Genomic DNA, 69,446 nt, shown 5'->3' on the forward strand with positions numbered 1-69,446 from the left:
CCAACCCAACCAACCAACCTCAACCAACCAAACCCCAACCAACAAAACCTCACCCACCAAACCAACCAACAACCTCAACCAACCTGCAACCAACCTCATCCAACCTCACCAACCAACCAACCAGTCACACGTCAAATCCCAGCAGAATCCTCTGGTAGAAGCAGATCTACTAAAACACTGGAAAGTAAAGACATCAGGAACAGAAAAAAGCCTCAAGCGCAGTGGACAGGATATTCCACCATCCAGCGAGATGAGACAGAAATCAGCAGAGACAGTAGTGGGACCAGCAGAAAGACCAATACAACGAGTAGAAAGATGAGACACCTCAGTGGAAGCTGTATCTACTCCATAACCAAACCCCACCACCACCAGAACCACCAGAACCACCAGAACCAAACCCCACCACCAGCTCCTTCTCATCCCCCGGTCCTGCGGGTCTGTGAGGGTCTGGTTCTTGCTGGGGACATGTTAAGGTGGAGGTCCAGACCTTGGAGCAGCCTGTCCACGGTCTCCTGCCGCTGCTCTGGCCGCCGGTTGTAGCGCAGGAAGGTGCAGAGGGTTCGGGCCGCCTCCTTCTGCACCGGCAGCACTTTCTGAGGGCGTAGCAGAACCAGCGGTTAGCCGGAGACATCTGGAGCAGGCAGGACGGACACCGGAGACAGTCTGTCGGGACTCGGTCAGTTCACCGTGAATGTAACGGCTTGCTGTCTCCTCGCCTAAAGCTCCTGGACAGAACCTGAACCAACCGGCCCGGAACGTTCCGACAGGATGTTCCACGTTATTCCTCTGGAGCTAAATAAGAGCTGCAGGTCCTCAGTCCCCACTGAGAACCACGTCCAGCCTGTCCTGTGGTCCTGGTCCAGTCAGAGCTGATGGTGCTGGTACAGTCGGAGCCGATGGTGCTGGTCCAGTTGGAGTGGATAGTCACAGTACAGTCTGAGCTGATGGTCCCTGGTAAAGTCTGCCCTGAACCTGGATCTGACCTGTGCTCACGTTGGAGGTGAGGATGAGGAGGATCCGCGGCAGAACCTCTGGTGGAGAACGTCCTCCGGGAGCAGCCGGGCCAGAACCGCGAAGCGCCGCAGCAGCTTCTCCTGCAGCCGCCAGCGCAGAGAACCTCCAACCGTCTGCTCCGCCCGCAGCAGCGCCGCAGGCAGCTTCCGGGACCTGAGGGCAGAACCAGGACCAGAAACCAGCTGAAACAAAAAATGCTGACAGAGAACAGACCAGAACCAGCTGGAAAACACAGCGACCGGGAACAGAACCAGAACCAGAACCAGCTGAAACACAGAGACTGACAGATAAAAAGACGAAACCTGTGTCTATAGAACGTCTCCTCTGAGTCTGGTTCTACAGGTGTCTGTTCTATTCAGAACCGTGTGGAACAGAGAACCGGAGCATAACCGGAGAACCAGAACCGGGTCTAGCTTTGAGTTCCTGACGGTGAGGAGAGGAGGAGAAGCAGGATTACTCCTGCAACAACACATCATCAGCAGGGTAAACTAACCCTCTCACCACGGTCTATAACCATCTCACGTTCTTTATTAGTGGGTGAACAAAAAATTCACCGCCTGGTGAGTTCTGCTTCACCAGTGACAGGAAGAGCCGACATCCAAGATCAAAAAGCGACGTTGCGATGAACGCTGGGCCGCCACGAGCCGTTCTTCCCTGCTTACGCTGCTGAGAGGAAGACTCTGCAGAGGTGGTGAAGGCTGCACAAAGACCTGCTGGAGCAGCCTGCCCTCCATCCTGGACCTCCACACTTCACGTTGCGGGGGGGGGGGGCTCTCCACATCTTCAGAGACACCACTCATCCAGCACACAGCCTGTTTCAGCCCCTCCCCTCAGGAAGGAGCTGAGCATCAGAGCAGAACCACCAGACTCAGGAACAGCTTCTTTCCTGAGCAGTCAGACTGCTGAGCTCCAGTCCTGATCTGGAGGCTCCGACTCTGCACTAGAGAGACCCTGCTGTCACTGAGCACTGGACACTCTGCACACCAGGTCACTGCTCTTCTAACACTGTCTGCAAATACTTTTCTTATGAGTGACCGAGCCCCGGAGGGCATGGTGGCCGCAGGTCTCTATTGTTATTCGTTCGTTAATTGTCGTCGTTCTCTATGATTATACTAACGCCCAAATAAACGCCAATTTGACCCCCTAAACATGCACGAAAACTCACCAAATTTGGCATGCACGTCATGACCGGCAAAAAAAATTTCATAAAAATGAAAAAATTAACCTCATCTTGCTCTCTAGCGCCACCTAGAAACAGTAAAATTGTCGCCACGGTCTGCACGAATGTCGTAGAGAGATCAAACTAACACTCACGCGTTCGTCTCATTGAGATCTAAAATTCACAGGCACTGACACCCCTGACCTAAATCCACAGGAAGTCTGCTATTTCCCTTTCAAAGTAAAATTTTGCTCAAAATCACTCCTCACGAAACAAGTATCTCCTCCGAGACCGTTTGTCGTACAGACATATGAGTCACAACGACGTGACAGAGGACAAATTTTTTCTACAAAATTTGTGAACAACTTTGTCAAAAGTCTAACGGTGTGGATTTTATTAGCGTTCAAAGTTGGAAGTCTGAAATCATGCCTTGCTCCTGCCCTCATCCGTTATAATGGGAAAAAAAAATTAAAATTCGCCTTTTTCAGCACCTCAAACAAGCGTTCAGTGTGGCTAAACCGTGACTCCTATCAACAAACCGAGCACACATAAGGCCTCACCAGGTTCTCCCCGAACAAGATGATGTAACATAAGTGTTAAAAATTTTAAGACATATGTATGTTTTCACAGGTAAGAAAAGGTGTGCGCTCTGTATTGTTTTTTGCTCTCAGTTATATGGAGGCCGGATGGGGAAAATCTCACGCTTCTCACAAACTGAGGCCTCTGCGGTCCAAACTAAAAGTCTGACTGCTCTGAAAGCCTCACCAACTGAAAGACAACTAAGGTTCCCTGTCAAACGTGATATTTTTTGTTCAGTGTTTGCCAAACAGGAAAGGAACAAGGAGCAGTTGTTTCCCAAACAGAAGCTTTTATTTTCTCCTCTCTCTCACTCTAACTGAAATGAACCATATATGGGCAATCCAGTGCCGTTACACAGCTGACAGCAGCTGTCAATCAAACTCTGACACTCAGTGCCTTCATTCAGTGACTCTCAAAAGCAGATGGCAAAAGCTAACTACTCCTTGTTAGTGGATGGGAGATGCTAACAGCTCCATGTTAGTGGATGGGAGATGCTAACTACTCCATGTTAGTGAATGGGAGATGCTAACTACTCCATGTTAGTGGATGGAGATGCTAACAACTCCATGTTAGTGGATGGGAGATGCTAACTACTCCATGTTAGTGGATGGGAGATGCTAACTACTCCATGTTAGTGGATGGAGATGCTAACTACTCCATGTTAGTGATGGGAGATGCTAACTACTCCATGTTAGTGGATGGGAGATGCTAACTACTCCATGTTAGTGGATGGGAGATGCTAACTACTCCATGTTAGTGAATGGAGATGCTAACTACTCCATGTTAGTGGATGGAGATGCTAACTACTCCATGTTAGTGGATGGGAGATGCTAACAACTCAATGTTAGTGGATGGGAGATGCTAACTACTCCATGTTAGTGGGGAGATGCTAACTACTCCATGTTAGTGGATGGGAGATGCTAACTACTCCATGTTAGTGGATGGGAGATGCTAACAACTCAATGTTAGTGGATGGGAGATGCTAACTACTCCATGTTAGTGGATGGGAGATGCTAACTACTCCATGTTAGTGGATGGGAGATGCTAACAACTCAATGTTAGTGGGATGGGAGATGCTAACTACTCCATGTTAGTGGATGGGAGATGCTAACTACTCCATGTTAGTGGATGGGAGATGCTAACTACTCCATGTTAGTGGATGGGAGATGCTAACAACTCAATGTTAGTGGATCGGAGATGCTAACTACTCCATGGTAGTGGATGACAGACCACCACCCCCCCACGCCCCCCACCCGGAACCCACCTCCCCCCGTCCACCACCCGGCCCACCCCTCCCACCCCCTGTCCTCTCCCGCCTCACTCCCCCCGCCCCAACCCAACACTCATACCCACTCACTCATACTGACACACACACATGCACACACGCACACACACACCACTCATCCCTAGCCAAACACACACACACACTCACATTCCAACACACTCACACACTCTCACGCCACACGTTAACAAGCACGTGCGCACACACACAAAAACACACACACACACACACACACACCACACACACACAAAGTCACCCTAACCTAAACACTCACATTCCTCCCGCGTCAGTCCAACCGTCATAATCTGTGTGCGAACCCCCCCGGAAGGCAAGGGAAACACCGAACCCACATCCAGGGCGCTCCACCACCACCCCGATGCCTGGATTCCGGGGCAGCAAAACCAGAACAACCAGTGGCGCGCACCGACCCCAGTGCCGCGGCAGCACGCCCGTAGCCGACCGCCCCCGCCAGCCAGTTCGACCCCCCACCCTCACGGAAGGGGAGAGCCCCCAGGCACCAGGTCCCAGGGCCCCCAGCCACACACCCGCCCCAGGAAAACCCCGGCCCGCCCGGACGTGAACCGGCACCGGCCGCCGACCCCGTCCCCCGGGCCCCCCGCCCCACCGCCGCCAGACAGCCCCAACAAACCGCGGCCCCCCCCCCCCCAATCCAAACCAACCGAAGACAGCCCCCAGCGAAGCAGCCCAGATCCTACCCCAGACAGTGCCAACCACCCCGCAGCCATCAGGCCCCCCCCCACCAACCACCGACCCTCAAAGAGGAGAGCCCCCCCCCAACAACAACCGACCCTCAAAGAGGAGAGGCCCCCCCCACCAACCACTGACCCTCAAAGAGGAGAGGCCCCCCCCACCAACCACCGACCCTCAAATTGGAGAGGCCCCCCCACCACCACCTGACCCTCAAAGAGAGATGCCCCCCCCACCAACCACTGACCCTCAAAGAGGAGAGGCCCCCCCCACCAACAACCGACCCTCAAAGAGGAGAGCCCCCCCCCACCAACAACCGACCCCCAGAGATGAGAGGCCCCCCACCAACCACGCCCCCCAGAGAGGAGAGGCCCCCCCCCACACAACCGACCCTCAAAGAGGAGGCCCCCCCACCAACCACCGACCCTCAAAGAGGAGAGGCCCCCCCACCAACAACCTACCCTCAAAGAGGATAGGCCCCCCCACCAACAACCGACCCTCAAAGAGGAGAGGCCCCCCCACACCAACCCCGCCCCCCAGAGAGGAGAGGCCCTCATCTTCCCCTGACATGAAGTGATGGAGCTGACGCACAGGGGACCAGAGGGAACCAGATTCAGCTGATTGGTCCTCTGAACAGACAGACATCGTCTCCAAGCTGATATGATCTAATAGAAGATTCTTAAACTGCCTGATACTCAGATTACTTCTGGATTTCCAATTTACAAGGATAGTTTTCTTTGCGATGCACAAGATGGTGAGAACCATGTAGACTGAGTTTACCGACATGTTCATTTCACCCAGATCCCCTCAGAGGCTCAGTGTGGGAGTAGCAGGGATGCTGCAGTGAACCATGTTGACAGGTCTTCACACACCTGAAGCCAGAACCTCTGCACTGGTGAGCAGGACCACAAGGCATGGAGGGAGCTGTCATCATGTTATCACTGCAGTGTGAACAGATATCAGATTGTGATAGACCCATCTGGAACATCCTTCGTCCTGTGGAATGAATTCTATGCAGAATTTTGAATTGTATTAGTTGTATATTTGAATTCTTTGTCATTTTGAAAGTATTTAAACATATTTGTGACCACGCATTTTGGTCCAAGTTGTTAGATAAGTCAGCCTCCCATTTTAAGGTCGGAAGGAAGATTTCGTCTTCTACCTTTGATAATATTTTATATATCTTTGATAGCAACTTTGGGGAACTGAGGTTTAAGAATTCTTCGACCCCGAGAGGTAGCTGTCCCTGCAGTTGATTAAAGGTATACTTTTTACCTATGATAGATTTAAGTTGATGATATTCTAAAAATGCTGGTGCTGCTGATTCCATATTGTGAGATGAGAGTATTGAATGATAGAAAGTTGCCGTTTTCAATGATATGTTCAAGCTGGCTGATTCCTTTATTTCTCCACTGAGTGAAGTTTATCATCTTTTTGTTTTGCAGATGTCCGGGTTGTTCCAGATGGGTGTGAGTTTACACGGGATCAGAGAAGGTTTGGTTAGCTTTAGAAAGTCCCACCAAGCCATTAAAGAGGAACTGATGTTGACACTTTTAAAACAGCGATGGGATTTGATGGTGGGACTGATGAATGGCAGGTCAGATGATGAGATCCTCACATAATGCTGCTCTACATCCAGCCATGGCTCATCTAGATTGTTCGGTTTGAGCCATTTGGAGATATACTGCAGCTTGCTGGCTATGAAGTAATTACTGAAGTTAGGCAAGTCTAGTCCACCTCTGTCTTTAGTCTGTTGTAACGTCTTTAAACTGATGCGTGATGGTTTATTTTTCCAGAGAAATTTAGATATGTATGAGTCCAGTGATTTGAAGCAGCCAGACGATGGTTTGGTTGGTATCATTGAAAATAAATAGTTAACCTTAGATAAAGTCATCATTTGAATGGTGGTAACCCTCCCCATAAGAGATACAGGTAAGCGTCTCCACCGTAAGAGGTCATCCTCTGTTGATTTCAGTAACTTTTGAACAACTTTGTAGAGAAACTTCTCTTCTATCACGTCGTGTGACTCTTATGTCTGTATGACAAACGGTCTCGGAGGAGATAATTTTTTCGTGAGGAGTGATTTTGAGCAAAGTTTTGCTTTGAAAGGGAAATCGTGGACTTCCTGTTGGATGTAGGTCAGGGTGCCAGCATGTGAAATGTAGATCTTGATGAGATGAACGCGTCAACGTTAGTTTGGTCTCTCTGTGACATTCCTATTTTACTGTTTCTAGGTGGCGCTAGAGAGCAGCTCTGGTTATTTTTTCCATTTTATAAAATTTTCCGCCGGTCCGGATGTGTGTGCCAAATTTGGTGAGTTTTCATGCATGTTTAGGGGGTCAAATTGGCGTTTATTTGGGCGTAAGTATAATAGAGGAGAACGACAGAAAACAAACGAATAACAATAGAGACCTTCCCTCCCTCCGGGGCTCGGTCCCTAATTAAACCATATATGGACATAGAGCCTCTGTCACTGATCTGAGACCAGCTGGAAAACATTCTGCATGTTGTACCTGGTTTCTACAGCAGATGGCGCACCGTGACCATAAATCACACATGAATGGAGCAAGAGTGCCAGAGCTTGTTCGGGACCAGCCCTCCGGGCATGGTGGCCGCAGACGTTTATCGTCGTCGTTCTCTATTATGAGGGACCGAGCCCGGAGGGCATGGCGGCCGCAGGTCTCTATTGTTATTCGTTCGTTTATTGTCGTCGTCCTTCTCTATTATTATACTAACGCCCAAATAAACGCCAATTTGACCCCCTAAACATGCATGAAAACTCACCAAACTTGGCACGCACATCGTGACCGGCAAAATTTTTTATAAAATCCAAAAAACGACACCATTGGCTCTCTAGCGCCACCTATATCCCAAAAAACGTCTAAAACAGTCGCCACGGCCCGCAGGAATGTCGTAGAGAGATCAAAACCAACACTCGCGTTCGTCTCATCAAGATCTACGTTTCACGCGCTGACACCCCTGACCTAAATCCAACAGGAAGTCCGCGATTTCCCTTTCAAAGTAAAATTTGCTCAAAATCACTCCTCACGAAAAAATTATCTCCGCTGAGACCGTTTGTCGTACAGACATATGAGTCACACGACGTGAAAGAGACAAATTTCTCTACAAAAGTTGTGAACAACTTTGTCAAAAGTCTAACGGTGTTGATTTTATTAGTGTTCAAAGTTGGAAGTCTGAAATCCTGCCTTGCTCCGGCCCTCATCCGTTATAATGGGGAAAAAAAAGAAAAAAAAGTTGCCTTTTTTCAGCACCTTGAACAAGCATCGAGTGTGGCTAAACCGTGACTCCTATCAACAAACCGAGCACACGTAAAGCCTCACCAGGTTCTCCCGAACAAGATGATGTAACATAAGTGGGGAAAATATCATATTATATGTATGTTTTCACAGGTAAGAAAAGGTGTGCGCTCTGCATTTTTTTTGCTCTCAGTTATAATGGAGCCGGATGGGGAAAAATCTCGCACTTCTCACAAACGGAGGCCTCTACGGTCCCAAACTAAAAGTCTGACTGCTCTGAAAGCCTCACCAACTGAAAGACAACTAATTTTCCTATCAAATGTGATATTTTTTGTTCAGTTTTGCCACACAGAAAAGGAACAAGGAGCAGTTGTTTCCCAAACAGAAACTTTAATTTTCTCCTCTCTCCACTCTAACGGACATGACCATATATGGGCATACAGTGCAGTTACACAGCTGACAGCAGCTGTCAATCAAACTCTGACACTCAGTGCCTTCATTCAGTGACTCTGAAAAGCAGATGGCAAAAGCTAACTACTCCTTGTTAGTGGATGGGAGATGCTAACAGCTACATGTAGTGGATGACAGATACTCACAGCTGACTGTTAGTGGATGGGAGATGCTAACAACTCCATGTTAATGGATGACAGATGCTACGAGCTACATGTTAGTGGAAGGGACATGCTAACAACTCCATGATAGTGGATGACAGATGCTAACAGCTCAATGTTAGTGGATGACAGATGCTAACAGCTCCATGTTAGTGGATGACAGATGCTAACAGCTCCATGTTAGTGGATGACAGATGCTAACAGCTCCATGTTAGTGGATGACAGATGCTAACACTCCATGTTAGTGGATGGACATGCTAACAACTCCATGTTATGGATGACAGATGCTAATAACTCCCATGTTAGTGGGTGGACGTCTCAGTCGCGGGCTGGCAAGGAGGCTCGGTCCCAACCAATGCCGCTTGCGGCTTTAATTTACATGAAGTCACTGCAGGAGCAACACTTGAAACACACTGGAATGTTCTAAACAGATGTCACCCTGCAGACATATCACCTGACACACACCATACACCTGGAATCAGTCTGGATGGATGGATGGATGGACAGACAACTGGATGTATGGAATCAAGCTACTCTGACACTCAAATGGATATATTGGTGTTTCCAAAAGTGGGGCTGACATGACTATCAAAATAAGAGCCTCACACCCCTTCAAAATAAAAGTAACATTTTGCAAGAAATGACATTTTTAATAAAGCAGGTTCATAATTTCAGGTTCAACAGGTTTTTTTTTTTTTTTTACTTATTTATTGAATTGTTTCTTTATTTGAAACAATTCAAATCAAATCAAATCTGATTTGATTTGATTTGATTTGAATGTTTCAGGGGAGCCATCTTCACCGTGTGACGTCAACATGGGAAACAGAGTTTTCACAGTGTGGGAGGGGCTTCCTCTCTGAGCAGCAGAAACACCAGGAAAGCTCAAACATCCAGGCACGAAGGAAAAAAAAACGCTTTGGGGTGTTTTGGTGAGAACAGAACTATATAACAAGGTTAAACATACGAGGGAGAACTGGAAAAAAACTGGACACTGGTCATAACTTTTCATTTGTTTTATTGTACAATTATTCAAAGCTGTCGCCTTCACAGTAATCCCTGTTGGTTTGAATCCACCGTTGCATCCGTGTTTTCCAGGTTTCAAAGACGTTGAAAACTCGTGTGTATTGATCCCGTTCAGTGCGTCTTTCGATTTCTGTTTAACCTCCTCAGCGTCCTCAGATCTCCGCCCCTTCAGCTCTTTTTTCATTCTTGGGAAGAGAAAAAAGTCACAGGGTGTTAAGTCCGGCGAATAGGGCGGATGAGGCAGCAGGTCATCCCGTTTTCCTCCAGGAACTGCATTCCGTGCAGGGCCCGGTGCGCCGGCGTGTTGTCGTGGTGCAGCCACCACTCGCCGTCCCGCCAGAGCTCCGAGCTGCTGCCTCCCTGCTCCTCGGAGCGCCTCAGGACCTGGATGTAGTGGTCCTGGTGAACAGACTGCCAGGGCGCTCAGGCTCGCTGTGTTCGGCTTCCAGAAAAAAGATCCTCGCGGATCTTTTCCTGCGTGAGGATGCGGGTGGTCCGGAGCGGGGCTGGTCTTCAGTGGACATTTCGCCCCTTTCAAAGCGCCAGAACCACTGGAGAACCTGCGTTCTCCCAGGGCGCCGTCTTCATACGCCTCCTGGACCATAACGAGTGTTTCTGACGCTGTTTTTCCAGCAGAAAACAAAATCTGATGCTTGCGCGCTGATCGCGTTTAGTGATGTGTTCCATCGTTTTGTGGTTTTCTGAAGACGGGGGTCCCGCTGTGTTGACGTCGGCGCTGTGTGTGCTTTCCCTGTGTGACTTTGTGAGACGATACTTTGCAGAGATCTGCACAAGAACATGCTGTAGCGAGATTCAACAACCAAACTCTGAAATCATTCTTGTTTTAATTTTAGAAATGCAGTCCGTTTCTTTCCGGTACCCCCTCGTACAAAAGTGAATTTTGCATGATACAGCCCCTTTAAAAATGGTACCTACTGCCTTCTGCCCAGGTGCTCGGCATTTCCAGAAAGGGGAAGGCGGTCGAACCCACAGAGGTAGGCAGAGCTCGAACGCCCACAGCAGCTGTGAGCCTGGGGTTACCAAACGGAGATAAGCGCCGCCTAACGCACTCGTGCATAGGGAGACTTTGACTTTTGCTAAAGTAGAGCAGACATGACTGTCACAATAAAGTCTCACACCCCTTCAAAATAAAAGTCACATTTTTGCAAAAAAAGACACTTTTAACAAAGTAGGTTCATAATTTCGGGTTAAGCAGTATCAGTGGAAGCATGTATTGCTTTTCCAAAAATACACGCCCAAAATTCCTTCAAAATAAAAGCCTATTTACGACAGAAAATGAGGTCAAGTCATGAAAATGGATGTTTATGGAGGAGCAAGGTTCCCAGTGGCCTGGACTTCGGTCATCAAGGTACAAGGACGGCCTCAGTCAGGCTGCCTTGCCAGAGGGCTCGGTCCCGTCCAATGCCGCTTGCAGCTTTAATTTATTCATTACCTTAGATTTCAGTAGGTTGTTATATGTTTTGTTGCACCGTGGGTCCGAGGGGACTGTAATTTCATTTGTGCTGTATGTCTTTATGTACGGCATACTTCGACAAATAAACTGACTTTGAACTTTGAACTTTGAAGAGAGAACTTCAGCCGGCGTTCTCACCTGCTTGGTCCAGAGCCCGGTTCTCTCCAGGGCCAGAACCGCTTCCAGGGTTTCAATCCAAGTGGTTCATTAGCGCATCCAACACCTGGACCACAAGAACACAGACCGGGGTTCAGACCTGGACCAGCGCAGCTCCTGAGACAGCTGGATCAGACTGGAACTGGATCAGACTGGGTCCTGCAGCAGACTGGATCTGGCTCCATGGAGCACGGTTCCACACAGGATCCACTCGCAAAGTTGTTTATTTTTCTCAGCAGATCGTCCAGAACTGGACTCGTACCGCTCCGGCGCCGTACTGTGCTGTGAAACTGGACACCAGGAGCTGAGCTCCGCCTCCTGACTGGTTGAGCTCCGGCGTCTCACCTCCATGTCTTCGTCCTGCAGCAGAACCAGAGTTCTTTGTGGACCAGGTGACTGGTCTGGACCGAGAGCTGGATCACCTGATGAGAATAAAAACGGCCAATCAGAGCAAAGCACCGAGGACTGTGGGTTCTGGACCGGAGGGTCTGACCTGGTGGAACGCGGCGGCGGCGCCGCGCCGGACGCCGGCGTCCGGGTCGCGGCACAGTCTGGAGAATGGGCCGTAGAGCCGCGACCGAAGCGGCTGGTTCTGAGAACGCCACCAGGGCCTGAGGGGTAGACGGGGTGGCCAATCAGAGGCTGGCCGACGATCAGAGGCCGACCGGACCCGATCACAGAGGCCGGCCGGCCGATCAGAGCGCCGAACCCGGCCCGATCCGAGGCCGACCCGACCGATCAGAGGCCGGCCGGCCGATCAGAGGCCGGCCGGCCGATCAGAGGCCGGCCGGCCGATCAGAGGCCGGCCGACCGATCAGAGGCCGGCCGACCGATCAGAGGCCGGCCGGCCGATCAGAGGCCTGGCCGCCGATCAGAGGCCGGCCGAGCCGATCTGAGGCCGGGCCGACGCCCCCTCCCTACCGGCAGGTTTAGCAGCAGTTGCGGCGGATCAGGGCGGCCCGGCCGTTCTGGGTCTCTCTGGGCTCCGTCAGGAAGTCCGGCGGCGCTCAGAACCTGGAACCTCTGCAGGAGGCAGAACCGCTGGTCCTCCGACAGGCAGCCTGCAACACACCACCCGTCACGCCTCCACCCCACCGCACCACCAGCACCACACACCGCCCGCTCCAGAACCACCGACCTCCAACACCTCCACCACGCGCCTGCACAGCCTCCACCCACACCATCAAGAACACCTAAGCCAGCACTACACCTCCACCCACAGCCAGCCCGCGGGCAGATCTTCCAAACCCGAAGGACAGTGACGGAGCGAAGGGCGTTCCTCCACCAGGGTGGAGGAGTGCACAGACCGACATCAGCAGAGGAACCAGAACATGCTGCCACGCATCTGAGGAGGAGGAAGGAGGGAATGAGGAGAGGAGGAGGAAGAGGAGGAGGTAGTAAGGAGGAGGAGGGAGGGAAGAGGAGGTGGAGGTGGAAAAGGAGGAAGGAGCAGGAGGAGGAGGAGAGGAGGAGGAGGGAGGATGAGGAGTATGAGGAGGGGAGGAGGAGGAGGAGCAGCACCCACCAATCCTCCAGGCAGCTCCAGCAGCTCCACCAGGGTGTCGAGAGGCCGCCAGGCCGGACGCTGGTCTCCTGGTCTCTGAGAGCAGCACCACCTCCTGGAGGAGCTCCGCCAGGACGTCCTCCGCCCTGAGGGACACTGGCTGTGAGACGGGGGGGGGGGTCCTGCTGGTGTACTGCTGTTCTGCCAGACTCTGCCTTTTACCCCCATAAGCCCCTCCCACTGGGTGTCCCACCAAGGGGGGTGTGTGTGCCCCCTGGGGGGTGTGTGTGTCCCGCCCAGGGGAGTGTGTGTCCCCCCCGGGGGAGTGTGTGTCCAGGAGGAGTGTGCCCCCCAAGTGCACATCCAAAGTTCTGTGACGGGAACAACTCACAGCAGAGCGTCGTGTTGCGTCGTGTTGCGCTGTGTTGCGTCGTGTTGCGTCGTGTTGCGTCGTGTTGCGTCGTGTTGCGCTGTGTTGCGTCGTGTTGCGTCGTGTTGCGTCGTGTTGCGTCGTGTTGCGTCGTGTTGCGCCGTGTTGCGTCGTGTTGCGTCGTGTTGTGTTGCGTTGCCCTCTCACCCCGACACCCGGGCCAGACTCTCCAGCTGACGACACATTAAAGCTCGAACCTCCGACTCCGAATCGCGACACAAAGAACGAGCCAATGGGAGGAGCTCCTGCTTCACCCTGAGAGAGAGAGGGAGAGGGGGAGAGAGAGAGAGAGAGAGAGAGAAAGGGAGAGAGGAGGTGGAGAGAGAGAGAGATATGGAGAGAGAGGGAGAGAGAAAGAGAGAAGTAGAGAGTGGGTGTAGTTTCATAGTGTAGTTTAAGGTGCAGCTTGGGTGCAGTTCAGGGTGTAATTTAGGGTGAACTCAGGGTGTAGTCAGGATGTAGTAGTTGTAGTCAGGGTGTAGTTTAAGTGTAGTCAGGGTGTAGTCAGGGTGTAGTAGTTTGTAGTCAGGGTATAGTTAAGGTGTAGTCAGGGTGTAGTCAGGGTGTAGTAGTTTGTAGTCAGGGTGTAGTTCAAGGTGTAGTCAGGTGTAGTTCAAGGTGTAGTCAGGTGTAGTAGTTTGTAGTCAGGGTGTAGTTCAAGTGTAGTCAGGTGTAGTTCAAGGTGTAGTCAGGGTGTAGTAGTTGTAGTCAGGGTGTAGTTTAAGGTGTAGTCAGGGTGTAGTCAGGTGTAGTAGTTTGTAGTCAGGGTATAGTTTAAGGTGTAGTCAGGGTGTAGTCAGGGTGTAGTAGTTTGTAGTCAGGGTGTAGTTCAAGGTGTAGTCAGGGTGTAGTTCAAGGTGTAGTCAGGGTGTAGTCAGGGTGTAGTTCAAGGTGTAGTCAGGGTGTAGTTCAAGTGTAGTCAGGGTGTAGTAGTTTGTAGTCAGGGTGTAGTTCAAGGTGTAGTCAGGGTGTAGTCAGGGTGTTGTCAGGGTATAGTTAGGGTATAGTTCGGGGAGTAGTACCAGGGGTGTAGTCAGGGTCGACTCAGGGTGTAGTTAACGGTGTAGTCAGGTTGTGTCAGGGTGAAGTTAGGGTGTAGTCGGTGTAGTCCAGGTGTAGTCCATGGTAGACTCAGGGTGTAGTCAGGGTGTAGTCAGGGTGTAGTCCAGGGTAGACCTCAGGGTGTTGTCAGGGTGGTTGTCAGGTGTAGTCCAGGGTAGACTCAGGGTGTTGTCAGGGTGTAGTCCCAGGGTAGACTCAGGGTGTGTGTCAGGGTGTAGTCCAGGGTCATACTCAGGGTGTAGTCAGGGGTGTAGTCCAGGGTAGACTCAGGGTGTTGCAGGGTGAAGTCAGGTGTAGTCCAGTTAGACTCAGGGTGTTCTGTCAGGTGTAGTCAGGTGTAGTCCAGGCAGACTCAGGGTGTAGTCAGGGTGTAGTTCAGGGTAGACTCAAGGTGTTGTCCAGGGTGTAGTCAGGGTGTAGTCCAGGGTAGACTCAGGGTGTTGTCAGGGTGTAGTCAGGGTGTAGTTCAGGGGAGACTCAGGGTGTTTGTCAGGGTCTAGTCAGGGTGTAGTCCAGGGTAGACTCAGGGTGTTGTCAGGGTGTAGTCAGGGTGTAGTCCAGGGTAGACTCAGGGTGTTGTCAGGGTGTAGTCAGGGTGTAGTCCAGGGTAGACTCAGGGTGTTGTCAGGGTGTAGTCCAGGGTAGACTCAGAGTGTTGTAGGGTGTAGTCAGGGTGTAGTTCGGGTAGACTCAGGGTGTTGGTCAGGGTGTAGTCAGGTGTAGTTCAGGTAGACTCAAGGTGTTGTCAGGGTGTAGTCAGGGTGTAGTCCAGGGTAGACTCAGGTGTTGTCAGGGTGTAGTCAGGGTGTAGTTCAGGGTAGACTCAGGGTGTTGTCAGGGTGTAGTCAGGGTGTAGTCCAGGGTAGACTCAGGGTGTTGTCAGGGTGTAGTCAGGGTGTAGTCCAGGGTAGACTCAGGGTGTAGTCCAGGGTAGACTCAGGGTGTTGTCAGGGTGTAGTCCAGGGTAGACTCAGGGTGTTGTCAGGGTGTTGTCAGGGTGTAGTCAGGGTGTAGTCCAGGGTAGACTCCAGGGTGTTGTCAGGGTGTAGTCAGGGTGTAGTTCAGGGTAGACTCAGGGTGTTGTCAGGGTGTAGTCAGGGTGTAGTCCAGGGTAGACTCAGGGTGTTGTCAGGGTGTAGTCCAGGGTAGACTCAGGGTGTTGTCAGGGTGTAGTCCAGGGTAGACTCAGGGTGTTGTCAGGGTGTAGTCAGGGTGTAGTTCAGGGTAGACTCAGGGTGTTGTCAGGGTGTAGTCAGGGTGTAGTCCAGGGTAGACTCAGGGTGTTGTCAGGGTGTAGTCAGGGTGTAGTTCAGGGTAGACTCAGGGTGTTGTCAGGGTGTAGTCAGGGTGTAGTCCAGGGTAGACTCAGGGTGTTGTCAGGGTGTTGTCAGGGTGTAGTCAGGGTGTAGTATCGTCTCACATGTGTGACTCGAACTTCGAGGCGACTTTTCCTAAAATCCGACAACTGGCCAGACGAGACTGAAGAGAGTGAGACGTCTGAGAGTGATAGAGGAGAGGACTCAGCACCTACAGACAGAGGGTGAGACAGAGGGTGAGACAAACATCAGCAAGACAGGCAGAGGGTGAGACAGACATCAGCAAGACAGGTAGAGAGTGAGACAGAGGGTGAGACAGGCAGGGTGAGACAGGCAGAGGGTGAGACAGGTCAGTGTACTCACCTCCTGTTTGATGGTCTCTTTGGGTAAAGCATTGATGGCCAACAGCAGGGTCTCCAACCACGCATTGAACACCACTGTCAACACACACACACACACACACACACACACACACACACACACACACACACACACACACACACACACTGTTGTCACTTCTGCTTCTTGTTGTCAACTGTTTCTTGTGTCTCAGGTGTGTGTCCAGGTGTGTGTCCAGGTGTCTCAGGTGTGTGTCCAGGTGTGTGTCCAGGTGTCTCAGGTGTGTGTCCAGGTGTCTCACCTGTGTCCTGGGCTGTGTTCGAAATCGCATCCTGCCTACTACATCCTTCCATACCCATACTGTCCATACTGCATACTGCATACTCAGTCCATCAGACAGTATGCAAAGCGTTTACACTACAGCGTACTACATAATAACCCACAATGCATTGCACTCCTCTCCCAGCTGAAATCGACCGGCTGAAGCTGATTTCACTTCAGCTCTAAACTCTTCAAATGTAGAACTTTATTGAGATTTTTTTCAAATGAGGCGACAGGTGGAGGCTCAGAGCCGATTTGTCGTTTATTTGTCTGAATATCAACCGTTTAGGATTCTGTTCGGATGAATTCAGCGAAATGTGAGCCAGCCGCAGTGAGCAACGCACTTCCGGTTATTTTCACCAAAATAAAGCACCCCTTCCCCTTTCTCATGCAAAAAAACCGATCTGTGCTTTTACTTTGAAAAAGTTTTTTTTTTTTTTTTACTATTTTTAATCAATGTAAATCCAATCAGAAATCTCTAACAGAACAGACCGACTGGCACAAACACTGGAGGGAAGATTCTATCTGGAGCCACACTCAGCCTGTAAATGTGCATCAGTAAGAAACAGTCACTGTGAACTGAATGAAGTTTATTAAAATAAATAAATAAGTCCATTGTCTGTCGTGTTGCATCTTGGGTAATTTCAGTATGAGCAGTAAACTCACGACGTATACTCAACATTTCTGGCGAATGCAGTATGCATCGGGAACTTCTCGCACACTCACAAACCGCATACTGCCAGTGTGAACGCTCTGCATGCTCAGCAAGTATGAGGAGGAGGTCAGCATGCCGTCTCCGACACAGCCAGAGTGTCTCACCTGTGTCCTGGTGTCTCAGGTGTGTGTCCCAGGTGTCTCAGCTGTGTCCAGCTGTGTGTCCTGGTGTCTCAGGTGTGTCCAGCTGTGCGTCCTGGTGTCTCACCTGTGTCCTGGTGTCTCAGGTGTGTGTCCAGCTGTGCGTCCAGCTGTGCGTCCAGGTGTGCGTCCAGGCGTCCCAGCTGCAGCAGGACGGTCCTCAGGATGCAGAAGGTGTGTGTGTGGATCAGGATGATGTCGTCCTGCAGGATGCTGGAGAACGAGGCGGCGGCGGTGAGCTGGATCTCGGCCCCTCCCCCGTTCAGGACCTCCTGGGTCAGAGAGGACAGGAGAGGACAGGAGAGGACAGATTGTCTTTATTGTAACCAGAACAGCCAACCTGCACGTTCAGCCTCCTCACTGAGTGCCATTCAAAACATCAAAAAAAAGAGATAAAAAATGAGTGCAAACAAGAGTGTGTGCATACATCCGTATGCACCTACACACACACACACACACACACACACACACACACACACACACACACACAAAACCTAATGATAATAAAATGAAGTGTTTACATCACTCAGACAGCGACCAACTCAACATCGCAAAACGTTCCAAAGCCGTGCGGCAGCCTGAGGACGGCTCGGCGTGACGACGGGCTCGGCGTGACGACGGGCTCGGCGCGACGACGGGCTCAGCGCGTGACGACGGGCTCGGCGTGACGACGGGCTCGGCGTGACGACGGCGCTCGCACAGAAGCTGCTTTCAGTCTGTTTGTTTTGGTCCGTCATGGCGGAAAGCGTCTGCCGGAGGCCAGCAGCTCAGGGAGGGGGTGTCCGGGGTGGGATTCGTCCTGTATTAAGTTTTGTGCTCTGCTGAGGCAGTGAGAACTGTGGAGTTCCTCCAGAGACGGAGGAAGCCGGGATCGTCGCGGCGCCGTCCTGCCTGCAGCTGGGCGGCTGAAGAACCAGACAGAACCAGAACCAGGACCAGGACCGGAGGACGGTCCGCATGGAGCACCGGGAAAAAGACGCCAGCAGCTCCTGTCTGAGGAGTCGTTTCTTCGACCCCATCCCATTTCTCTTTCTAGCCCCCCCCCCCCCCGAAACGGAGTGCTAAGGGGTCGGGCCGAAAGTAAACCCCTCCGAATTGGAACACCCCTCCGACAATCGCGTACGTCATCAGTAGTCGCCGCTGCCGATGACGGAGGCAGAAGCGACAATTGTTTGCCGAAGAAGAATGTTTTTCTTACATTTTAAAACTTATTGACAAAATACTGACATTATGAACTTCTTCCGTTGCACACGCCGCCATCTTGTCGATCTTGCAAGGCTTTCTGGGAAATCTGTCATCCAGTGGCGGCCGGTGGTGAGGGGTGCTTGTTTTGTCCGCCTAGACCGCAAGTTGCGGGCGGGGTCAGTTCACTTCCGCATTGGCGGGAGCGCTCGTTTCCCACCTGCACCAGTCACGGTGTAGGCGGACAAAACAAGCGCTCCCGTCACCGCCCGCCGCTGGATCATAGCCCTCCGTTTGGAGTGAGCCTCGGGAGAATCTCCGTGTGGAGGGGTGAATAGCCCCCCCCCGTCATGATGACAGTCGGGACCACAGATCGTTAACATAATGGACAGAGCTTTCCTGACGTCCCCACAGCGTCCCAAACCCCGTCCTGCAGACTGCAGCCAGTCCAGCAGGACGTCTCCATGTCCAACGTTTCAAACCGGATGTGATGTGATTGGTCCAGCCCGTCACGTGACCGCATCACGGGGCCAGAGGAGGCGCTGTGATTGGGCCATTTAAGCAAAACTTTAACTCCTAATATAAAATCAACAGATGATTTCAGTGAAAACCAGAGTCTGGTGAAGCAGCAGGTTCTAGAACCAGAGACCGAGACCAGGACCTGGTCTGGAACCGGAGCTTTAAAGGTTTATTTTCACTCTGAAAATCAGCATTTTGAATGGTTCCAATGAGACCGCGGCTCTTTTCGAAACCAGCATCATCGCCCCCTGCTGGAATTTCCCCGGAATTACAACCTTTTTGCGCTTCTGCATTATCTTCATGTTTTATGAGCGGAGGCGGAGCCTGGTCGGGACACGTGGAGGATCCTTCTGACTTTTTGGGTTTTAAGCAGGAGGAGTCAGAAAAGTTCCCACAGGGAGAACCGGCTGGTGGCGGCCCAGAGTTCATAGCGACGTTGCTTTTTGATCCCTGGACGTGGCTCTTCCTGTCACTGCGAGGCAGAAACTCACCAGGCGGTGGGACTGTCCTCCACTAACAGGGAGCGTGAGCCGGTTAGACCGTCGTGGGACGGGTTAGTTTGACCCTGCTGATGATGTGTTGCTGCAGGAGTAATCCCGCTCACGTGCCCGCCACGTGAACGCCAAAACGAGGGGGAGGGCCAAGGGGGAGGGCTGAGGGGGGAAATGGGACTCAGCATAACAGTCCTGAAAGCCATACTTCAACGTTTTGGCAAATTGGCCCATTGAGCTCAACTCCTCAGTCATCAGAGCAGCAGACTGACTGTTCTGTGAGGCGAGCTGTTGTTCATCCAGAGGAGAGTCAGGAAGGTTTTCAGGACGGACACAGTGGAAGTGGACGGTATTTTTGTTCCCCCTCGTCAAACTCATCAAATACACAATCCAACAACCCCACAACACTCTGGTGGACACGTTACAATCCACACATTCACTACGCTGTGGAATATTAAAGCAAAATGACCAGATTGAGTTGTTCATGTGAAGATTGCTGAAACGGAACTACTTACTCGACATGGCGTCTGGGTGTAGTGATTTCAAAGAAAAAGTAGTTCCCAGTATTTGCTTTACAGTATTATTTGTTGGTGTTCCACAGCGTAGTGAGTGTGTGGATTGTAACGTGTCCACCAGAGTGTTGTGGGGTTGTTGGATTGTGTGTTTGATGAGTTTGACGAGGGGGACAAAAACACCGTCCACTTCCACTGCGTCCGTCCTGAAGACCGTCCCGACGGTCCTCTGGATAAACAACAGCTCGCCTCACAGAAACAGTCAGTACGAGGGGGACCCAAAAGTCCCCGGACTGTGGTTATAACTTTTTATTTTTTAATTTCCACATTCAATCAACACTGTCACCTTCACCGAATCTCCTTCGGCTTGAATCCAGCGCTGCAGCCGGATTCCCACTGCTCCGAGCAGTCGGCAACTCCTGCGTAACGATCGCTTTAAGAGCGTCCTTCGATTTCTTCTGCACTCTCCTCATCATCAAGTCTCCGCCCCTTCAGTGCCTTTTTCATTCTTGGGAAGAGACGGAAGTCGCAAGACGCTAAATGGAGGGGACACGGCGGATGGGGCAGGGCCACGCCGTCTCTCAGCAGGAGCCGTTTCACCGCAGAGCCCTGTGCGCCGGCGCCTCGTCACGATGGAGCCTCCAGCCCCCGCTCTATGGCCGGCCCATATGATCAAGAATACGGCGTCAGAGACGGCGTTTAAAGCGGCCTAAATATGGGCAGACGCCGTTCGCCGAACACAGTCACGTGACCAGACGCCTGCATTACAATTTTATTCTAATGTTCTCCACCCCGGAAGTTTGGTCAGCCAGTGAAATGAATTTATGGAAACCTGGGAGACTGAAGCAGCTGCAGGACCAGCTGGATCTCTGGCTGTGGCTCCAGGACAGGAAGGAATCTGGACTTCACAACAACACAATACTTGTGTTGCATTACGCTTCTGCTGCTTTGTTCATTTCTGATCAACAAATGTTTCGCGCAACAGATCGTGTGTTCGTTTATCATCATCATCATTTAACAATCAATTTAATTTGCCGAAAAAAACCTGTATTTTTGTAAGATCCATTATGTAAGATACATTTTGTAATCCAAACGATTACATTTTGCAAACTGTAAGTTAAAAAAGTAATGAAAAATATTTTATTATAGTACTTAAAGAAGCACACATATGATAACTGCACATCCAAAACGTAGTGAGATAAAAGACAAAATACATGTTTTTTCGAGTCCAGAGATCCCAGCCGTTAGGCCGTCTCTGATCATATGGGCCGCCCACACCGCTCCCCCACACCGCTCCCCCACAGCGCTCCCCCACACCGCTCCCCCATACCGCTCCCCCACACCGCTCCCCACACCGCTCCCCCACACCGCTCCCCCATACCGCTCCCCCATTACGCTCCCCCACACCGCTCCCCAACACCGCTCCCCCCACCACCGCTCCCCCACACCGCTCCCCCACACCGCTCCCCCACACCGCTCCCCCACACCGCTCCCCCCTACCGCTACCCCCATACGCTCCCCCACCACCGCTCCCCCATACCGCTCCCCCATTACCGCTCCCCCACACACCGCTCCCCCACACGCTCCCCCACACCGCTCCCCCATACCGCTCCCCACCACCGCTCCCCCACACCGCTCCCCCAACACCGCTCCCCCACAGCGCCGCCGCTGCAGCCGGACCGCCTCCCGGAGCGCCGCCGCTGCAGCCGGACCGCCTCCCGGAGCGCCGCAGCACTTCCAGGTAAAGTCCTGGTTGCCGGTTTGCCCCGGCGGCACAGACCCGCTGTGGACCGTCCCTCTGACGTCCAAAAAGCAGATCGGCTTCGATTCTGCGGACACTGTCCTCTGTGCGGGAGGCGGAGGGTCGGCCGGAGCGAGGCGGGTCTTCGACGGACATCTGACCATCTTACAGCGCCCATGGACCTGTGTTCTCCCCAGAGCCTCGTCTTGGTACGCGGTGTGGATCATGGTGAGTGCTTCTGTTGTCGTTTTTCCCAGGAGAAAACAAAATCGGGTTCCGCCATTTTGGGATTTTTTTTGAAGAAGGGGGGGGGACTGTAGTCACACCATCACTGGCTGTGAGCTGCCTGTGTGTCTTTGGGACGTGAAAATGTCAGTTATGCTTAAAGCTCCGCTATAGCGACGTGTAACGGCCAACAGTCTGAAATCATTCTTGTTTTTATAACCACAGTCCGGGGGCTTCTGGGTCCCCCCTCGTATGCTGTTCCAAATGACTGAGGAACTGTGCTGACGGGGCCAGTTTGCCAACATGTTGAAGTATCGCTGTAAGAAACAGTCTCTGCTGCCGTTTTGATGATGGCTGTGGTGCTGGCGCTCCGGCTCAGGTCCTCCAACCCTCTCCACGTCACCTCCACCGACGAAGAGGAGTCAGATCCGTTTCCTTCTTCCTCCTGAAGTCCACGATCATGTCCTGTGTCTTCTTGGTGTCCAGGATCAGGTTGTTCTCTGAACGCCACGCAGAAAGCCTCTCCACCCGGTCCCGGTACAGACTCCTCCCCCTCTCCACCCGGTCCCGGTACAGACTCCTCCCCCTCTCCCCCCGGTCCCCGGTACAGACTCCTCCCCTCTCCACCGGTACAGACTCCTCCCCTCTCCACCCGGTCCCGGTACAGACTCCTCCCCTCTCCACCCGGTCCCGGTACAGACTCCTCCCCTCTCCACCCGGTACAGACTCCTCCCCTCTCCACCCGGTCCCGGTACAGACTCCTCCCCTCTCCACCCGGTCCCGGTACAGACTCCTCCCCTCTCCACCCGGTCCCGGTACAGACTCCTCCCCTCTCCACCCGGTCCCGGTACAGACTCCTCCCCTGCAGAGACCAGCCCCCCACGGTGGAGTCAGCAGCCTCATGGTGCTGCTGGGGGGCAGACAGTGCAGAGCAGGGGGCTCAGCACACCGCCCTGAGGAGCGCCGGTGCCGAGGCTGACGGCTGAAGAGACACGGGAGCCGACGGTCCCCCTCTGAGACCCGTCAGGAGGTCTTTGGTCCCCCGGCAGACAGAGTCCGATAGGCCCAGGTGTTCAGACTCCAGTCTGCTCGGTAATGTTGTGTTAAAGACGGAGCCGAAGTCCACAGAGAGCAGGAGGACATCGGTCCCTCGTGCTCCAGGTGGACAGAGCAGTGTGAAGGACGGCTGTCACTGCTGTTGATGCTGCTGGACGGTCATTTAGACTGCTGATGGTTCTGGTCTTGGGGAGGGGGACGATGATGGAGGACTTCAGGCAGGAGGGGACGGTGGCCTGACTCAGGGACTGGTTAGAGATCTTGGTGAAGACCCCCCAGCACTGAAGCGCCTGTCCAGAGACGCCGTCAGGAAGCGCCTGTCCAGAGACGGCGTCAGGAAGCGCCTGTCCGGAGACGCCATGTCCAGAGACGGCGTCAGGAAGCGCCTGTCCAGAGACGGCGTGTCCGGAGACGCCGTCAGGAAGCGCCTGTCCGGAGACGGCGTGTCCGGAGACGGTGTCAGGAAGCGCCTGTCCGGAGACGGCGTGTCCGGAGACGCCATGGCCGCAGCGTTCGCTGGGTTCACCGCGGCCAGTCTGCCGCTCACCTGGCGCTCCTCCACTGTGAGGCGCTGCTGCTGTCTCTGGAGGGCCTGAGGAGGACGTCTCATGGTTCGGCTCCTCTGCTAGTGAGATGTCTCCAGCCTCCACTGACAGGCTGCTGGGTCTGTGGTGGGTCTCATGCTGGACCCCCGCCAGACCTGTCTGGACTCGCTGTTCCTGAAGCAGTCCTCAGTCCTCTTGCCTCGCCTCGGCCGCTCCGGTTCCCTCCTCAGGTTGGAGCTCTGTCCCCAGACCTGAAGGCGGAGCTCCTCCCCTCAGCAGACACTGCGCCTGCTCCGGACGCCTCCCGGCAGGCTCCACGCCGTCCGCAGAGGGCGGCCATCTTGGTACGGGAAGGCTGAGAGTTTCTGTGGATGAAGGTGAGGCTGGAGATCTGCGCAGCGTTTCTACTCTGATTCCACTGAAATGTTTCAGTGGAACATCTTGAAGCACTGAAAGGCAGCAGCTGCTGTGACTCTGAGTTATAGAAAAACTGACTGATCAAGAGATTCACTCAGTTGCCTTTTACTCGTTTACTTAATTACATTGGGACTGTAATTCCATTACTTGACTTGAGACTTTCTGAGCTCCTTTTATACATTTTACAAAGCCTGATTCAATATTTTTTAACAGTGTGTTTTCTGGTGCACGATTTCATGTTTGTATTGTTTAATGTTATATATTAATAAATATAATATAATATCTGCAATATAATGAGGTTCATGAGATTTAAGTCTTTCTGAAGTTTCAGGTGGGTGAATAGTTTATCTTCAGCCTCCACTGCAGCCCTGCCACATCTTAACATGTTTCCATACAAAACTAAAAATATGGACATGTATGGTTTGTCTAAATTATTCAAAAGAGCTATAAATATTTCTCAGTGTCAGGATTTGAACATGGAGCCTCATATGAAGAATATTAGGAATATTCAGGATATGATATATATTTATGATATATAGTTAGGGCCTGCCATGCTCATCAAGCATCTGTCTTGTCATTAACAGAGATTTGATGTTTATTACAAATCAAACCGTTTGAAAATCGGTTGAAATTTGAGCGAGTTACGGCTCGTTAACGGTTCATGTCTCATCAACACGATGTGATGATTCCTCCAGTAAGATGGCCGACCTCTGCGGACGTCCGACTGCGCTGGCCGACTGCGCTGGCCGGCTGCGCTGGCCAACTGCGCTGGCCGACTGCGCTGGCCGACTGCGCTGGCCGGCAGCGGAGCGCAGCGTCTGGCGTTCCAGAAGGCATCTGAGGCTTCTAGTTAGGACACACTCTGATGTGTCTGTCCACAGTGGGGACGTCGTGGGGACGACTGTCCACAGTGGGGACGTCTCTCCACAGTGGGGACGTCTGTGCAGAACACACAGGCGGAGAACCGAGAATCTTCGTCCCCGAGACGGCGGAGACTTACCCGGACCTTCGGGACCACCCGGCGGAATGTCTCTGCCGGATTCTGGCGGACCAGACCGGGAAGGTTCCCTAGAACGCTGAGCCGCTGCACCTCCTGGCCACTAGGGGGCAGAACCAACAGAACCAGGAGAACGTCAGGAGAACACAGCAGAACACAGCAGAACATCAGGAGCGGGTCGGTTCTGCTCTGGTTCTGCTCTGGAACTTTCCTGTTGTTCTAGAGAGAGTCCCGGAGAACCAGACCCAGAGAGAACCAGAACCACAGACAGAGACAGAACCAGAACCACAGACAGACAGAGAACCAGAACCAGAACCAGAACCAGAGACAGAACCAGAACCAGAACCAGAACCAGAGACAGAACCAGAACCAGCAGCATCACTCTGAGCAGTGAGGAACGCCAACAAAAGAACACAACCTTCCCCTGTGTCCCTGACAGCTCTGTCCCCCCTGAGCAGGGGACGGTTCTGTCCACGGTGCTGAGCTGTCCCCCCTGAGCAGGGGACGGTTCTGTCCACAACGCTGTGCTGGACTCACCTGAGCAGCTGGACGGCTCTGTCCATGTCGTTCAGGTCCTCGTCCACAGTCAGCTGGTCCATCTCCTCAGCAGTCTGGAAGCAGCAACACGTCACCGTGTGTGTGTGTGTGTGTGTGTGTGTGTGTGTGTGTGTGTGTGTGTGTGTGTGTGTGTGTGTGTGTGAGAGAGCCCCCAGCCTCTGTCAGGACCAGATCCTGAACCAATCAGATCGCTGGTGGATCCCTCCTGAGCTGCATCAGCAAGGTCCACCTCCGACTGCAGGGTTCCCCCGGGTTCCGTCTCAGAACCTCCTGGGGTTCCACCGGGTTCCGTCTCAGAACCTCCTGGGGTTCCACCGGGTTCCGTCTCAGAACCTCCTGGGGTTCCCCCGGGTTCCGTCTCAGAACCTCCTGGGGTTCCCCCGGGTTCCGTCTCAGAACCTCCTGGGGTTCCACCGGGTTCCGTCTCAGAACCTCCTGGGGTTCCACCGGGTTCCGTCTGTCTTTTGCCCTGATGTCCGCCACCCTGGCTTCGTTCCACAGCACTGCTGGCTCTACTTGCACATTACTCCCGTTACTCCCATTACTCACGTTCCTCCCGTTACTTCCATTACTCATATTACTTCCATTACTCTGATTACTCCGATTACTCCAAATACTTCCATTACTCACGTTACACCCATTACTCGAATTACTTCCATTACTCCCATTACTTCCATTACTCCTATTACTCCCATTACTCCCATTACTTCCATTACTTCCATTACTCAAAATACTTCCATTACTTCCATTACTCTCATTACTCTGATTACGCCAAATACTTCCATTACTCCCATTACTTCCGTTACTCCCATTACTTCCATTACTCCTATTACTCCCATTCCTTCCACATTACCTCCATTACTCCGATTACTCCCATTACTCTCATTACTCCCATTACTTCCATTCCTCTCATTACTTCCATAACTCCAAACACTTCCATTACTTTCCATTACTCCAATTACTTCCATCACTTTCATTACTCCCATTACTCCCATTACTCCCATTACTTCCATTCCTCCCATTACTCTGAGGGAGAACCAGGCCCAGGCGGTGACGGTTCGATTCCCTGCCGCGTCCTTCATCCTCCTCTAACTGGACTCTTCTGGATCATAAACGACGTCCATCAAAAGTCCAACCGTCCCAGAACCAGGACAGAATAGACCGTCAGAATGAAGGACACCGCCTGGATAGAGGACACCGTCAGAATAGAGGACACCGTCAGAATAGAGGACACCGTCAGAACGAAGGACACCGTCAGAATAGAGGACACCGTCAGAACGAAGGACACCGTCAGAATAGAGGACACCGTCAGAATAGAGGACACCGTCAGAATAGAGGACACCTTCAGAATAGAGGACACCGTCAGAACGAAGGACACCGTCAGAACGGACGACACCGTCAGAATAGAGGACACCGTCAGAATAGAGGACACCGTCAGAACGGAGGACACCGTCAGAATAGAGGACACCGTCAGAATGAAGGACACCGCCTGGATAGAGGACACCGTCAGAATAGAGGACACCGTCAGAATAGAGGACACCGTCAGAACGGACGACACCGTCAGAATAGAGGACACCATCAGAATAGAGGACACCGTCAGAATAGAGGACACCGTCAGAACGGAGGACACCGTCAGAACGGAGGACACCGTCAGAACGAAGGACACCGTCAGAATAGAGGACACCGTCAGAACGAAGGACACCGTCAGAACGGAGGACACCGTCAGAACGAAGGACACCGTCAGAACGAAGGACACCGTCAGAATAGAGGACACCGTCAGAACGGAGGACACCGTCAGAATAGAGGACACCGTCAGAATAGAGGACACCGTCAGAACGGAGGACACCGTCAGAATAGAGGACACCGTCAGAACGAAGGACACCGTCAGAATAGAGGACACCGTCAGAATAGAGGACACCGGCAGAATAGAGGACACCGTCAGAATAGAGGACACCGACAGAACGGAGGACACCGTCAGAATAGAGGACACCGTCAGAATAGAGGACACCGTCAGAATAGAGGACACCGTCAGAACGAAGGACACCGTCAGAATAGAGGACACCGTCAGAATAGAGGACACCGTCAGAATAGAGAACACCGTCAGAATAGAGGACACCGTCAGAACGGACGACACCGTCAGAATAGAGGACACCATCAGAATAGAGGACACCGTCAGAACGGAGGACACCGTCAGAATAGAGGACACCGTCAGAACGGAGGACACCGTCAGAATAGAGGACACCGTCAGAATAGAGGACACCGTCAGAATAGAGGACACCGTCAGAACGGAGGACACCGTCAGAATAGAGGACACCTTCAGAACGAAGGACACCGTCAGAATAGAGGACACCGTCAGAATAGAGGACACCGTCAGAATAGAGGACACCTTCAGAATAGAGGACACCGTCAGAATAGAGGACACCGTCAGAACGGACGACACCGTCAGAATAGAGGACACCGTCAGAATAGAGGACACCGTCAGAACGGAGGACACCGTCAGAATAGAGGACACCGTCAGAATGAAGGACACCGCCTGGATAGAGGACACCGTCAGAATAGAGGACACCGTCAGAATAGAGGACACCGTCAGAACGGACGACACCGTCAGAATAGAGGACACCATCAGAATAGAGGACACCGTCAGAATAGAGGACACCGTCAGAACGGAGGACACCGTCAGAACGGAGGACACCGTCAGAACGAAGGACACCGTCAGAATAGAGGACACCGTCAGAACGAAGGACACCGTCAGAACGAAGGACACCGTCAGAACGAAGGACACCGTCAGAATAGAGGACACCGTCAGAACGGAGGACACCGTCAGAATAGAGGACACCGTCAGAATAGAGGACACCGTCAGAACGGAGGACACCGTCAGAATAGAGGACACCGTGAGAACGAAGGACACCGTCAGAATAGAGGACACCGTCAGAATAGAGGACACCGTCAGAATAGAGGACACCGACAGAACGGAGGACACCGTCAGAATAGAGGACACCGTCAGAATAGAGGACACCGTCAGAATAGAGGACACCGTCAGAACGAAGGACACCGTCAGAATAGAGGACACCGTCAGAATAGAGGACACCGTCAGAATAGAGAACACCGTCAGAATAGAGGACACCGTCAGAACGGACGACACCGTCAGAATAGAGGACACCATCAGAATAGAGGACACCGTCAGAACGGAGGACACCGTCAGAATAGAGGACACCGTCAGAATAGAGGACACCGTCAGAACGGAGGACACCGTCAGAATAGAGGACACCGTCAGAATAGAGGACACCGTCAGAATAGAGGACACCGTCAGAATAGAGGACACCGTCAGAACGGAGGACACCGTCAGAATAGAGGACACCGTCAGAACGAAGGACACCGTCAGAATAGAGGACACCGTCAGAATAGAGGACACCGTCAGAATAGAGGACACCTTCAGAATAGAGGACACCGTCAGAATAGAGGACACCGTCAGAATAGAGGACACCGTCAGAACGGAGGACACCGTCAGAATAGAGGACACCGTCAGAATAGAGGACACCGTCAGAACGGAGGACACCGTCAGAATAGAGGACACCGTCAGAATAGAGGACACCGTCAGAACGGAGGACACCGTCAGAATAGAGGACACCGTCAGAATAGAGGACACCGTCAGAACGGAGGACACCGTCAGAATAGAGGACACCGTCAGAACGAAGGACACCGTCAGAATAGAGGACACCGTCAGAATAGAGGACACCGTCAGAATAGAGGACACCTTCAGAATAGAGGACACCGTCAGAATAGAGGACACCGTCAGAATAGAGGACACCGTCAGAACGGAGGACACCGTCAGAATAGAGGACACCGTCAGAATAGAGGACACCGTCAGAATAGAGGACACCGTCAGAACGGAGGACACCGTCAGAATAAAGGACACCGTCAGAATAGAGGACACCGTCAGAATAGAGGACACCGTCAGAACGAAGGACACCGTCAGAATAAAGGACACCGTCAGAATAGAGGACACCGTCAGAACGGAGGACACCGTCAGAATAAAGGACACCGTCAGATAGAGGACACCGTCAGAACGAAGGACACCGTCAGAATAAAGGACACCGTCAGAATAGAGGACACCGTCAGAATAGAGGACACCGTCAGAACGGAGGACACCGTCAGAATAAAGGACACCGTCAGAATAGAGGACACCGTCAGAACGAAGGACACCGTCAGAATAGAGGACACCGTCAGAATAGAGGACACCGTCAGAATAGAGGACACCGTCAGAACGGAGGACACCGTCAGAATAAAGGACACCGTCAGAATAGAGGACACCGTCAGAACGAAGGACACCGTCAGAATAAAGGACACCGTCAGAATGAAGGACACCGCCTGGATAGAGGACACCGTCAGAATAGAGGACACCGTCAGAATGGAGGACACCGTCAGAATAGAGGACACCGTCAGAATAGAGGACACCGTCAGAATAGAGGACACCGTCAGAACGAAGGACACCGTCAGAATAGAGGACACCGTCAGAATAGAGGACACCGTCAGAACGAAGGACACCGTCAGAGCTACAGGCGGAAGGCGTTACTGACTGTAGTTCATGAAGAACCTACAGCAGCGATGGAGAAGCGGCTGAATCCTGACGGAGCAGGACTGACAGACAGCAGGAGACGGTGGACGGAGTCGGTCCAGCTCAGAGGACCCGGCGGTCTGCAGACCCCCAGAGACCTCCTCACAGAGCAGACCGTGAAACCAGAGGAGCAAAAGTCAACATTAATAAGAACCTGAGGATGTGGACCAGGACAGACCAGGACCAGGACAGACCAGGACCAGGTCAGACCAGGACCAGGTCAGACCAGCTGAAGGCCCCAGAGCAGAGGAAGGTCTTCAGCTGGGATTTAACCCCCCCGGACCCAAGGCCGGATTAACCATTAGGGCAACTGGGCAATTGCCCAGGGGCCCGAGACCTGCAGGGGCCCGAGACCTGCAGGGGCCCGGGACCTGCAGGGGCCCGAGACCTGCAGGGGCCCGAGACCTGCAGGGGCCCGAGACCTGCAGGGGCCCGAGACCTGCAGGGGCCCGAGACGAGCAGGGGCCCGAGACCTGCAGGGGCCCGAGACCTGCAGGGACCCGAGACCAGCAGGGGCCCGAGACCTGCAGGGGCCCGAGACCTGCAGGGGCGCACGGCAGGAGCCGCATAACCAGAGCAGAGGCGTCGCTGCAGGGGGGTGGTGGGCTATGAAAACCCCCGGGCCCTCTTCTGGTGAAATCCACTGCCGAGGATTTCTGTTTGTTTGTTTGTTTGTTTGTTTGTTTGTTTAAATGGAGGCGGAATGAGCAGCAGCTGCTTCTCTCCAGCCAGAGGCGCCGCTACTGGCTAGGGCCCCGAGCTGAAGGGGGCCCCGAGGGACGGCTGACATCAGTCAATTTCAATGACAAATTAAAGGCGCAACGCTAGACGCTGCAACGACAGCGTGTGGAAAGTCCCCCTCATGGGGCCCTTTCCGAGTGCTCAGCGGTTAGTTGCTGGTAGGGGGGCCCCGACAGACGGCGGATATCAGCGACACAACTTGAAATCCCCGGATAATTCACAATGACACGTCTGGAACCTACCTGATGGGGCCCCACTGCTACCCGGCCTGCATCGACGTGACGTTTACATGCAGTCAATATTCAGCATTCAATGGACTCTATGCACAACTCAGCCACTTCCTGACCTGCAGGAGGCGCCTCGTTTCCTGTCTTTCATGACAGGACGAGCTGATTACTGCAGGTGTGTCTGACCTCTGGAACAACAACAGACACACCTGCAGTAATCAGCTCGTCCTGTCATGAAAGACAGGAAACGAGGAGCCTCCTGCAGGTCAGGAAGTGGCTGAGTTGTGCATAGAGTCCATAGCACGACGCCATGACTGCATTTACACTTCATGCCACTAGGGGTGCTGTTTGCATGTTCAACCTTATTTTACACAGACACCACAGAGGAAGAAGGGCGCCTGAAGAGCAGCCTCTCTCTGCATGTTGTGAGAAAAAGCCGGACGAGGGTGACGTGTTCAGTGAGGCGATGCAGCGTTTTTCAGTAAAAGAGAAGAAGTGAACCAGTTCCTCCTGGACCCGGGCTGAACCCAGAAAAACTGGTTGTAAACAACAACGGTCCACATGTCACGGGCTGTATGTCTGCACTTATGAGCGTTTCCCATACATCTGTTAACTTGATTGTTATTATTATTATTATTATTTACTGCAAAACTGCACTTCAGAAACACGGACATGTAAAAATAATTGTCGCTCTCAGAATTCTGAACTCGTCCTTTTTCTTGCTGTGAGACTTTATGTTGGTCATGAAGACACTTTGAGCATTTTCAGGCAAACTGCTGATTATTTCAGATTTTATCTTTTTTTTTGTCCACATGCAATGAAATGATTAAAGCAAAAAGTTCTGAACTGCTTTCAGCATCACTGTCCCTGTTATTCAGCCTCCTTTATATGTTTACCCAAATAAAGATTTTTATACGTACTTGAAGTTTTCAGAGTGGCTGCTTTCTTTGAGTCAGACAGTGTGTTGCTTTCTGTGCAGCCGGAGGCTCACAGACCAGCGGAGACCAGGGGAGACCAGCGGAGACCAGCGGAGACCAGCGGAGACCAGCGGAGACCAGCGGAGACCAGCGGAGACCAGCGGAGACCAGCGGAGACCAGGGTTCCTGCTCCTGCTCTGACTCTAAATGTGTGTTTTGGGGGCTTTAGGTGCTTCAGGATGTTGTAGGCGTCAGAGTTTTAGCTTAGAGGGGGACTTTGAAAGAACTTGCCCAGGGGCACGGCGGGGTCTGAATCTGGCTCTGCCCGGACCTGGCTGCTGGGTGGGGGGAGGGGGGGCCCACAGGAAAGGCTCTGTCCCCCTGGTTTGAACCTGGACCTGGGTCCAGCCAGGGGGGCTGGCCCGGGACGTCACTCTGGACAGGCTGGAGGAGAAGACCAGCAGGTCCGAGGACAGAGGGGGACGAGGTCTCGAGACTCTGAGGAGGATTCTAAAGTCCAGGCAGGGGGGACAGGGGGCGGTGAAGGATCCAGAACCGGGGGAGGAGAGCTGGGCTCCTGGTGCAGGAGAGGAGTCCAGTTCTGGACCAGCTGCAGGCGCTGGAGGAGGGTTCATCGATACCGGTATCGAGACGACTGCAGTGATCCAGGTGAGAAGGGACAGAGGCATGCAGGGCCTGCTCTGACCCCTCCTAAAGGTCAGCTCTGACCTCTCCTAAAGGTCAGCTCTGACCCCTCCTAAAGGTCAGCTCTGACCCCTCCTAAAGGTCAGCTCTGACCCGTCCTAAAGGTCAGCTCTGACCCGTCCTAAAGGTCAGCTCTGACCCCTCCTAAAGGTCAGCTCTGACCTCTCCTAAAGGTCAGCTCTGACCTCTCCTAAAGGTCAGCTCTGACCCCTCCTAAAGGTCAGCTCTGACCTCTCCTAAAGGTCAGCTCTGACCTCTCCTAAAGGTCAGCTCTGACCTCTCCTAAAGGTCAGCTCTGACCTGTCCTAAAGGTCAGCTCTGACCCCTCCTAAAGGTCAGCTCTGACCTCTCCTAAAGGTCAGCTCTGACCCCTCCTAAAGGTCAGCTCTGACCCGTCCTAAAGGTCAGCTCTGACCCCTCCTAAAGGTCAGCTCTGACCCCTCCTAAAGGTCAGCTCTGACCTCTCCTAAAGGTCAGCTCTGACCTCTCCTAAAGGTCAGCTCTGACCTCTCCTAAAGGTCAGCGGTGACCCTGCCGAGGTCCTCAGGTTCTTCTGACCACTGCGCTGATCTGCTGCTCGAACTTAAAGGAACCGTCTAAAATCACACCCAGATTCCTCACAGCTGACTTGGACTTCATGGCAAGAGGACCCAGGTAAAGAGCTGGGGGGGTTTGCCAAACGCGATGACCTCTGACCTCTGTCTCCTCCTCGTTGAGGTTGAGGAAGTTGGCTGCAGTCCAGCAGAGGCTGGAGAGCAGCAGAGTCGTCGGAACAGCTGGACGCAGAGCCGTGGAGGAGATATTATATTTATTCTGATGCCTCCTCAGGGCAGGAAGTACAGGAGAAATAAACTGGGGCCCAGGATGGAGCCTTGAGGCACCCCACAGGAGAGGTGAGGTCTCCCAGCTGAACAGAGAAGCTCCTGTCAGTCAGTAGGAACAGAAACACTCCAGGACTGGACCTCTGAGGTCCAGGTGTTCGAGGCGAGACAGCAGGACCCTGTGGTCCACTGAGGTCCAGGAGGACCAGGACCACAGGACTACCTGAGTCTGCAGCTAGGAGGACCAGGACCACAGGACTACCTGAGTCTGCAGCTAGGAGGACCAGGACCACAGGACTACCTGAGTCCGCAGCTGGGAGGACCAGGACCACAGGACTACCTGAGTCTGCAGCTAGGAGCAGGTGGTTCAGGACTCCAGGAGGGCGGTCTCTGTGCTGTGGCCAGATCTGAGTCCAGACTGGAATTTTTCATAATAATAATAAAGCAGTGGTTTTACTTGGCGGTTCTCTGGACACTCGGACTTCGCGCTGCGTTCTTCATCCTGTCCTCACCGGGCGGAGCTGAGCTGCTGCTGTAGCCACAGCTGTCCTGGGGGGGGCAGCCTGCCGCCGTCGGCCCCTCCCACCTCCACCCATTCACTCTCACTGCTCTCACACTGAGGCGAGGCGGGGGAAGTGCCTTGCCCAAGGACACGACGACAGTTTTACGAATGCGGGAGCGGGGATCGAACCGCCAACCTTCTGGTAATGACACGACCCGCTGTACCACTGAGCCGCTGTCGTAGAGGTCGTTATTTCTTAAAAATGGCAGCAGCTGGGAGTCGGGCTGGGCGGGATGACGGTGTACCGTATTGGCCTGAATATGAGACGACTCCGATTATAACACCATCCCTACTTTTCAAAGATCATTTAGTGGGAAAAAAAAATGCTGAGGACAGTAAGGTCCCTCATGAAACAACTTTTTATTATTAGTGCTGTCAGTTTTAATCGTGATTAATCCATTGAGGTCTGCCAACTGGGTCAAAGAAAAGAACGAGAGGATAATAGTGTTTTTCCTGACATTGGGACTGATTTATGAGGATTAGATTCTTCATTGCGATTAATCTCTACTTCAAAAAAAGTTAATTGTTGACAGTTTTCCATGAATTAATCACGATTAATTGCGATCAATGCGATTAAATTGCAATCAATGTGATTAAAACTGACAGCATTATTTATTATAAACTAAAAAACTCACAACAGATAACATTTCACGAGATATAAAATGAAAAAATGTTACTACAGTATTGAATAAAAAATATATTCTCTTTCTCAAAATAAGAAACAATAAGCAACAAATAAGAACCTCAAGGGGTCCAAACTGCATCAATGATGTAAATAACTGTCCAGGTCCTTCAGCTGAATCAGGCTCTGGTGGTGGACATTCCATCTGTCCGTCTTTCAGAGACGTATTCACTCTCCCTTCTATCAGTCTCTCTGAAGCGTCTCTCAGGACCACGGAAAGCTTTTCTCATAGCGTTAGCATCTGTAGTGTTTTTTCTGTGCTCTCCAATCAGAACGAGGCTCTGCTCCACCAGACCTCCTGCAGCTTGGCAGTAGTTTGATGACTCTGCTGCGTTGATCACCATCAGTTTAAAGTTGGTATCATAACTTCTCCTCTGTTGTTTGCTCAGTTGTCCAGCGTTCAGCCCCTTTGTTCCAGATGATCCGCCATTTTTCATCAGATCATTTGATCTCATTTCATCGCTCCACTCGCTCTCTGCTCACTGATACTTTGGCTCCATCTAGCGGCGCGGATGCGTATTGACCATCTACCGTAAGTCCGCGATTATAACACCACCCCACTTTTGAGGATGGAATCTCTGGAAAAATAACATCGTCTTGTATTCAGGCCAATACGGTAACACCGTGTGACGGTGTAAAAGTGTGTACCGGTTGAAATGTTGCCGTGCCGTTTATACCGGAGAGAGAGCAGATGCACGCCGGAGCGCGATTGTTTGGGTGCGTTTGTGCATTTTCACAGCGCGTCCCGACGTGGTGCGGGGTTTGTTCGCTGCGTTTCATTGGTCAGGTCAGCACAGGGTGCGCTCGCGAACAACACCAGCGTCTCCAGGAGAGGTGGAGCCATGATGGCGACGCAGAGACGAGCGGCTCCGGGAGCCAGTCAGAGGACAGACAGTCAGAGGACAGTCAGAGGACAGACAGAGGACAGACAGTCAGAGGACAGACAGAGGACAGACAGTCAGAGGACAGACAGTCAGAGGACAGTCAGAGGACAGACAGTCAGAGGACAGTCAGAGGACAGACAGAGGACAGTCAGAGGACAGTCAGAGGACAGACAGTCAGAGGACAGACAGAGGACAGACAGTCAGAGGACAGACAGTCAGAGGACAGACAGAGGACAGTCAGAGGACAGTCAGAGGACAGACAGTCAGAGGACAGACAGTCAGAGGACAGTCAGAGGACAGACAGTCAGAGGACAGTCAGAGGACAGTCAGAGGACAGACAGTCAGAGGACAGACAGTCAGAGGACAGTCAGAGGACAGCTGAAGGCTGCAGGAGTCTGACTGCAGCAGAGAGGGAGGCCAGGGAGACGGACTCAAGCTGTGAGGAGGTTGCTGATGGGGGGGGGGGGGGGGGGGGGGGGGGGTTGTGACCCGGGTTTGTGACAGTTTGAGGAAATCAGAGCTGAGATGTGCTGACTTGGTATTTTTCCAGCTGGACGGTCGTCTGTTGGGGAGCTGCGGAGCATCTGAAGGGAAGCGTGGGGGGGCGGGCCTTCTGGCCTCCTGACCTTCTGGCCTCCTGGCCTCCTGACCTTCTTGCCTTCTGGCCTCCTGGTCTTCTTGCCTCCTGGCCTCCTGGCCTTCTGGCCTCCTGGCCTCCTGACCTTCTGGCCTTCTGGCCTCCTGGCCTCCTGACCTTCTGGCCTCCTGGCCTCCTGGCCTCCTGACCTTCTTGCCTTCTGGCCTCCTGGCCTTCTGGCCTTCTTGCCTTCTTGCCTTCTGGCCTCCTGGCCTCCTGGCCTCCTGACCTTCTTGCCTTCTTGCCTCCTGGCCTCCTGACCTCCTGGCCTTCTGGCCTCCTGACCTTCTTGCCTTCTGGCCTCCTGGCCTTCTGGCCTCCTGACCTTCTGGCCTCCTGGCCTCCTGACCTTCTTGCCTTCTTGCCTCCTGGCCTCCTGGCCTCCTGACCTTCTGGCCTTCTGGCCTCCTGGCCTCCTGACCTTCTGGCCTTCTGGCCTCCTGGCCTCCTGGCCTTCTTGCCTTCTGGCCTCCTGGCCTCCTGACCTTCTGGCCTTCTGGCCTCCTGGCCTCCTGACCTTCTGGCCTCCTGGCCTCCTGGCCTCCTGACCTTCTTGCCTTCTGGCCTCCTGGCCTTCTGGCCTTCTTGCCTTCTTGCCTCCTGGCCTCCTGGCCTCCTGGCCTTCTTGCCTTCTGGCCTCCTGGCCTCCTGGCCTCCTGACCTTCTTGCCTTCTTGCCTCCTGGCCTCCTGGCCTCCTGACCTTCTGGCCTTCTGGCCTCCTGGCCTCCTGACCTTCTTGCCTTCTTGCCTCCTGGCCTCCTGGCCTCCTGACCTTCTTGCCTTCTGGCCTCCTGGCCTTCTGGCCTTCTTGCCTTCTTGCCTCCTGGCCTCCTGGCCTCCTGGCCTTCTGGCCTCCTGACCTTCTGGCCTCCTGGCCTCCTGACCTTCTTGCCTTCTTGCCTCCTGGCCTCCTGGCCTCCTGACCTTCTGGCCTTCTGGCCTCCTGGCCTCCTGACCTTCTGGCCTTCTGGCCTCCTGGCCTCCTGGCCTTCTTGCCTTCTGGCCTCCTGGCCTCCTGACCTTCTGGCCTTCTGGCCTCCTGGCCTCCTGACCTTCTGGCCTCCTGGCCTCCTGGCCTCCTGACCTTCTTGCCTTCTGGCCTCCTGGCCTCCTGGCCTCCTGACCTTCTTGCCTCCTGGCCTCCTGGCCTTCTGGCCTTCTTGCCTTCTTGCCTCCTGGCCTCCTGGCCTCCTGGCCTTCTTGCCTTCTTGCCTCCTGGCCTCCTGGCCTCCTGGCCTCCTGGCCTTCTGGCCTCCTGACCTTCTGGCCTCCTGGCCTCCTGACCTTCTTGCCTTCTTGCCTCCTGGCCTCCTGGCCTCCTGGCCTTCTTGCCTTCTGGCCTCCTGGCCTCCTGGCCTCCTGGCCTCCTGGCCTCCTGGCCTCCTGGCCTCCTGGCCTCCTGGCCTCCTGGCCTTCTGGCCTCCTGACCTTCTGGCCTCCTGGCCTCCTGACCTTCTTGCCTTCTTGCCTCCTGGCCTCCTGGCCTCCTGGCCTCCTGGCCTCCTGGCCTCCTGGCCTCCTGGCCTTCTGGCCTTCTTGCCTTCTTGCCTCCTGGCCTCCTGACCTTCTGGCCTCCTGGCCTCCTGACCTTCTTGCCTTCTGGCCTTCTTGCCTCCTGGCCTCCTGGCCTCCTGGCCTTCTTGCCTTCTGGCCTCCTGGCCTCCTGGCCTCCTGACCTTCTTGCCTTCTGGCCTCCTGGCCTCCTGACCTTCTTGCCTCCTGGCCTCCTGGCCTCCTGACCTTCTTGCCTCCTGGCCTTCTGGCCTTCTTGCCTTCTGGCCTTCTGGCCTCCTGGCCTTCTTGCCTTCTTGCCTTCTTGCCTCCTGACCTTCTGGCCTCCTGGCCTCCTGGCCTTCTTGCCTTCTTGCCTCCTGACCTTCTGGCCTCCTGGCCTCCTGGCCTTCTTGCCTTCTGGCCTTCTGGCCTTCTGGCCTCCTGGCCTCCTGGCCTTCTTGCCTTCTTGCCTCCTGACCTTCTGGCCTCCTGGCCTCCTGGCCTTCTTGCCTTCTTGCCTTCTTGCCTCCTGACCTTCTGGCCTCCTGGCCTCCTGGCCTTCTTGCCTTCTTGCCTCCTGACCTTCTGGCCTCCTGGCCTCCTGGCCTTCTTGCCTTCTTGCCTTCTTGCCTCCTGACCTTCTGGCCTCCTGGCCTTCTGGCCTCCTGGCCTCCTGGCCTCCTGGCCTCCTGACCTCCTGGCCTCCTGGCCTTCTTCCATTTGCGCTCGGCGAGGCTGCAGTTGCGCCTGAGGGCAGGTTGGAGGCATTTAGCCGTGGTGAGGTCTGAGATTTGGGGCACTTGGACTCGAGGGGGGCAACTGAGTCCAGAATTATTGTGCAAACTAAAGAGAAGAAGGAGAGAAGCTCAGCAGGAGTTCTGACTAAAAGGTCAGGAGGCAGCGACACACCGGGGAGAGAGGGGTCAGAGCGAGACACCTGCTGGGTCCTCAGAGGAACCACCTGAGCAGTGGACTGAGACGGAAAACAGAAGTGGACAGATCTCATTGATGACATCTGTCCACGGCGCAGAGGACAGCCGGAGGAAACGGTCCGTCTTCCAGGACAGACGCCGGCGCTCCCGGAACAGACAGCAGAACCGTCAGCACAGGCCGGCGTCCCGGTGACCTCCACAGAATCAACGTTCCTGTTCCGGCCAGCAGAGGGCGCCTGCCCGGCTCAGGCTCTACGACAAACTCCAGGTTTATCTGGAGGTCAGAAAGGTCACAGTTCAATTTAGGCCCTCCAGAAAAACGCCTTCATGCGATCGCATAATTCACGCATTAATCAGCCATCTGCCGCTGAACCTGCGGGGCCAATAATCCCCGCAACAACCTCACATTTACCACGAAAAAACGCGAGGAACGTTCTCGCCTGACGTCACCATTTCCACGTCGAATCTGCGGCGGCCGTCCGACGCCGTCGGTTCCTACATTCTGCTCACTGACTGACAGACGGCGTTCAAAGGCCGCCTCCCAGCCAGCCACAGCCCGGCCGGCCAGCGCCCCGGTGCACCATGGGAAAGAAGGGTGAACTTATTTCACCTCCTGCAGTTTGGTTTTGGAGCAGAAGAGAAAATCCAGCGAGTCGCAACACGGAACTGAAGAGGACTGGCCCGTGTTCTCCGTTCTACGTTCTCCTGAACGGTTCGTCTGAATCTCTGAGTCACACTGAAGCAGGCTGCTGCTCTTCCTCCTCCTCCTCCTTCTCCTCTTCCTCCTCCTCCTCTTCCTCCTCCTCCTCATCCTCTTCCTCCTCCTCTTCCTCCTCCTCCTCCTCTTCCTCCTCCTCTTCCTCTTCCTCCTCCTTCTCCTTTTCCTCCTCCCCCTCATCCTCTTCCTCCTCTTCCTCCTCCTCCTCTTCCTCCTCCTCCTCCTCTTCCTCCTCCCCCTCCTCCTCTTCCTCCTCCTCCTCCTCCTCCTCTTCCTCCTCCCCCTCTATGCTGCTGCTGCTCTTCCTCCTCCTCTTCCTCCTCCTCCTCTTCCTCCTCCTCCTCCCCCTCTATGCTGCTGCTGCTCTTCCTCCTCCTCTTCCTCCTCCTCCTCTTCCTCCTCTTCCTCCTCCTCCTCCTCTATGCTGCTGCTGCTCTTCCTCCTCCTCTTCCTCCCAGTGACTCACCACAGTCATCATCACCTTCATCTTCGTCACACTCATTGAAAACTTAACTGCAATACTGAAACCATCCTAATCACCATGAAGGTCCATGTAAAGTACCATCGTCCTCGTGTGTGACGCTGTTCTTTATGTGTGACAGTGTTTCATTATGTGTGACGTGTTCTCCATGTGCATGATGGTGTTCTCCTGTGTGTGAGGGTGTTCTTCATGTGTGACGGTGTTCTCCTGTGTGTGACGGTGTTCTTTGTGTGTGACGGTGTTCTCCTGTGTGTGAGGGTGTTCTTCATGTGTGTGACGGTGTTCTCCATGTGTGTGACGGTGTTCTTCATGTGTGTGACAGTGTTCTCGCTGTGTGACAGTGTTCTCCATGTGTGTGACGGTGTTCTTCATGTGTGACGGTGTTCTTTATGTGTGTGACGGTGTTCTTCATGTGTGTGACGGTGTTCTCCATGTGTGACGGTGTTCTCCATGTGTGTGACGGTGTTCTTCATGTGTGTGACGGTGTTCTTCATGTGTGTGACAGTGTTCTCCATGTGTGTGACGGTGTTCTTCATGTGTGACGGTGTTCTCCATGTGTGTGACGGTGTTCTCCATGTGTGACGGTGTTCTTCATGTGTATGACGGTGTTCTCCATGTGTGTGACGGTGTTCTCCATGTGTGTGACGGTGTTCTCCATGTGTGACGGTGTTCTCCATGTGTGACGGTGTTCTTCATGTGTGACGGTGTTCTTCATGTGTGTGACGGTGTTCTCCATGTGTGACAGTGTTCTTCATGTGTGACGGTGTTCTTCATGTGTGTGACGGTGTTCTTCATGTGTGACGGTGTTCTTCATGTGTGTGACGGTGTTCTCCATGTGTGACGGTGTTCTTCATGTGTGACGGTGTTCTTCATGTGTGTGACGATGTTCTCCATGTGTGACGATGTTCTCCATGTGTGACGATGTTCTCCATGTGTGACGGTGTTCTCCATATGTGACGGTGTTCATGTGTGTGATGGTGTTCTCCATGTGTGTGACGGTGTTCTTCATGTGTGACGGTGTTCTTCATGTGTGTGACGGTGTTCTTCATGTGTGACGGTGTTCTCCATGTGTGTGACGGTGTTCTCCATGTGTGACGGTGTTCTCCATGTGTGACGGTGTACTTCATGTGTATGACGGTGTTCTCCATGTGTGTGACGGTGTTCTCCATGTGTGACGGTGTTCTTCATGTGTGATGGTGTTCTTCATGTGTGTGACGGTGTTCTCCATGTGTGACGGTGTTCTTCATGTGTGACGGTGTTCTTCATGTGTGTGACGTGTTCTCCATGTGTGACAGTGTTCTTCATGTGTGACGGTGTTCTTCATGTGTGTGACGGTGTTCTCCATGTGTGACGGTGTTCTTCATGTGTGTGACGTGTTCTCCATGTGTGACGGTGTTCTCCATGTGTGACGGTGTTCTTCATGTGTATGACGGTGTTCTCCATGTGTGTGACGGTGTTCTCCATGTGTGACGGTGTTCTTCATGTGTGACGGTGTTCTTCATGTGTGTGACGGTGTTCTCCATGTGTGACGGTGTTCTTCATGTGTGACGGTGTTCTTCATGTGTGTGACGGTGTTCTCCATGTTTGACGATGTTCTCCATATGTGACGATGTTCTCCATGTGTGACGGTGTTCATATGTGTGATGGTGTTCTCCATGTGTGTGATGGTGTTCTTCATGTGTGACGGTGTTCTTCATGTGTGTGACGGTGTTCTTCATGTGTGACGGTGTTCTCCATGTGTGTGACGTGTTCTCCATGTGTGACGGTGTTCTTCATGTGTGACGGTGTTCTTCATGTGTATGACGGTGTTCTCCATGTGTGTGACGGTGTTCTCCATGTGTGACGGTGTTCTTCATGTGTGACGGTGTTCTTCATGTGTGACGGTGTTCTTCATGTGTGTGACGGTGTTCTCCATGTGTGACGGTGTTCTTCATGTGTGACGTGTTCTTCATGTGTGTGACGGTGTTCTCCATGTGTGACGGTGTTCTTCATGTGTGTGACGGTGTTCTCCATGTGTGACGGTGTTCTTCATGTGTGACGGTGTTCTTCATGTGTGTGACGGTGTTCTCCATGTGTGACGGTGTTCTCCATGTGTGACGGTGTTCTTCATGTGTGACGGTGTTCTTCATGTGTATGACGGTGTTCTCCATGTGTGTGACGGTGTTCTCTATGTGTGACGGTGTTCTTCATGTGTGACGGTGTTCTTCATGTGTGTGACGGTGTTCTCCATGTGTGACGGTGTTCTTCATGTGTGACGGTGTTCTTCATGTGTGACGGTGTTCTTCATGTGTGTGACGGTGTTCTCCATGTGTGACGGTGTTCTTCATGTGTGACGGTGTTCTTCATGTGTGTGACGGTGTTCTCCATGTGTGTGACGGTGTTCTCCATGTGTGTGACGGTGTTCTCTATGTGTGACGGTGTTCTTCATGTGTGACGGTGTTCTTCATGTGTGTGACGGTGTTCTCCATGTGTGACGGTGTTCTTCATGTGTGACGGTGTTCTTCATGTGTGTGACGGTGTTCTCCATGTGTGACTGTGTTCTTCATGTGTGACGGTGTTCTTCATGTGTATGACGGTGTTCTCCATGTGTGTGACGGTGTTCTCTATGTGTGACGGTGTTCTCCATGTGTGACGGTGTTCTTCATGTGTGTGACGGTGTTCTCCATGTGTGATGGTGTTTTTCATGTGTGACGGTGTTCTTCATGTGTGACGGTGTTCTTCATGTGTGTGACGATGTTCTCCATGTGTGACGTGTTCTCCATGTGTGACGGTGTTCTTCATGTGTGACGGTGTTCTCCATATGTGACGGCGTTCTTCATGTGTTACGATGTTCTCCATGTGTGACGGTGTTCTTCATGTGTGTGACATCAGTCCTGTTCTCCAGCTGCTCCACTGGCTCAGGGCCGGCCCGGGTTTCTCCGGCGCCCTCGGTGAGCCCGACACGAGAGCCCCGTCCTGAGAGTTGCCGAGCGGGGGGTGGGGGTGGGGGTGGTGGGGGTGAGCGATGCCGAGAAGTGCACGGACCATCAGAGCAGCCCTGCACTGGCTCCTGGTTTTGTTCCATATTCTTCTTCTGTTCTTTTTAAGGCCACACACACACACACACACACACACACACACACACCACCTCACCTCTCTCACTTCACATCCAGCTGAACCACCTGAGTCCAGAAGGCCCGGTTCTGAGATCCTCCTTCTAATGCACCTTATTATAGGAGGATTATTGTGTGTGTGTGTGTGTGTGTGTGTGTGTGTGTGTGTGTGTGTGTGTGTGTGTCCTCCTACCTTCAGGCTCCTGCGGATGGGGGTCTCGGTGAAGGCCAGCGCCTCCAGCAGCTCCAGCTCGTCCGGCTCCTCCGGCGGGCCGCGCCACAGGCCGGCCGGGTTCAGAGCCATCCTGCCCGGATACATCTGCTCACGGGAGCCGGTGCGCGCCGTGCTGGAGCTAGTGGGAGCGCAGGCTGCGGATCTCAGGACTGAGCATCCCTGAAGAGAAGAGGGGGCGGCGGGTGGGGGCGCGCGGTGTCACTAACCGTTTCCAAGGAGATCCCGGTCCGATCAGTCCGCCGCGTCACACCAGACTCCGTTCAAAATACCGCACAAATAAGGTTCACGCGCTCTTTCCCGCGCGGCGAGGAGCGGTCGGGCGCTCAGCCACAGAGGTTCCGGACAGGCTTGGTCCGGTCTCCAGTTCGGCCTACAGCGGGTCCCCTGAGCGGCACGTGCCCCTTGACAATCCGTGATTTTCGGTGGAATGTGCGACACCACAGACGTGCGGTTCGGCAGTGCGGAAGTGAGAGCAGGCCGGTCCGCGCGCCGCCGCTGCGACTCCACGCTGCGGACTGCGGCCGAGAAATGCGGCTTTTAGCGGGGATCCCGCCGCTGGATGTTCGCGGGGGCCGCCAGAGCCGGAAACTCAGTAAATCCCAGGCGAGTGAGCCTCGTCCTGGACTTCGGCAGCGGCCGTCAGCCGGATGCTGGAGCCTCGAGCTCTGCAGGGTCTCAAACACGTCCGCAACTTTTTACAAATTGCCAGCGACCGTCCAGTTTTCAACAACCACAGCAAGGAGAGAAGGAGTTTAAAAATATACTGTCTGCTGCTCCACTAACAGAATGGTACATAGGAAAAGTGCTTTATACATAAAGATTGATTGATTGGTTGATTGATTGATTGATTGATTGGTTGATAATTCTGCCAGTTGAGGGTGAAGTGTTGTCACCAATGTGTGAAGGGGATTATTAATAAATGTATTGTTTGCTTTAACAGGCTCCTGTTTGTGTTCTGCTGTCTCCTCCGTTCACCGGTCTGCCTGCATGTTAAAAGGTCACTGATAAATCTTTTCCCTGGAGTTTAACTTTATTGTTCTATCAGAACTGATAAGACATCAAGAACATCTGAGGCTCCTGAAAGGATCCAGACCCTGTTCTACCTGCCAGACGTTCTGTGGCCAGATCCCAGAGGAGGCCAGCATCGGCTCAAATCATCAATCATCGACAGAAAATGTGATTAGTGTCTATTTCAATGTTTAACACTGAGGGAAATCTAGAACATGAAAAAGGTTTCCACAGATGTGACTGTAGCGCCCAGTAAAGACATCACAAGAAGAAAGACAATGTTTTCAGAAAATACAGCAAGGATGCAAAACAAGCACAGCAAATGAGAGAACAGATCCACCAGCTCCCAGCGGGGGGCTGCGCCTGCAGAGGAGCTGCTGGGAAGACCCCAGAGGGTCTCCAGAGACGTGCCTGTCCCTCTGAGCCCAGTCCTGCCGGAGACAGAGTCCCTCCAGCACGTCCCTCCAGTGCGTCCCTCCAGCGCGTCCCTCCAGTGCGTCCCTCCAGCGTGTCCCTCCAGCACGTCCCTCCAGTGCGTCCCTCCAGTGTGTCCCTCCAGCACGTCCCTCCGGCGCGTCCCTGCTGGACATGCCCGGAACTCCGTCGTCAGATACTTTAGGTTTGATTGGCTCATTGAACGGGACAGTTTGACGTGGTGCGAGTGTCAACGGCTCAGTGTGGCAGAGCAACGTCAGGAAGACGGCGAAACATGGTCTTCATCACAGCAACAGCATCAAACCATCATCATCATGTCATCTTCAATACTAAAACACAGGAGCTGCTGCAGCGTCGACTGGTTACTGACCCCGTAAACGACACAGGCTGAACACAAGCGACACAAAGACAATATCGACAACGTGACTGAGAATGCGTACATCCTGTTGCTGTTTCCGTCTCCGCGGTTTGCCGGCCGTCCGTCCGCCGTCAGCAGTCGTCCACAAGCATCTCCTGGTGCTGCAGGAACCGGATCAGCCCTCCGGGCAGCGGCAGCCGGGACAGCCGGCGGCGTCCAACCAGCTGCACCACCTGCAGCCTGCAGAGCTGCAGCAGCGGCCGGGGGGGCGCTACAGGCGGCAAACAGCAAGACAACACCGTCAGGCAACAAACAGCAAGTCAACACCGTCAGGCATCAAACAGCAAGACAACACCGTCAGGCACAAAAGCAAGAAATACCATCAGGCACAACAGCAAGACAACACCATCAGTCAACAAAGAACAAGACGACACTGCCAGGCAAAACAGCAAGACAACAACAAACAGCAAGTCAACACCGTCAGGCACAACAGCAAGACAACACTGTCAGGCACAACAGCAAGACAACACCGCCAGGCACAACAGCAAGAGAACACCATCAGTCAACAAAGAACAAGACGACACTGCCAGGCAAAACAGCAAGACAACAACAAACAGCAAGTCAACACCGTCAGGCACAACAGCAAGACAACACTGTCAGGCACAACAGCAAGACAACACCGCCAGGCACAACAGCAAGAGAACACCATCAGTCAACAAAGAACAAGACGACACTGCCAGGCAAAACAGCAAGACAACAACAAACAGCAAGTCAACACCGTCAGGCACAACAGCAAGACAACTCAATCAGTCACAACAGCAAAACAACGTCAGGCAACAAACAGCAAGTCAACACCGTCAGGCATTAAACAGCAAGACAACAACAAACAGCAAGACAACACTGTCAGTCCACACACAGCAAGACAACACCGTCAGGCATCAAACAGCAAGATAACACCGGGAGGCACAAAAGCAAGACAACACTGTCAGACACAACAGCAAGAAATACCATCAGGCACAACAGCAAGACAACACCATCAGTCAACAAAGAACAAGACGACACTGCCAGGCAAAACAGCAAGACAACAACAAACAGCAAGTCAACACCGTCAGGCACAACAGCAAGACAACACTGTCAGGCACAACAGCAAGACAACACCGCCAGGCACAACAGCAAGAGAACACCATCAGTCAACAAAGAACAAGACGACACTGCCAGGCAAAACAGCAAGACAACAACAAACAGCAAGTCAACACCGTCAGGCACAACAGCAAGACAACACTGTCAGGCACAACAGCAAGACAACACCGCCAGGCACAACAGCAAGAGAACACCATCAGTCAACAAAGAACAAGACGACACTGCCAGGCAAAACAGCAAGACAACAACAAACAGCAAGTCAACACCGTCAGGCACAACAGCAAGACAACTCAATCAGTCACAACAGCAAAACAACGTCAGGCAACAAACAGCAAGTCAACACCGTCAGGCATTAAACAGCAAGACAACAACAAACAGCAAGACAACACTGTCAGTCCACACACAGCAAGACAACACCGTCAGGCATCAAACAGCAAGATAACACCGGGAGGCACAAAAGCAAGACAACACTGTCAGACACAACAGCAAGAAATACCATCAGGCACAACAGTAAGACAACACCATCAGTCAACAAAGAACAAGACGACACTGCCAGGCAAAACAGCAAGACAACAACAAACAGCAAGTCAACACCGTCAGGCACAACAGCAAGACAACACTGTCAGGCACAACAGCAAAACAACGTCAGGCAACAAACAGCAAGTCAACACCGTCAGGCATTAAACAGCAAGACAACTCAATCAGTCACAACAGCAAAACAACGTCAGGCAACAAACAGCAAGTCAACACCGTCAGGCATTAAACAGCAAGACAACAACATACAGCAAGACAACACCATCAGGCAACAAACAGCAAGACAACACTGTCAGGCATCAAACAGCAAGACAACAACAAACAGCAAGACAACACCGTCAGGCAACAAACAGCAGGACAACACCATCAGTCCACACACAGCAAGACAACACCGTCAGTCTACACACAGGAACGGCTTCCCGGACTGTGCTGTTCTGGTTTTCTACACAGAACATAGAACGTCTTTCCTTCAGCTTCAGACGGAGCATCATCTTCCTCATTTACACCACTGCCTGAGGCTGGGGTTCCTCAGGGTCCTGTCTTAGAACCTACACTACAGTTAAACATGGGGTTACTCAGGGTTCTGTATTCGGACCTATACTAAAGTCACATTCTAGGGAACATCATCAGGGAACACTCTATTAAGTTCCACTGTTCTGCAGATGATCCACAGATCTAAACAGTAAATGTTCTACACCGATAAAGATGGTTCTACTGTGCTGCTTGATCACATTCACCCGTTCACACACACATTCACACACCAGTGGAGGCAACACGGTGTGTTGCTCAGTGGATCCCGTGGATCCACTGGATCCAGTGGGATCAGCTGGAACCAAAGCGGTGCCCTGCCTCCTGGCTCAGAACATTACCTGCTTTGTCCTTGATGACGCTCCAGTCGGGGAAACTGTCCAGATGTTCCGTCAGTCTGGCGCACAGAGTCACGTGACCCACGTAGTCCAATAAGACGTCGATGATAGGCCCCGCCCACCGGGAGATGCTGGGCACAGAGATCATCTCGCAGAACTGTGGATCAGTGGATCAGTAGATCAGTGCATTGGTGGATCAGTGGGTCCGTGGATCGGTGGGTCGGTGGATCAGTAGATCAGTGGATCGGTGGGTTGGTGGATCAGTAGATCAGTGGGTCGGTGGGTCAGTGGGTCGGTGGATCGGTGGATCAGTAGATCAGTAGATCAGTGGATCAGTAGATCAGTGGATCAGTGGGTCGTTGGGTCAGTGGATCGGTGGATCAGTGGGTCAGTGGATCAGTAGATCAGTGAGTCAGTGGATCGGTGGATCGGTGGGCCAGTGGATCAGTGGGTTGGTGTATTGGTGGATCCAGAGGGTCTCCTCAGGCGAGCCTACCTGCACGCCCCTCCTCTGCTGCGGCTCCGGCACCCGGGTGCCGCCTCGCGGGTCGTCCCGGTCCGACCGGGAGGTTTTGAGGGGCGGGTGCGGCCGGACGCCGTAGGCGCAGTCGAAGCAGGGCAGGGCGTGGCCGCCGTGGTCCAGCAGGTACTTGAACATGGGCAGGTACTTCATGGAGAACATGTAGACGGCGGGGAAGGTGGTGGGGTGGGTGGGGATGGAGGCGTTGATGTCGGCGCCGTGCTCCACCAGCAGCGTGACGGTCTGCAGGCAGCCCAGCCGCGCCGCCACCATCAGGGGCCTGAACATGTCCAGGTTGGGGTCGGCGCCGGCGGCCAGCAGCGCCCGCACCGCCTCCACGTTGTTGTTGATGACAGCGAAGTAGAGGGCGGTGCTGCGCCGGTCCTCGTACAGCTTGGACCGCTCGTCGGACAGCCGGGCGTTGACGTCGAAGCCGGCCTCGATCAGGGCGTCCAGCACGTCGTCGCGGTTGCGCTCCGCCGCCAGGTGCAGCGGGCTGATGCCGGCCCGCCGGACCCTGGCCTTGCTGGTGACGGGGATCAGGGCGGAGACGATGCTGCGGACAGAAAGAACGGTGGCGGAGGAGGAATAGCCGGCGGCCGACCAGGGTGTGAACAGAGCGATAAGCCCCGCCTACTTGCCGTTCCCCCGCTGCGCGGCGATGTGCAGCGGCAGCAGGCCCCTCTTCCCCGGCTTGTTGGCGTCGGCGTTCTGGGAAACCAGCAGCTGCACCACGTCCTCGTGTTCATTCTTAGCGGCTTCGTACAGAGCGGTCGCCCCGTCGGCCGCCTGAGTGTTAATGTCTGCACCTGCGGGTGGGGGGGGGGGGTCAGAGGTCAGGGGTCAGGGGTCATGCTGGAATCTTCCTGGATGTCAGAGACTGAGACGGTTCCCATAACCACCCGTTAATCAAAGATACGCTGATTTAATTGGTGACTCTGGATTATCGGCGGCCATTTTCTGGAATTTAGCATTGGTGGTTGATTAATCAATTATTGGTGGAATCTCTACTAAGCCCCGCCCCCTTGGGGCACCCCAGGCTGTTTATCTGCAGTATATTTATAGACAATGGAGCAAACACATTCGTAGTTGATTGTACTTCAGTATTACAATTTATTTTACTCGTAATTGCTGTTTCTGAGTCAGGGCGGGGGGGGCACCTGGGGGGGGGCACTTGGGATGGGGGCAGGTGGCTAACCTGGAAGTATGGAGTGCAGCAGATCTGCACCTTTTATTTTGAAAGACTGAGATCGAACAGAGACTGAAAGTGACCCCGGGGTCGAGGTGGAAGTCCTGCTTCATGAGCGGCGTTCCAGAACCGTTTGCTTTCATTCAGAGTTTCCCTCATTTTCCCTCCTGCTGTTTGACGCTGAACGGGTTTTCCACCCTGACAGCAAAGACGCCGACCTGAGAGCGCCAGGCGGAACAGGAAGTGGTTACCGTGCCGCAGCAGGAAGCGCAGCGAGGCGATGCGTCCGATCTGCGCAGCGGAGAACAGCGGCGAGATGCCGAAGACGTTGGTGACGGAGTGCTTGGCGCCAGCCTTCAGCAGCATCTCGCAGATCTCGATGTTGTTCTGGACGGCGGCCTCCTGGAGGGCGGTGCAGCCATGGATGCAGCGGGTGTTGACGGCGGCGCCGCGGTTTAGCAGGGCCGCCACCATGGCGGCGCTGTTCCTCTCGCAGGCTGCGGGGCAGACGGCGGCGAGTCGTCAGGACGGGACCGCCGGCGGCCATCCAGGGGACGAGCCGTCCTCACCTCGGTAGAGCGGCGTCTCCTTCTCGTGGTTGGGGATGTCGGGGTCGGCGCCATTTTCCAGCAGCATGGCGACGCACTGCAGCTGCTGCCGGCTGACCGCCACCATGAGCGCCGTCTCTCCCTGAGCCGTGCGCTTGTTCACCATGCCGGGCTGAGCTGCAAGCACAGGGAGCTGAGGCCCCGCCCACCAGGCGGGTTGGGGGAGGGAGCCGAGACCGGGCGGGGGAACTCACCTGACAGCAGCACCTGGAGACAGGCGTCCCGGTTGTAGAAGGCGGCCTGGTGGACAGCCAGCCAGCCCGGCTTGCTGGGCAGCATCAGGTTCACTCCCGGCATCATAACCAGGCCTCGAACCCGGTTCACATCACCGGCGCGAATGGCCTCGAACAGAGGCTCCTCCTCCCTGCAGGTAAACTGTCATTAAGGCTGGAACAGAGGCTCCGCCCCCTGCAGGTAGACACTCATTAATGCTGGAACAGAGGCTCCGCCCCCTGCAGGTAAACACTCATTAAGGCTGGAACAGAGGCTCCGCCCCCTGCAGGTAGACAGTCATGAAAGCACACCTGTCCACTGGTTCAGTCAGCTGTGAAGAACAGCCTGCTTCATTCAGAGTCTGAACACTGAGAAGTGGACTCACTCTTCGGGTTCCGGCCCGATGTGGACCAGACCTCCGTCAGGTCTGCGATACGCCACCATCCTCTTCCCGGAACCCGTCACGAAGCGACTCACTGTCCCAGCAAAGGTCTTCCTGAAAGCACAGCAGCCACTGAGAAGACGGGCAGATGCCTCCATCAGCCAACCACAACCCACTGCTAATCAGAGGGTTGTTGGTTCAATCCCCCCTAATGTAAAAACATCTGGTGTCACTACACCTGGAGTAAAGTGGGGGTGACCCTGACCTTTGACCTTGTTATGAATGCAGGATCAGTTATGATTATTCAGCACTGAAAACTGTGAGCAGCTCATTGAAAACCTGGACTCGGGACTCCAGTCGCTAGCTAGTCCACCTCTGCTGCCAGCTGCTCACCGACCCCGCAAAACCCACCAGGACTGGATGTGAACTCAAGCAGCGCGAAGAGGAGCACCGGGATGGTTCCGTCTCTGGAAAGTGGTCTCCAGGAGAAAATCTACTGAATGGGAGAATCCTGACTGGAATCGAGCAATTTGGCTTCATCCAGACCTTTCTGCTGCGCCGGGTGGGCCAGGAACCACAGGAACCAACAAGGACCGGTCTGACCCTGAGGTCAATGATCACAGGTACCGGTCTGAGGCTGAGATCAATAACCAGGTACCCAATCAGGTACTCGGAGGGGGTACCTAAGGACCGGGGCGCTTCTCATGTGGGGGTACCTGCGGGTCGGGGGGCCTCTCGTGGGGGGTACCTACGTGGCGGGGGACTTCTTGTGAGGGGTACCTACGGGTCAGGGTCTTCTTGTGGGGGGTACCTACGGATCGGGGGACTTCTTGTGGGGGGTATCTATGGGTCAGGATCTTCTCGTGGGAAGTACCTACGGGTCGCGGAATTCTCATGGGGGGGTACCTACGGGTCGGGATCTTCTTGTGGGGGGTACCTACAGGTTGGGGGGCTTCTCGTGGGGGGTACCTATGGGGTGGGGGACTTCTCGTGAGGGGTACCTACGGGTCAGGGGGCTTCTTGTGGGGGGCACCTATGGGTCGGGGGCTTCCTACGGGTCGAGAGCTTCTTGTGAGGGCTACCTACGGGTCAGGGGGCTTCTTGTGGGGGGCACCTACAGGTTGGGGGGCTTCTCGTGGGGGGTACCTATGGGGCGGGGGACTTCTCGTGAGGGGTACCTACGGGTCAGGGTCTTCTTGTGGGGGGTACCTACGGGTCGGGGGACTTCTTGTGAGGGGTACCTACGGGGCGGGGGATTTCTTGTGAGGGGTACCTACGGGTCAGGGTCTTCTTGTGGGGGGTACCTACGGATCGGGTGACTTCTTGTGGGGGGTATCTATGGGTCAGGATCTTCTCGTGGGAAGTACCTACGGGTCGCGGAATTCTCATGGGGGGTACCTACGGGTCGGGATCTTCTTGTGGGGGGTATCTACAGGTTGGGGGGCTTCTCGTGGGGGGTACCTATGGGGCAGGGGACTTCTCGTGAGGGGTACCTACGGGTCAGGGGCTTCTTGTGGGGGGCACCTACGGGTCGGGGGCTTCCTACGGGTCGAGAGCTTCTCGTGAGGGGTACCTACGGGTCAGGGGGCTTCTTGTGGGGGGCACCTATGGGTCGGGGGCTTCCTACGGGTCGAGAGCTTCTTGTGAGGGCTACCTACGGGTCAGGGGGCTTCTTGTGGGGGGCACCTACAGGTTGGGGGGCTTCTCGTTGGGGGTACCTATGGGGCGGGGGACTTCTCGTGAGGGGTACCTACGGGTCAGGGTCTTCTTGTGGGGGGTACCTACGGATCGGGGGACTTCTTGTGGGGGGTATCTATGGGTCAGGATCTTGTCGTGGGAAGTACCTACGGGTCGCGGAATTCTCATGGGGGGTACCTACGGGTCGGGATCTTCTTGTGGGGGGTACCTACAGGTTGGGGGGCTTCTCGTGGGGGGTACTTATGGGGCAGGGGACTTCTCGTGAGGGGTATCTACGGGTAAGGGGCTTCTTGTGGGGGGCACCTACGGGTCGGGGGCTTCCTACGGGTCGAGAGCTTCTCGTGAGGGGTACCTACGGGTCAGGGGGCTTCTTGTGGGGGGCACCTATGGGTCGGGGGCTTCCTACGGGTCGAGAGCTTCTTGTGAGGGCTACCTACGGGTCAGGGGGCTTCTTGTGGGGGGCACCTACAGGTTGGGGGGCTTCTCGTGGGGGGTACCTATGGGGCGGGGGACTTCTCGTGAGGGGTACCTACGGGTCAGGGTCTTCTTGTGGGGGGTACCTACAGATCGGGGGACTTCTTGTGGGGGGTACCTACAGGTTGGGGGGCTTCTCGTGGGGGGTACCTATGGGGCAGGGGACTTCTCGTGAGGGGTACCTACGGGTCAGGATCTTCTCGTGGGAAGTACCTACGGGTCGCGGAATTCTCATGGGGGGTACCTACGGGTTGGGATCTTCTTGTGGGGGGTACCTACAGGTTGGGGGGCTTCTCGTGGGGGGTACCTATGGGGCAGGGGACTTCTCGTGAGGGGTACCTACGGGTCAGGGGCTTCTTGTGGGGGGCACCTACGGGTCGGGGGCTTCCTACGGGTCGAGAGCTTCTTGTGAGGGCTACCTACGGGTCAGGGGGCTTCTTGTGGGGGGCACCTACAGGTCAGGGGCTTCCTACGGGTCCAGGGCTTCTTGTGAGGGGTACCTACGGGTCGGGGGGCTTCTCGGTGGGGGGGTTTGGAGAGCTGTAGTGCGCGGCACTCTGTGGAGGAGCTGCTGGAGCAGAGCTGCGTCTTCCCAGGTTCGACCTTCCAGATGAAGCATGTGGTCCACAGCTGCCGGGATGCTGAAGGCTGTGACCTCTGGTGTTACCAGCGGCAGCGGCAATCCCGGCGCTGCCTCCAGTGCTGCTGGTGGTGGTGTAGCTTCCAGTGTTGCCGACGGTGGCAGCGATCCCGGCGCTGCCTCCAGCGTTGCCGGCGGCGGCGGTGGCGTGTGCGTCAGTCAGACTGCGCTCGATGGCCAGCTGCAGCAGCTCGTCGTCACTCAGGTTGTTGTAGAGAGAATAGTCCTCCAGAGCTGCAGTCGGATCCTCCAAAGGTGCAGCCGGATCCTCCGGCGCCGCTCTGGCTGCCGCCATGACGGATCCGATCCTGGAGTCTGAGGAGCAGAAGAAGACTGTTTCTCTCCAGCCAGTCACCCCATGTGCCGGTTTCCTGCTGAGAGCCGCGGCCTGCCGGACCAGCAGAGGAAGTTCTGCTCAGAACAGGCAGCAGGTTCTGCACGGTACAGTCAGAACCAAACAGCCAGCAGACAAAGACTCAACACCTGCCTTCAGTCCGTCCGTCTGTCCGTCCGTCCTGCGGCCGTGTGGGGGAAAATGTGTGCTGACCCTGAGGGGGAGGGTGATATCCAGTTTATTTTAGGGTCGAGCTCCCGGCTGCTCGCCGGCTCTAAGGTTACAGACGGCTGAGTTAAAACCGTCCGGCCGAAATCAGAGCCGGCGGCAGCATGACCCCGCCGGGGTCGGGTCGCAGTCAACAACAGCGATCATCCCGGGTTTAAGTAAAGCCCAGGCAGACGCAGACCTGCCAACTTGGTGATATTTTTTGAGTACCACTTGCCGGAGCAGTTGTCGACCGGGGGGGGGGCTGTCAGTTTTAAGTTCAGTTTTAAGTTCTCATGTGGTTCTTTCATTTGTTTATTGGCAAAGATTAAACAGATGTTTTTCTGATACACATTACATTGCGGCTGACCGTGCACGTTGTCCCCAGAAAAGAGCTTCAAAATGCTGCTACATGTCCTTTAACTAAGCATTTTTTGCTGTGTGTGTGCGCATGCGTGCGCGTGTGTGTTCCATTACTAAAACCTTTATAAAGCCGTGAATACGGTGTTTCAAATGAACTGGTGTCCTTGTTACCTGGTGACTGACTTCCTTTAGCATTTCCTGCTGCTGCTGCTAGTAGCCGCAGATGTTGAAATCAGACTCATAAAAGGTCTGACACGACTTTTTGTCTGGTTTTTAACATCTATCAGCAACAAGGGACGTGAAAGAAACCCAGTCGCCAGTTAAAAGGGACTCAGTTATTCCAAAACACCGGCTCCGCTCCGGTTTCGCGACACTCCTCCTCCGCTAGTTAGCTGCTGCGTTCAGGTGACTGGAACTGCTGCGGAAAAGTGAAACTCGGTCGTTAACACGAAAGCAGCGGAGACAGCTGGACTCAGGAGACACTCAGGAGACACGTGAAGGAAGCGAGGACAATTTGCACAAAGGAACGACTCTCAGACAGCTGTGAACCGGCTCTCGTCGTTCACTTGAAAGAGCCGTTCAAACGTTCATTGAACGTCGCAGCACTACGAGGGTAGCACATGTGTTTCCTCCCGGTTCCAGAGCTGCGGCGCACCAGCCTAATTTACCGGTATTTTTTTTCAGCGTGACAAATACAATGTGTGCCGTGAATGTGTGACAACACACCGAAATGCGTGACACTTCAGAGCCCTGCTGCTGCATCGTGTTGTCAGACATGAGAACGTCCACGGTCCACGTTTATAACAGCGCTCACAGACGTCTGCAGCTTTTTGCGTAGTTTAATGAGGCGGAGCGTACCAGCGTGTTTTGATGTCAAATTGCGTACCTGCTACGCAAAATGCGTCCAGGTTGGCAGGTCTGCAGACGGGGGCGCACGGCACTAAAGCGTGCATGGAGCATGCACGGAGCGTGCACGGGGGGAGGGGGATATCACCCGCTTAACGCTTACCCCGTCCAGACGTTACAGAACCAACAGAAAACCGACCCCCTCATTCCGGTTCTGAAAACCGGTTTAACTCGGCGACTCCCACAGCAGGACGTGAACCACAGCGTGTCCTGCAGGCTGCGGTGGACGGCTCTGATCCGGCAGAACCAGCAGCAGCCAAATCCCACAGAGTACCGGGTGGAACCCAAGACCTCAATAATCCCGGGTTCACGTCGAGCTGGAACAGAACCAAGCTGACAGTGGAGCAGTGGTTCGAGCTCCCACCTCACAGCGAGAGTCTCCAGGTTCAAATACCAGCCAAGCCTTTCTGTGTGGAGTTGTTTGCATGTTCTCTCCATGCGGTGGGCTGGATCCATATCCCTGTGAGGCTGCTGTAGATGAAGGGTGGATGAGGGGAGGACGAAGGGTGGATGAAGCGATGAGGGGTGGATGAAGGGAGGATGAAGCGATGAGGGGTGGATGAAGGGAGGATGAAGCGATGAGGGGTGGATGAGGGAGGATGAAGGGTAATGAAGGGTGGATGAGTCGGTGGCCTGTGATCACTGGGTGGAGCTGAAAGCTCTTTCTGGATCCTTGACGGGGAACCAGCAGAACCACCAGGTCCGGTACAGAACCGAGTCTCGTCAGTAAAGAAGACAAACCAGGTGACGGAGGTGGAGACGAGGCTCCACCCGGATTTATTGGTTTTATAAAAAACATGGAGCGGACTCGACGACACGACGGTGAAAATAGATGAGAGCGAGGTGCGACTGGAGGACAGCGGGGGTCAAAGGTCATCAGGTGCGCGACTCCCGTCGTCTCTTTTCACTCTGCTGCTGGAAGAAGTGATGGATGTCATCGGAGGTCACCACCTGCAGGAGCAGAGGTCGGAGGTCAGCCGGGCCGGCTGTGGAGCTGAAGGAGCGAGCGGCGAGGAACTGACCTTCCCCTCGGCGGCGAAGCTCTGCAGGAAGTCCTTCAGCTCGCTCTTCATGTCATTGTACCCTGGAGACAGGACAGGGACAGGACGGGGACAGGGACGGGGACAGGGACGGGGACAGGACGGGGACGGGTTACACTTGTTATTTTTTTTTTAAATAAATCAACAGTAAACGCTGCTTCAGAACGAGCGAACGCCGTCTTTTCCTCACTAAAGGCTTTTCTTTTATTAACAACTTTATATGAGCTCCAAAATAAGAGATTTCAAAATAAAACCTGTCGTGTTTTTGCCCAAACATTCCTTTTTTGAATTCTCCTGGTAGAACACAGAACCAACGGCGCGTTCTGGTCGTTAACCGCGTCAGAGGAAAGAACGGGTTGTTCTTCGTCGCCGCAGGAAAGTCAAGCGTTCAGAGACCGGAGGCTCTGCGTTGCCAGGTTGGAGGTTTCTGCACCGTCAGGGTTCTGTGGAACCCGTCAGGTGGGTTGGTGGACCGGTTCCGTTAGTGACGTGTTTTTATGATGCAAATCTGGTTCTAATGGTTTGAAGGAGCGTTTCCTCCACAGGTTCTGCGTTCTGCTGCTGGACGGCTTCACTCTGTCCCACAGACCTGGCAACCTGCTCCAGACCGGACACTGGAGGCGATGCAGCGGCAGATCAGTACCGGACCTGGACCAGAGATGGACCAGAGATGGACCGGAGTCAGACTGGAGCCAGACCAGAGCCAGACCGGAGCCGGACCGGAGTAATGGTGCGTTCACAGCGGACGCGTTGCGGGCGTCGTCGACGCTCGGGACGCCTCGAAGCTGACGCTTGTGATGCTTCGAGCACGACGCTGACACCAGGTGGTCACAAAGCTCACGACGCTCGCGACGCGCGTCAGTTTATCGGCGCACGGGAGGCTGATTTCTGTTTCCAGCGATGGCGGATCGCATCAGGAGAGCAGCTCGGCTTTATTTGTTAAATAAAGCTAGACCGCGTCGTCGTGGGAAACGTCGCTATTGGCTGGTCTGGCTGAGCTTGCTGGTGAGGCTGCGCACCTCTGGCTGACGTCACTCCGGTGAGTGTTTTCCGTGTTGCTGAAGCCTGCGAGCGACTGAAGTTCTTGCTGTCTCTCTCTTGCTGTTACTGTTAATTCACGAAGCAATCAAAAAATCGGGGTTATTTACGCCCCCGGGGTTACTTTCGGCCCCGATTGACCAGCGATCTCTCGTGAATTACATCTCTTCTCCGCCGTTAGCGCCACCGGCGTGCTAACTAGCTTAGCATGCTAACTAGCCATGTCCGCCGAGACCGCTATGGCGTCCTCCCCTCTGTCTTCTTTTCTTTCCTGCTCAGTGTGCCGTATGTTGAGTCAGAACCCTGCCTCCCTTGACGATAGGGGTATTTGCGTAAAGTGCAGTGTATTGACAGCGCTGGAGGCCAGGGTAACCGAGTTAGAGGAGCGGCTGCGCAGATGTGAGGGGCAGGGCAGCGCTAGCTACAGCCAGGTAGCGGCAGGGCTCGCAGCCCGCTCCCGCAGTGAGAGGAGTGTTAGCAAGCCTAGCCCCGCAGCGTGTCCCGAGCAGCCGGGGCAAGACCAGGACCGGTTTGTGACGGTCCGGAGGAAGGCGAGTGCTAAGCACCGCCACGTAGCACTCCAAGAACCGCTTCACGTCTGCAATAGGTTCTCTCCCCTCAGCGACGACACGCCGGCTGAACTGGACACGCTGGTGATTGGCAGCTCTATAGTTAGAGACGTGAAGCTGCCAGCGGTGAAGGTTAGGTGTTACCCGGGGGCCAGAGTGGGGGACATCGAGGGGAACCTTAGGCTTTTAAAACAGGAAGGTAGGAGATTCCGTCGAGTCGTGATTCACGCAGGCGGTAATGATGCCCGGCGGAGACAATCAGAGGTGCTCAAATTACAAGTAGCCTCGGTGTGTGAATTGGCTAAGTCGATGTCTGATGCCGTAATATTCTCTGGTCCCCTGCCCAATTTGGTCAATGATGAAATGTATAGCCGACTTTCATCATTCAACCGCTGGTTGTCTAGATGGAGTGAGGAAAACGGAGTTATTTTTCTAAACAACTGGTGCACCTTCTGGGGAAAGCCTGGGCTCATCCGCAGGGACGGCATCCACCCAACTTTGGATGGTGCAGCCCTTTTAGCTCACAATATGGCTGATCGGCTTCGAACTCTAAATTGACAATCCAGCTATGAGCCCCGGGCGCAGAGCAGTCGTGTAGAACACTCCTCTGTTGATCTTGTTGATCCCGTCACTAATCCTGCTCCCGGATTTTTACAAGTCAAGCATGGAGGTTTACCGAGGCTAACAGAGACTGAGTCTGTCCAAAGTGCTCAAAGCATTAGAAAAAAGTCAATGGGTAAAAAGCTTAACACCTGTACGAGACAGAATAACTCTTCCAGTAGGAAATACATAAAATGTGGTCTACTAAACATTAGAGCAATCTCCACTAAATCTCTGTTAGTTAATGACCTTAACATTGATCTCCTTGCTCTAACAGAAACTCGGCTTCAGCAAGATGACTATGTGAGGCTCAATGAATGTAACCCTCCAACCTATGTTAATTTCCAAACAGCTAGATCAACAGGTGGAGGTGGAGGTGTGGCAGTGATATCCCACTCCAGTCTTCTTCTTAAACCCAAAACTAATGTTAAATTCAACTCTTTTGAAAGCTTAATACTAACGCTTACTTGTCCAAATTGGAAGAATCAAAAAGCTGTGCTATTAATTATTGTGTATCGACCTCCTGGTCCTTACTCTGACTTTTTAACTGAGTTCTCAGAGTTTTTAAGCAATATAGTATTGACTCATAACAAGATCCTTATAATAGGTGACTTTAACATCCATGTGGATGATTCTGGTGACAGTTTGAGTAATGCGTTTATTGCAGTATTAGATAGTATCGGTTTCTCTCAAAGTGTTGATGAATCCACTCATAGTCACAAGCACACCCTGGATCTGGTCTTAACATATGGGATAGAAGTCAGTGACCTAAATATTCTCCCTCAGAACCCCATACTCTCAGACCATTTTTTGATTACTTTTCAGGTTTTGATTGAAGACTACTGTGCTCAAAAAGATAAAATTCAGTTGATACGGACATTATCTGAAAAATCTGTGGCTCGGTACAAAGAATTGATCCAGCCTGCATTTGCTGCATTATCTTGTGAACTCACAGAAATGAGCTTATTGACCAGTGGTGATAATAGTGATCAGTTTGTTGACAGTGCTATGCACTCACTAAAATCTGCCCTTGACGTAGTGGCTCCGTTGCAGCTGAAAACCAATCGACCCAGGCGCGTTGCTCCATGGTTTAATTCTGAAACCCGTGTTCTCAAACAAAAAACTCGGCAATTAGAAAGACTGTGGCGTAAATCTAAATCAGAACAATCTCTGAAGGCTTGGAAATGTAGCATGCTAAGCTATAAACAAACTCTTTTTAAAGCCAAGACATTATATTACTCTTGTTTAATAGAAATAAACAAAAATAACCCTCGGTTTCTGTTCAACACTGTAGCCAGACTGACAAACAGTCATACTGCAGTGGAACCAGTAATCCCAGAATCTTTAAACTGCCATGACTTTCTTAAATTCTTTAATGATAAAATCATAACCATCAGAGGTAAAATCAGTGAAGCGCTTTCCTCAGATCAAGCTCAGGGAATCCAGCCACTGCCTCCACCTGAAATACCTGAAATACTAGATAGTTTCTCATTAGTAAATGGGGCTGAGATTACTTCGATTGTAATGTCTTCTAAAACCTCAACCTGTCTCCTAGATCCAATTCCAACTAAGCTTTTCAAAGATATTCTTCCAATTATTTTAAATACGATCATAACTATAATAAATACGTCTCTAGAAAATGGCTATGTGCCACAGTCATTTAAATTCGCAGTAATCAAACCACTGCTGAAAAAACCTAATCTTGATCCTGATATTCTAGCTAACTACAGACCGATATCAAATCTGCCTTTTATTTCAAAAGTCCTGGAAAAAGTCGTGGTTAAACAGCTTTGCCGCCACCTACAGGACAATAGTTTATTTGAGAAATTTCAGTCAGGATATAGAGCTTATCACAGCACTGAGACTGCGTTAGTTAAAGTCACTAATGACTTGCTATTGGCGGCTGACGCAGGTCTAGTCTCAGTCCTGGTTCTCCTAGACCTCAGTGCAGCTTTTGATACAATCGACCACAATATTCTCCTGCAGAGGTTAGAATGTGAGGTCGGCATCAGAGGAAAAGCCCTCTGCTGGTTCAAATCCTATTTATCTAATAGGTACCAATTTGTTCACGTTAACCAACAGTCCTCACCGTGCTCCCAGGTCAGTTATGGGGTTCCTCAAGGGTCCGTGCTCGGGCCAATTTTATTTCTGTTATATATGCTTCCTTTAGGGAACATAATTAGAAGTCACGATATCAATTTTCATTGCTATGCAGATGACACACAACTGTATTTATCTATGAAACCTGATCAAACTAATCAAATAGACAGACTCAGTGACTGTATCAGAGAAATTAAAACCTGGATGACTACGAACTATCTCCGTCTGAATCCTGGCTAAACAGAGGTCATTATACTAGGCCCCCATAAACTGAGAGAGTGTCTATCTGAACAGATTATCACCTTAGATAACGTCAGTGTATCCTCCTCCTCTACTGTCAGGAACCTCGGGGTCTTATTTGATCAGGATATCTCATTTAAAGCACACATCAACCTGGCTTGTAAAACAGCATATTTCCACTTGTGCAACATAGCTAAAATAAGAAACATTCTACCTAGAAGCGATGCAGAAAAACTCATCCATGCATTTGTTTCTACTAGACTGGACTACTGCAACTCCCTTCTTGCAGCCTGCCCAAAAAGTGCATTAAAAAACTTTCAGTTGGTTCAAAATGCGGCCGCCAGATTATTAACTGGAACTAGAAGACGTGAACACATTACTCCCGTTCTAAAATCTCTTCACTGGCTTCCTGTCGAGTTTAGAGTTAGATTTAAAATCCTTCTCCTCACTTACAAAATCCTAAATGGGATGGCTCCGACCTATCTCCAAGATGCTTTAACGCCTTATCAACCAATCAGAGCACTCCGCTCTCAAAATGCAGGGTTACTGGTGACTCCTAGAGTCTCTAAATGGACACTAGGTGGAAGAGCCTTTAGCTATCAGGCACCGTTTTTATGGAACCAGCTTCCAAGTGGTGTCAAAGAGGCAGACACAGTCTCCACGTTTAAGGTTAGGCTCAAGATGTTTCTCTTCGATGCAGCCTATGATCAGGTCAGCTAGGGACTCTAAACTAAACTAAACTAAACTAAACTAAATTAAATTAAATTAAATTAAACTAAACTAACTAAATACTAGTTTAAATACTAAACTATCCACAAAGCTGCCCTCGGAGCTAGAATGCTGTGGGAAGTACGGTGCACTGAGCCCTGTCCTCTAATGTCTGAATGTTCTTCCCTTTAGTCCCTTCATTGCTTTTCACCTGCTGTCCCCCCCTTCGAGGGGGAGTCTTCTCCAGTTTCAGCTGCTGACTCCACTATTACGAGGGCCTACGAACAAGCTCCGTCCGGACCGGGAGGACACTCCTGTCGGTCCTGCCCGCGGACTGGCTTCGGTTCTACTTCTGGGATCCGTGGTTCTTGTGCTGGACCGTCCAACGGACTGTCCTCAACATAGTCCTAGGCTTTACTCCTTGTTGTCTCATGCTAGCTGTTGCCAAAGCTGTCCGTCCCTGGGAGAGGGATCCCTCCATACTGTGGTTCTCCCCAAGATCTCTTCTTCTCCCACTGGGTTTCTGGAGTTTGTTCTTGCCGGATGTGAGGGTCTAAGGCGGTGGTTGCTTCGTTTTGTCTCCTTACTGTGAATATTGACATATTACCATTATGCTTATTCACTGTTTTTATTTTTACCAACCAATGTAACATCTTGAAGCCTCTGAGGCAACTGCTGTTGTGATACTGGGCTGTACAAAAATACATTGATTGATTGATTGATTGATTGATTGATGGTCTGCTCCTCTCTGCTCTGACTGCAGCAGGGGGCGCTGCTGAGACTGACCGCTGTGAGTGCTTTGGGACGGGGGAGGGGCTCACGGCAGCATCCTGCCACGTCTCCACAGCACCAGAAAAGGTCGCTAGATTTGTCGCTAGTTGCTTTTGACAATAAAAAGTCGCCAAGAGGCTTTGGAAAGTCGCCAAATTAAGCAAGAAAGTCGTCAAGTTGGCAGCACCGGCCGGCCCGCATCGGTGCTCGGATCACTCGTAGTGACGTCGCACCGGAGGGATCGTCTCTGATTGGTTGACGCCCAGCGGCAGCGCATCGAAAGTTCAGTTTTCCCAACTCTCAAAAAGCGACGCTCACGACGCTCCTGACGCCCCGCCCCCGCCCCCGCCGCTCGTCCACATAGACTTTGCATAGAAGACTTTGCTCACGACGCTCACGACGCTTGCGACGCGTCCCGTGTGAACGCACCATAAGACCGGAGGCGGTGCAGCGCTAAATCAGTACCGGAGCTGGACCGGAGCCAAACCTGAGCCGGACTGGAGCCGGACCGGACCTGGACCGGAGCCGGACCGGAGCCAGAACGGAGCCGGACCAGAGCCGGACCGGAGCCGGACTTCTGCCACTCTTCAAGCAAACCCTGTCCAGCACCGGCCGGATATGTTCATCAATCACAACAGTCTGGGAGACGCACGCACGCACGCACGCACGCACGAACGCACGCACACACGCACGCACCATCTGATCATTTCTTGTCCTCCAGGTTCTCCAGTAATAGTTGCAGCCCGACTGGTGCTGCTCTCAGAGAGCTTCGTGTCTGTGTCTCAGCGTGTCTCAGTATCTCAGCCTGTCTCGCTGTGTCTCGCTGTGTCTCAGCCTGTCTCGCTGTGTCTCAGCCTGTATCGCTGTCTCGCTGTGTCTCGCTGTGTCTCAGCCTGTCTCGCTGTGTCTCGCTGTGTCTCAGCCTGTCTCGCTGTGTCTCAGCCTGTATCGCTGTCTCGCTGTGTCTCGCTGTGTCTCAGCCTGTCTCGCTGTGTCTCGCTGTGTCTCAGCCTGTCTCGCTGTGTCTCGCTGTGTCTCGCTGTGTCTCGCTGTGTCTCGCTGTGTCTCGCTGTGTCTCAGCCTGTCTCGCTGTGTCTCGCTGTGTCTCGCTGTGTCTCAGCCTGTCCCGGGGTGGACGTCTCTCCGCTCTCCGTCAGGTGGGCGGAGCTTCTCCGTACCGTGGATGATCTCCAGCTGCTGGACGCGGTTCAGGTTGTCCAGGGCGGACATCAGAGGGTCGTGTCCCTGCCGTCCCTGCTCGCTGCTCTTCCCCCGGTTCTCGTAGGCCAGCACGGTGTCCGCCTCGTCCAGCAGGAAGGACAGGCCGGCGGCGGACAGACGCTCCTGAGACAGGACAGGCCTCATTAGCGGGATGAGGACGCGGGACAGGCCTCACTGACGGCGTCCAGGACGCGGGACAGGCCTCATTAGCAGGACGGATCAAAGCGGCCGTTACCCGGCAGCGGCGGCAGCAGCAGAGGGAGGAGCGCCAGGCCGCCGGCCAGAACGCCGCTCCGGACCGCCGCCGCTCCTCCGGCCGGGCCTGCAGGTCCTTCAGTCTGCAGCCGGGCTCCGCCTCCCGGCGGACCCGCTTCCTGCTGGGCTCGTCCTGGTCCTGGTCCTGGTCCTGGTCCTGGTCGTCCCCCTGACGGGTCGGCACGCGTTAATCACGGCGGCCGTTTCCACGGCGGCGGCGGGACGCTCCTCTTACCTGAGCCTCACCGGGAGGACGGGCGGAGCCGGACGCCTCCGGCGGAGCTGCTGCACCTGCAGGGACGGCACGAGGCTGCTCAACACGGGGCCGGGGGGCCGCCGGGGGCCACCGGGGGACGGCGGGCGGCGTTACCTGCAGGCTCGTCGGCGTACGGCCACAGGACGGGGTTCTGGTTCATGCAGGACTCGCAGACCATCTCCTGAAGCTCCACCCCCTCCGGGACGGAGACGCCCAGGTGCTGCAGACACAGGAGGCCATGAGCCAGGAGCTCCTCCCCCCAGCCCCGCCCGGACCCCCACCCAGAGCCCCACCCGGACCCCCGCCCGGACCCCCGCCCAGACCCCCACCCAGACCCCCGCCCGGACCCCCGCCCGGACCCCCGCCCGGACCCCAAACCGGACCCGAAACCGGACCCCGGCCTGGACCCCCACCCGGACCCCCACCCGGACCCCCACCCGGACCCCCACCTGGACCCCCACCCGGACCCGAAACCGGACCCCGGCCTGGACCCCCACCCGGACCCCCGCCCGGACCCCCGCCCGGACCCCCGCCCGGACCCCCACCCGGACCCCCGCCCGGAGGACTCACCCTGCTGTGGAACCAGTCCTCACACACCACACACTGGATCATCTCATCCTCCACCTGAGAGACAAGACACGACAACCAGCCAATGAGGAACAAGACACAGCTCCAGCCAGCCAATGAGGAACAAGACACAGCTCCAGCCAGCCAATGAGGAACAAGACACAGCTCCAGCCAGCCAATGAGCAGCAGAGCTGTGGTCAGCTGGTGGACTGCAGGACTCACCTGGTCTTCGGGGTCCGGGTACGGCCGGCTGCAGGTGCAGTAGCTCCCGAAGAAGTTCTGACTGTATTTATTGAGGACGTTCACCTCGTCCTTCTCCTGCGCGCGCACACGCACACGCACACACACACACACACACACACACACACACACACACACACACACACACACACACACACAGGTCAGGCGCTGGATGTGGAAACAGTAAACAGCTGCTAAAGCAGAAACTAAAGCCAGCAGAACACGTTTCCCTGGTTCCCTCCGAGCCGCCGCCACGCCGCTCCGGTCTGAACCGCCCGTCAGTAACGACGTTTCCCGTTCTGTCCAGACGCTCAGCGTTTAAACCTTCTTCCCACCAGAAGCCGAGTTTGCGTCTCGATATTTTAGCACGAAGGAATCGTTCAAATCCAGCTAGTTCGTCGGTGGCTAACAGCTAAGCTAACAGCTGACTGAGACGTGTAACAGCAGGACGCTTTTACGACGTGTCCCTGAACGCAGCGCGGTGCTGCGCGGCCGCACAGGGTTTGTTTCACAGGAGAAGAAGGCTGATGGGCGGAGCTACTGCCTCCGGGAAGCAGGAGCCTCAGGCTGTGTTCGAAACCGCATACTGTCTACTACATCCTTCCATACTCATACTATCCATCCTGCATCCTGCTTACTCAGTCCATCAAACAGTATGCGAAGCGTTTACACTACAGCATACTACATAATAACCCACAATGCATTGCACTTCTTCCATGAGCAGAAATCGATCTGCTAAAGCTGATTTCACTTTAGCTCTAAACTCGTCAAATGTAAAACTTCATCGAGATTTTTTTTTAAATTAGGCGACAGAGTGGTGGTTTAGAGCCGAGTGCGTCGTTTATTTGTCCGAATATCAGCCGTTTATGATTTTGTTCGGACGAATTCGGAGAAATTCAAGCCAGCCGCAGTGAGCAACACACTTCCGGTTATTTTCACCAAAATAAAGCACCCCTTCCCCTTTCTCATGCAAAACAACCTCAGTGATAAATCTGTGCTTTTACTTTGAAAACAAGAAGGCAATCTTTCAGCAATATATCTCTCTTAACACCGCCGTTTGGACCGGTGTCCCGTTAACGGACCACTTATTATGCCAATTATGATGCTTTACCAACGGAGAGTTTTTTCGGCTCTTCAACAAAGATCGGCTCGCCGTCTTCGGTACATCATGGTCGCTTTCAGCATGGACTTGTTCTCAGATGTAAGGTTTTTTTTTTTGTTTTTTTGTTTTTTGTTTTTACTATTTTTAATCATTGTCAATGCAATCAAAAATCTCGCAACATAACATACCTACGAGCACAAACAATGGAGGGAAGATTAAATCTAGAACCATACTCAGCTTGCTAAATGTACATCATGAAGAAACAGTCATTGTGAACTGAATAAAGTTTATTCAAATGTCCGTCGCGTTGCATCTTGGGCAATTTCAGTATGAGTAGTGAACACACGATGTATACTCAACATTTCTGGCGAATGCAGTATGCATCCGGGAACTTCTCGCATACTCAAAATCGCATACTGCCAGTGTAAACGCACTGCATACTCAATAAGTTAGTATGAGTAGTAGGTAAGTATGCGGTTTCGAACACAGCCTCAGACTCTTAAAATCATCTGGCGGGCCGGACGGACATTATCGGGCCGCCAGTTGCCGACCGCTGGTCTATGATGCTTTTTTTACCGCCATGGACCACTGGCGCGAGATCTCGTGTCACGCAGGAAGTCAGATGGCACTATGGGGGAAAAGACGCATTCAATAGATCGACTCAAGTTTATGAATCGATCTACGGCCATTAAAAGGAGAATCGATTCAAAATCGATTCATTGATTTTTTTAAATTCAGCCCTAGTGTGTGTGTGTGTGTGTGTGTGTGTGTGTGTGTGTGTGTGTGTGACGCTGCTGGACTCACTGGCTGGAGTTTACACTGCAGGTCTTTGAACTTCCTGTTTCCACAGTCGCAGCGGAAGTTCCTGCAGAAGCACGGCAGGAGGGCGAAGCGGGGTCAGGGGTCAGAGGTCAGGGTCGGGACGCCGACGGGCGAGTCCTCACCTCTTGGTGTAGAGTTCAAAAAGGTCGTGACCTTCATGGCATTTGTAGGAGCAGGCCAGACAGACGCCTGCAGCCTCGCCGCCCGCCGGGGTGCAGGTGTTACAGGCGTACAGCGCCTGGCGCTTCACGTAGCCCTGCAACACACACTCCTCTCAGCTGCGTGTGTGTGTGTGTTGACCTGTGTGTGTGTGTGTGTGTGTACCTGGGGGTAGGAGCAGTGGTCCGAGTCGCTTCCTGCCAGCACCGCTGACGCCTCCTCCTCCAGCTCCTCGTCCTCCTCCAGGACGTCCACCAGAGACACCGTCTGGTCCTCGCTCATGTCTCTGTCCGGCGGAGACAACAGGACATCCTCAACACACACACACACACACTACACGACCGCACCGCTCACAACAACACTCCGGGTGGACACACACACACACACACAGCTGCACACACACTGATTAGCAGGGCCCAGATAAGCAGGACCTGGTCTCCAGACACACCCTCCCTCCAGAGCGGGATTTCAACTACCAACCTCCGTTACCCCAGATCCACACATCGTCTGCCTGTCGGTTCAATACCCCCGCTCTCAAACCGAAATCAAGCTCAAAGGTCATCTGCTGGAGGGCAGAGGTCAGAGGTCATCGGGCTCACCACCGTGGCTCTCTGACCTCTGACCCCGCTGCTCCTGGCCTGACCGGGTCAGGTTCAGACAGTCAGGATGGGTTTAGACCTCCTGTCAGTAGTGGCTCACACACACACACAGGTTAACACACTCACACACGGCTCGTCTGTTCTGCCTCGAATCCCGCCCACAGACACCGGCTCGCATCTCCCTGCTAACGCGGTCAACAACACCGGAACGCACCGCCGGGAGAGAGGAGCCACGAGCCGGGAGAACTGGGAAAGAGGAGCCGGGGGCCGGGAGAGAGGAGCCGGAGGAGCCGGGAGAGCCGGGAGAGAGGAGCCAGGAGAGCCGGGAGAGAGGAACCAGAGGAGCCGGGGGCCGGGAGAGAGGAGCCGGGAGAGCCGGGAGAGAGGAGCCGGGAGCCGGGCGGTCTGCTCTGACTGACCCCGAGACAGACGAATCACCCTCCGGGCTCCAGACTCGCGGTAAAGCCGTGGACGCTGTGATGCTATCCGCTAGCTGTTAGCTCCCGCGGCACTCACACTGCTTCCGGGTCACTGCCGCCCATTTCCGGACTGTCTGGGAACAGGTCACATGACCGTACGGAGCATGCGCAGTGAGCTCGATGCGGAAGCGCTCCGTTCGGAGCGGGACTCGGTGATGGCGGCCCCCGCAGTGAGAGCCGAGCTGCGGCTCGCGGACGGACAGCGGCACACCGTGAGCGTGGCGGTCCGGACCGACCTCCCGTCCCTCATCCGCGGCCTGGACGAGCTGAGCCGGACCGCCTCGCGGCTCCTCAGCGACCTGGTGGAGCGGGAAAAGGCCTCCGGGGGCGGCGCGCCAGGTGAGGGTCGGCGGGTCACGTGACTCTATACTTCCACGGGGTTCTGCCTGGACCCACGTGGGTTCACGTTAAGTCCAGCGGGGTCACATGGACCCATAAGTGGTTCTGTGTAGAGTGGCGTGGAACCTAGTGGGGCCATGTAGAACCATGTGACTCTACATGGTTCCACCTGGTCTCACCTGGTTCCACCTGGCCCCATATGGTTCTACCTGGTCTCACATGGTTCCACCTGGTCTCACATGGTTCCACCTGGCCCCATATGGTTCTACCTGGTCTCACATGGTTCCACCTGGTCTCACATGGTTCCACCTGGCCCCATATGGTTCTACCTGGTCTCACATGGTTCCACCTGGTCTCACATGGTTCCACCTGGTCTCACATGGTTCCACCTGGCCCCATATGGTTCTACCTGGTCTCACATGGTTCCACCTGGTCTCACATGGTTCCACCTGGCCCCATATGGTTCCACCTGGTCTCACATGGTTCCACCTGGTCTCACATGGTTCCAACTGGCCCCACATGGTTCTACCTGGTCTCGCATGGTTCCACCTGGCCCCACATGGTTCCACCTGGTCTCACATGGTTCCACCTGGTCTCACATGGTTCCACCTGGCCCCATATGGTTCCACATGGTTCCACGGTGAGCGTGGGTCTGCGCTCTGGACGCAGCCTCACCAGGTCTGAACCGGCTGATGTTCCGTGAGAGGAGAAGCGGCGAATCCGTGTATCATTCGTTCATTTGATATTCAATTAAGAATAAAAAAAAAAACATTGAAAAATGAGTCGTTTTTCCTTTTTTTGTTTTTAAAATAAAAACAAATACATGAAAATTGGTTTGTTTTTCAATATCCCGTTTGTTAAGACAGATCAAATAAAGGAAAGTTGAAATACGGCCGCAGAGCAGACTTTAATGTCATTTTTCAATTTCTTCGATCTCCGTGACCCGGAAGTTGTACCGTCTGTGTTTTGGTTTTTGTCGGCGGGAAAGTGGGCGGGTCTCGGGACCCTGTGGGTCAGATTAAGGCCAGCACACACTACAGAATCCCGATCTTCTTCCGGCTGAAGCCGACAGGGTCCGACTGTCGGGAGTCTGAATGAGTTCGGGTCCGATCTTCGTGTCGTGTTCGGGGGGTTCAGAGAGATGTTTTCCGGTCGGAGCCTCTCAGGAGGCGTCGGAAGGGGAGATCATAGATAATGAACATGTTTAATATTTCTGATCGCAAATCCTGTGGAGTGTGGAGCTCTGAGAGGCGCTGATCAGCTCCGAGTAGAGCTGTCCACACCCTCGAAATAAAGCTCCCCGATTGGCTGGTGCTGCTGCTTAAAAAAAACCCTCTCATCTGTCAGAGATGGAGTGGACTCCTGCTCCACTCGGCACACTACAGGATT

At 53.7% G+C, this 69,446-nt stretch overlaps 3 protein-coding genes across 7 annotated transcripts; all 3 read right to left on the minus strand.

Annotated features, from left to right (window-relative positions):
* Positions 1-12,287: 12,287 nt before the first annotated feature.
* Positions 12,288-43,748, minus strand: LOC115401841 (serine/threonine-protein phosphatase 4 regulatory subunit 4-like). Its single transcript, XM_030110195.1, has 10 exons — positions 43,036-43,748; positions 25,313-25,386; positions 24,779-24,878; positions 17,158-17,362; positions 15,939-16,012; positions 15,680-15,786; positions 13,345-13,452; positions 12,793-12,913; positions 12,487-12,611; positions 12,288-12,328 (listed from the first exon to the last, which is right to left on the minus strand). Exons 1-9 carry the CDS (start codon positions 43,159-43,161, stop codon positions 12,576-12,578), a joined length of 951 nt encoding a protein of 316 aa, XP_029966055.1. The 5' UTR covers positions 43,162-43,748; the 3' UTR covers positions 12,288-12,328; positions 12,487-12,575.
* Positions 43,749-45,009: 1,261 nt separating this feature from the next.
* On the minus strand, positions 45,010-53,635 carry LOC115401882 (ankyrin repeat and SOCS box protein 2-like). The gene is made up of 9 exons (XM_030110252.1): positions 53,007-53,635; positions 50,334-50,444; positions 49,930-50,099; positions 49,697-49,852; positions 49,379-49,624; positions 48,576-48,747; positions 47,915-48,494; positions 47,422-47,575; positions 45,010-45,149 (listed from the first exon to the last, which is right to left on the minus strand). Exons 1-9 carry the CDS (start codon positions 53,435-53,437, stop codon positions 45,010-45,012), a joined length of 2,160 nt encoding a protein of 719 aa, XP_029966112.1. The 5' UTR covers positions 53,438-53,635.
* A 2,062-nt stretch (positions 53,636-55,697) lies between these two features.
* LOC115402136 (putative E3 ubiquitin-protein ligase UBR7) lies at positions 55,698-67,794 on the minus strand. 5 transcript variants are annotated; one of them, XM_030110592.1, is made up of 13 exons: positions 67,610-67,691; positions 67,454-67,579; positions 66,806-66,926; positions 66,604-66,737; positions 66,464-66,524; positions 64,540-64,635; positions 64,321-64,374; positions 63,865-63,970; positions 63,730-63,785; positions 63,475-63,663; positions 63,197-63,362; positions 55,975-56,036; positions 55,698-55,903 (listed from the first exon to the last, which is right to left on the minus strand). In XM_030110592.1, the coding sequence occupies exons 3-13, from the start codon at positions 66,920-66,922 to the stop codon at positions 55,829-55,831; spliced, it is 1,116 nt and encodes a 371-aa protein (XP_029966452.1). In that variant the 5' UTR covers positions 66,923-66,926; positions 67,454-67,579; positions 67,610-67,691; the 3' UTR covers positions 55,698-55,828. The 5 variants fall into 5 exon arrangements, with proteins under 5 accessions (XP_029966452.1, XP_029966448.1, XP_029966447.1 ...); XM_030110588.1 differs by lacking the exon at positions 67,454-67,579 and having other exon boundaries at positions 67,659-67,794; XM_030110587.1 differs by having other exon boundaries at positions 66,806-66,927; positions 67,538-67,779.
* Positions 67,795-69,446: the final 1,652 nt, after the last annotated feature.

Source organism: Salarias fasciatus, chromosome 15, assembly GCF_902148845.1.
Source record: "Salarias fasciatus chromosome 15, fSalaFa1.1, whole genome shotgun sequence".
Taxonomy (NCBI): Eukaryota; Metazoa; Chordata; class Actinopteri; order Blenniiformes; family Blenniidae; genus Salarias; species Salarias fasciatus.

Coding starts and splice junctions, on each gene's coding strand:
- LOC115402136 (XM_030110588.1), bottom strand. CDS start 66,922: ATGAGCGAGGACCAGACGGTGTCTCTGGTGGACGTCCTGGAGGAGGAC. Junction 64,636..66,463: donor TGCAGTGTAAACTCCAGCCA/GTGAGTCCAGCA, acceptor GTGCGCGCGCAG/GAGAAGGACGAGGTGAACGT. Junction 63,363..63,474: donor GCTGCTGCCGCCGCTGCCGG/GTAACGGCCGCT, acceptor GTCCTGTCTCAG/GAGCGTCTGTCCGCCGCCGG.
- LOC115401841 (XM_030110195.1), bottom strand. CDS start 43,161: ATGTATCCGGGCAGGATGGCTCTGAACCCGGCCGGCCTGTGGCGCGGC. Junction 16,013..17,157: donor CCTGAGACACCAGGACACAG/GTGAGACACCAG, acceptor GTGTGTTGACAG/TGGTGTTCAATGCGTGGTTG. Junction 12,914..13,344: donor AGTCTGGCCCGGGTGTCGGG/GTGAGAGGGCAA, acceptor AGTGTCCCTCAG/GGCGGAGGACGTCCTGGCGG.
- LOC115401882 (XM_030110252.1), bottom strand. CDS start 53,437: ATGGCGGCAGCCAGAGCGGCGCCGGAGGATCCGGCTGCACCTTTGGAG. Junction 47,576..47,914: donor AGCAGAGGAGGGGCGTGCAG/GTAGGCTCGCCT, acceptor ACTGATCCACAG/TTCTGCGAGATGATCTCTGT. Junction 45,150..47,421: donor CGTCATCAAGGACAAAGCAG/GTAATGTTCTGA, acceptor TGCCGCCTGTAG/CGCCCCCCCGGCCGCTGCTG.